The sequence below is a fragment of the Ipomoea nil genome, unplaced genomic scaffold, assembly GCF_001879475.1.
Source record: "Ipomoea nil cultivar Tokyo-kokei standard unplaced genomic scaffold, Asagao_1.1 scaffold1310, whole genome shotgun sequence".
Taxonomy (NCBI): Eukaryota; Viridiplantae; Streptophyta; class Magnoliopsida; order Solanales; family Convolvulaceae; genus Ipomoea; species Ipomoea nil.
In genome coordinates this window covers 1,528,473-1,600,561 of record NW_017617738.1, presented here as the reverse complement: position 1 = coordinate 1,600,561, position 72,089 = coordinate 1,528,473, and the positions used below count along the sequence as shown (strand labels likewise).

Genomic DNA, 72,089 nt, shown 5'->3' with positions numbered 1-72,089 from the left:
AATTTGAGAATTGATTAATGAAAATAAAGTTTACAATTTTGAGAGTTAAAAAGCAAAGAGACGGCGATTAAAGAGAAGGAAAAAAAAACACAAATGCCAAGAAAGAATTGATTAATTAAAACAAAGACAATTTTGGGAATTTAAAAGCAAAAAAGTATTGAAGCCAATTCAACAATTGATTAAATTAAGAGAATAAGAAATATCATGCCAGTACGCAGCTGCCGCTACACTCTGTTGTTGCCGAAGGAGACTTTCTCAACGCCGCCGAACTTCGTTGCCGCCGATCAGAATCAGTTTTTACACCGTTCACCGGAAATCTCCGGCTTTTGGTGAAGAGATGTTCGCCCATCATTATAGATTTTCCCTCTATTTATAGCGGCTGGTTTCAAAAGCTCTCTCATCCTCAACCTCTCTTCCGCTTTCAGCTTCGGCTCTTTTCTCGTTCGTTAGACCCGGTGATCGACTAACAGAAGGTAAATAATAATAATAATAATAATAATAATAATAATAATAATAATAATAATAATAATAATAATAATAATAATAATAATAATAATAAACTTATTAGAAACCATATATAACTAATCTACATTTATTAAACTCCTACTGAACATGTATTACTAAAATTATAATAAATATTATTATTAATAATAAGGATCAAAGAATTATTGAACTGACAAAATTGAAATACTAAACAAATTTAATAATAATTATTCTAAAATTTGAACAAAATTAATAAAGCTATTAAAAATAATAATAAATAAAAATATATATATATTAATTAATTAATTAATTAATTATTGCAAATAAACTATAAAAAGATTATATAAAATAACACTAAAAATAATGTTTATCAACAAGGTAGAGTTCATCAAAGACATGCATATAAGCAAGGAAATACACAATCACATAATGACACATTCATGTTCCAAGTTCTAACCTTATACCCTGTTCCAACCTTATGGCTACCCCCGGCCTTATCTCAGTTCCAACCATTACCTCCTAGTGCCACCCTGTACTTCTGAGTTCAACCTTATTCCGCCTGGGACCGTCGTCCCCCACCAACATCCGCCAATCATTCACCGCCGAACTCTTAGTACACGAGGGTACCATTAAATATCATAGTCACAAACCACCGATCATGTGAGCAAAGCTCAAGTAACAAACCACCAATCTCATTCATATTCACACATAGTCATCGATATCAAGAAGACTAAGGCTCATCAATAGCCCCAATCAAGTATCAACAAAGGGTACAACGATTTGTACAAGATCACATCATAAGAATCAATCAAGAGATCTCAACAAAGACATGAGCAATACTCAACAACAAAGGACTACCCTCCAACATCAAAATGATTGGCAACACGAGTTGCCAATCCTCAACAAGAAGGAACAAACCGTACACACTAGCATATCAACATCAAACTAGCATGCTCATCAAACGGGTAAACCAAAATGGTTCCAACGAACCTTCAAGACTCATACTACCCTAACGAATCACAAGGTTGGACCCTTAGCACGATTCAAGACACCAAATCCTAACATGGATTCCTAACACATCGTTCTAGACATACGAAACATCAAGAAGACTCACAAATAGCTCAATAATTCAACAACGGGAGGTCAAAACATCAATACCAAGAAGAAAAGAATCACGGGAACAAATCCCCGCACCAACATCAAACGTTCCCCGTGGGTGGGGCAGCGGGTAGGCCACTGCCCGCCGTTCCGCCCGCGGGGTACACTACCTGTACACCAATTTTCCCTTCGGGGAAATTCATCAACAAAGCCAAGTTCAAGTCCAAAACACCAAAAATCTCACACACAACCAGGATATGACTTGAACCCAAGAAATGGCCAAGCAATGGCATTCAAGAAACCTAAATACAAGCTCTAAACATGCATCATCACAAGATCATGCATCAAATCTCACAAATCACATCAAGAACATCAAATAGAAGCCAATAATCATCATTTAGGTAAGAAAATAGGTTTTGTATAACATGGGTTACCTTTAAAGCTTAACAACTTCTCCTTTTCACCCTCCTAAGCCTCTTCTTAGAGTTCCTCTTCTCCACCAACTTCTTACACAAGCCAAAACACAAGAAAGATTCTATCTTAGATAAAGGCATCAAAAAGATGACTAAAAACACTAAATAGCTATGAACCTTACCCTTTCCTATGCTTGGGAAGAAGAAAGTATGAATCTTGGAATGGGATCTTGCAAAGCTAGAAGGTTCTCCTTTTTTGCTTGAAGAATAAGCTAGGTTCTTTTTAGAGAGATGATGAAGTGTTTGGAACTTAGGCTAGTATGAGAGAATGAAAGGAATGACTTGTTAGGGATAGCTTGATCAACAAATCATGGGTGAAAGATCACTTTTACCCTTACTAAGGTTGGAAAGACAAAAGGGTAAATGTACAATTCATAAAGCATAAGGTACACTTGGTTGACTTAAGTGACTAGTCAAATTCTAGTCCCTCGACTATTAAATTTCAGGATTTTTAGGAAGGGATTACCAAAGAAGGCTAGGATTAATTTCTTAATTAATCCCAATAAGCATTTAGATTTACGGGGTGTCATAATTTTGATGCTTCGCGACTCTACCTTCGTTTCTCGCCCGTTCGGAGGACAAGAGGTGCGACCGCGGTGTCCTCTTGACTTCGGTTGCAAGGCCTCGGCTATCGCCGAGGTGCCCGCCCTCGGCTTGTGCCGCGGTGCAAGACCTCGGCAGTGGCCGAGGTTCTAGGCCTTGGCATCGATCGAGGCGCTAGACCTCGGCAGTGGCCGAGGTGTTGACCATGGCAGCAATCGAGGTTTTGTACCTCGGTTGCTGCCGAGGTGCTAAACCTTGGCCGCAGCCGAGGTGCTAAACTGAAACATCTCGGCAGTATGCCGAGGTTTACAAGGCCCAGGTTTTTTTTTTTTTTTTTTTTTTTTTTTTTTTTTTTTTTGATACGAAATGCCTTACATTAGTCGCTCGAGCCAAGCCCTAGGGGACCAAGTCATTGGGCTCTTCCGTCGGGGTTGGTTCGCGAGGTGAGACCTCGTGCCCCCTTAGGGTGCGATAGCCGCTCCACCTAGGTCGTTCTCTGACACCAAGTCATCAGGCTCCTCCGTCGGGGTTGCTATGCGAGGTGGGACCTCGTGCCCCCTTAGGGTGCGATAGCCGCTCTACCTGGGTCGTTTTTTACGCCAAGTCATTGGGCTCCTCCGTCGAGGTTGGTACGCGATGTGGGACCTCGTGCCCCCTTAGGGTGCGATACCCGCTTCACCTGGGTCGTTTTTTGACACCAAGTCATTGGGTTCCTCCGTCGGGGTTGGTACATGAGGTGGGACCTCGTGCCCCCTTAGGGTGTGATTGGGGAGGTCGGGTGGGTACTCGCCTCCCCTCTTTTAAAAAGAAATGAAAATCACTTTGCGACAAGAATTTTATTCTGTTTATTGCAATGGAGGGGACGGGCCACCTCTTGAAACATTTAGTGGAAGAGGCGGACCTCTTCCTAAAATAGCAATGGAAGGGACCACTTCCCACGTGACGCGGATTATTGGTAGTATTTCAGCAAATGCTCCAAGTTCCCAACTCTGGCTATCATTTTTCCTTTGGGGGTCATGAGTTTGTAGCTACCTTGGCGGACCATGGCTGCTACAATATATGGGCCCTCCTAGTTCACGGCGAACTTCCCTCCGGCTTGGGCTAGCTCGCCTCTCTCTTCCTGAGTACATAATCTCCCATTTGAAAATACAAGGGTCGGACTCGTCTGTCATGGTAAGTTTTGGTCTGCCTCTAATAGTTTTCAGCTCGAATCGCGGCCGCCTCTCTCTTGTCATCTACTAGGTGGAGATCGGCCCTGTGGTGCTCCTCGTTGGTGTCGAGGTCGTACTCGTCTTCTCGCCAGGAAGGTATGACCGCCTCTACGGGGGCTCGGGCTTCAAAATCGTAAGCTCAGGAAAATGGTGTTTTTCCCGTAGCCCCCCGGGGGGTGGTGCGATAGGCCCATATAATGGCGTCGAGCTCTTCCACCCATGTTCCCCCCGTTGATTCGAGTTTCTTCTTTAGGCCGTTCACTATGGTACGATTGGCATTCTCCACATGTTTGTTTGCATGTGGGTAGCACACGGCCACTCGGCTATGGTTAATGCGCCACTCGGTACAAAATCTTTCCAACTCTTGTCCCTCGAACTGGCGCCCGTTGTCGGTGATGAGTTGCATCGGGACTCCAAAACGGCACAAAATATTTTTGAAGACAAACTGCTTGCAACAGGCGCTTGTGATGCTTGCTAGTGGCTCTGCCTCTACCCATTTGGTAAAGTAGTCAACCACCACTATGAGATACTTCCTTTTGCCCGACCCCATAGGTAGAGCCCCGACTATGTCCACCCCCCACCTGGAGAAGGGGATAACCGAGCTGATAGGTGTGTAGATCGTGGCGGGTCTACCCGGGCCATTCTGGAAATGCTGGCACGTGTCGCATCCCCTGGCGTAATCGGCACATTCCTTGGCCATCTTTGGCTAGAAGTACCCCTGCAAGATGGCCCTTCGGGCCATGGTGTGGGCCCCTTGGTGGGCGGAGAAGGTTCCTTCATGGATTTCCTCCATGACCGACCTGGCCTCATCCGGGTAGAGGCAGCGCAATAGGGCGCCGTTGTATGACCTCTTGTAGAGCACGTCACCTAGGAGCTGGTAGGTAGGTGCTCGTCGCTTGACCTTCTTAGCGTCGACCTCGTCGGGTGGTAGCGCACTTGTCCTCTTGTATTCCTTGAGGTGGTCCAGCCAACAGGGTGGTCGGGTCTACATGGGGAGGACCGGGTTGGCCTCCAAACTCGACCTCTTGAAATCTTCTACTCGGGCTATTTTTGAAATATGCTCTGGGGCCCCCTGGCTGAGCTTGGAAAGCATGTCGGCATCTCTTGTATTCCACGCCCTTGTACCCCGCGGGTGGGGTGGCGGGTAGGCCACTGCCCACCGTTCCGCCCGCGGGTACCAAACCCTGAACAAATTAATCCCTTCGAGGATTTTCAACACCAAGCTCAAGTTCAAGTCCAAAACATCCAATATCTCACCAAATACAACATCATGACTTGAATCAAAGGAATAGCCAAGCAATAGCATACAAGAACCCTAATAACAAGCTCTAGATATGCATTTTCACAAGACAATGCATAAACACTCACATTTCATAGCAAAAATCACATTTAGAATCCAAGAAATCATCATATAGGTAATGAAAATAGATTTTGTAAAGCATGGGTTACCTCAATCGCTTAACAATCCAAAAACAACGCCAACCTTAGGCTAGGCTCAACGCATAAGCCAATCTTATCAAAAGGGGAACCTGCGAGTCAAACCGATCCTTCAGTTTAACAAAAGTACTAATTAAAACTAATATAAGCTAATGGGATTCAAACCTTTACCAACCCACAACACTAAGCCAAGCCTAACCAACTAATCTAAACAACCACTTATTGATTTTTAAGGGACAATAATCAAATAACATTAATTCCTCAATTAAAACCAACAAATAAAACTAAATCCAATCATAAGGGTTTGAACTCTAGCCCCTCACCAAACCAAACGCACGCCCTACTACTAAGCTAAAGTCACTCTTGATTAATCTAATAAACAAAAACTAACTTGATCTAAACTAAATAGCAAAACAAGGAAAGGAACTCACCATCTTCTTCTTCGTCTTCTTCACTGCCATGCCGCAGGTGGAACGACAGGCACACCTCCACCCGCGCCACTGCCCGCTGTCACCTCCGCCTCGCCGGAGATCAAGCCGGAGATGCCACTGTCCCGAGCTCTACTGACCACCGGAAGATACCGCCGCCGCTGTTCTAATTCGTCGAGGTGAACCGAGGCCGCCGCTGCGCCACGCACCACCACTGATCAAACTAAGCAGAGGAGAGAAGCCGCGACCGGTTCGCCGGTGAGAACTACTGCCGATGTAACACCCCAGATTTTCGAAACTTTTAAAACTTATATAATAAAGGCAATACTATTATTAATACCGAAATAGAGCATACTAATCATAAATGTTTGGGGTGTTATGCCACACCTGAGCTGGAGAACTCATATACACAGGCTATACTAACTAAATATCCTCAAAGTAATATCAATACATCATTAAGGCACGCAGGCCGAAAGAAAAACTAACTATCTGAGCCTTGGTCTGCTAGCGCGCTCTGGTAGCTAATCATCTATGCCTGAAAGCCAAATATATCTGTTCAGCGAATAATGCTGGTAACCCACTCCAACGTGTTAAAATACAATATAGGTATATATATATATATATATATATATATATATATATATATATATATATATATATATATATATATATATATATATATATATATATAGGGTGTTGTTCGGGTGTGTATTTTGTTTTTAATGTGATCTTGCGCATTGGTGTCTGTCGTACATCTTATGCTGATGGGGGGTTGTAAATGGGGGTGCAGGGCGTTCGATATGCATGTGTAGCACCGTATCTTTGCCTGGGGTTTAGGTGTTTTAGGAGTCTCGTGCCACTCATTCCAGTTCGAATAGTTTGTTTCGGACTAAAGGTTTGTCTCAGCCGGGCATCGTCTGTCGATTGAATTGGAATTGCATTTGCTCATGGCGAGATCGAATGGTGGATACAAATTGTAGCGTGGCCGGGGCGGACATCAATTATCGCCGTCCACACCGCCTTTGTTCCGTGGCTTCAAACGGCGGTCGCGGCGCCAGTCTCATGGCTCTGGTGGTAGGTTCGCTTTCGACCGGTCTGCGTCAGGGATAGCGTCTAGGGTGGCTGCACGGCGTAGGGCAGCGTCACGGTTGGTGCGTAAAGGTTAGTTCTACGTGGTGGGGGGTCCCGGGGGATTTTCAATTGCGTATTTGCCAGTGCTATACCCAGGGGATCAAATCCCTTTTACAGCTAGCTGCTATGCTCATCATTCTGTGTAGTGACAACATCATACTCATCACTTAATTAGCCCCACCCTTACTATAATGATTAAACCAACCCTTACTGTAATAAAATTACCCCAACCCTCACTGCAATTACTACGATTCCGAATGCATTGTCTGTAAAGATAATTATCCGGGGGGGGGGGGGGGGGGGGGGGGAGGAGGTTCTGGTGGATTTTCAGTTGTTTATTTGCTGGTATCATGAGCTAAACTCCCAATGTAGTGTCTTCAATTCTAAACTGGGCGGTTGTTCGTGTGCAAAATCAGGATTGGTTTGGGTTTAGCTACTGTGTCTTCAATTCTAGCTTGAGCGTTTTTCTGTGTGGTATTACTCTCTAAAACCAGGGTACTGTGGTTTTTTTTTTTTTTTTTTTTTTGAAAAATCAGGATTGGGTTGGGTTTTCCCTATGGTCAGAGTCGTAGCCATTTTGTTGCAATGATAGCCAAATTGTTATTTATGGTTGTTTGGATCATTGTTTCGATCATTGTTTGGGGTTTAACTCCTCTACTGTTCATGGTGTGTAATTGTTGTGCGCAGGAAATCATGGCCACCAACCTCTTATTCCCAGTGGTGACGAAGGGTCGTCCGATGACGATTTCCACACCCCGCCCCTGGTATTGAATGACCCAGTGGTGCGGGAGGGGGTGCGTGTGCAACGCCCCTCTACAGGCCTCCAGTTCCCTCAAATAAACACGCGGGAGATGCCGAAGGACCTGGCTAACATCTTGGGGGCTCTAACGCCGAGGCAGAGGCAGGATGTTACGAGCATTGGGCTTGGGGCGCTGCTGGGGTTTATGATTATGGAGGTACCGCTGCGGATGGGTCATTGGTTGGTCAGCAATTTTGATCCAGATCAAATGAGGCTACACCTGGGTAATGGTCGCTACACTGTAGTCACCAACGCGGATGTTGCATTGGTTTTTGGCCTCCCTAGTGGTCCGATACCTATTTCTGAACAGGATACTCGGGCGGTTAGCCCGGAGTTGCGAGCGCGGAGGCATGAGATGAAGCAAGAAAAGGGGAGAGTCACGGTTAGGGCTTTGAGTAAGCGGATGGTGGAATTGAGCGACGGGGATCGTGGTTCAAAATCCACTTTAGTGTTGTTGTGGTGACTACACTAGTGGCAAGCACTCCGAATGGTTATGCAAACCAAAGAATTGTCCATATGTTGAGTAATGTGGACACGATTAAAGACCTTGACTGGTGCGGTTACCTCGTTCGTTCGTTAGGCAATACTCATCGGGCTTGGTCGGAGGGTAAATCCCGCAAATTCAACGGTCCTTTGTTGTTCTTGGCTGTAAGTATAGTAGTGGGTATGTTGATGTTTGTTTCTACTGGTTTGTTGTTGCTAATGAAGCTGCATATGTCTGTGTACCAGCTGTTATATTTTGACAGGGTTCAGGTAGGCGCCCGGGAGGTTCCAAGGACGACCCCCTTGATTGATGGATGGACCACGGAGTACATAAACGATCGGGAGCGGGCTGAGGTCGATTCGGGGGCCTTTGGTCTGGGGCGGGTCGATGCTCCCCTGCATGCATACATTCCGCAGGCTTTACCCTTGACGGGTGAAGGAGGGCCACGCTGCCATCCCAGCTCTCCCCCGCGGCACGTGGTGCATTCGACCAAACCAATGTCAGAGCACATGGTAGTTTGGCAGGTATAATATTTTTTAAATTTAATACGCTGTTAATACAAACTCTGGGAGATAATAGTGCAACTGGCCTAATTAAGTAGGTACCGTGTTTATTATTATAATTAGATTTTAAAATCTACATCATAATGAATGGAATGAAAATATTTTATTCACTATAAGCCAATGATGCCTATATTCCCCATCAAATACGGTACAAATGTGAAGTGTAGATATTATAATAGTGCAACTCGCCTAATTAAGTAGGTACCTTGGTTCTCCTCTTACATCCTGATTGTTGGTAGGGTGAAGATGACGAGCAGCCAGCTGCAGCGAGCTCGGGTGCACAGATACCAACCGGACGCCCGGTGCACGACCCTCCTAGTCATGCAACATGGCAAAAAATGGTATGTGTTAGCGATGTGTAGGCTGGTGGACCCACAACAAAACCTATCTCTTTTTAGTTATTTAAGCCAGTGATGCATATATTCCACATCAAATACGGTACAAATGAGAAGTATAGATATTATAATAGTGCAACTCGCCTAAATAAGTAGGTACTTTGTTTCTCCTCTTACATCCTTATTATTGGCAGGGTCAAGTAGCTGAGCAGCCAGTCGCAGCGAGCTCAGGTACACAGTTACCAACCAAACTCCCAGTGTACGAGGCGCCTAGTCATGAAACATGTCAAAACATGGTATGTGTTAGTGATTTGTAGGCTGCTACCTGCAGTACTAAATGGGCTTTGGTGTTTTTTTTTTATATAGTAAAACCAACCTTAAAACATATAAAACAAACCGAGTTTTAGGTGTCTACCTACAGATGGTAGTACTATGAATGCAATTTATTTTTGGAATTAATTGCATACTGTGATCTTTTGAACGTGTGTGCTCGGGTGATTTGACCAGTGTTAGTTAACCTGGTTGTGGTGTTTTATAATAACTATAAGTTTATATATTTGAAATAGAGTGATTTGTGTTTTTAGTTTTTTATTAATTATTTTTTTATTTGTTTCATTCTTGGAAATATATTTTACAATCAAATTTTTTGTCTAACCTGGTTAACCTGGTTTTGGTGTGTTAAAAGAGTTCTCTCCGTTTACATTACTAATTGGTTGCACTGAAAAGCTTTATTCCCAGGTATCCCAAGAATCCACAACTCATTAAAACACAGTTCTGGTGTGCTTTCTCACTTGCAAACCTAAGTGCTTTTTGAACTACCTGTGCCACTGTGTGTTAAGAATTCTGTTCTGTCACACGGTTCGGTGAAGTCTTGTTGTTTTAATTCATCTTTGATTTCAGCTTTTAATGTAATTCTTAATGCAACGGGAGGTGGTGCGCATTATGATACCCACACAATAAAAAAGTGCTGCAATGGGAAAAATCTCCTACTTTGCTATGTTTTCAATCACTGATTTGGGTGTGGTGCGGTGCAGGTGTTTAGCCATGAGTTTGCGGTAATCACCGGGGACTTGCTTTCGCTCGTGACACGAGTTGTTGACTTGGTTACCCAGCACTCCCAGACAGCTAGAGAAGACTGTAATTTCCGGAGGGTGGTGGAATCGGCTCAAATACTAGAAAGGTGTATTCTAAACCATCCTAAGGCAGTGAAGGCACCACAGCGGCCGCCAGTCCCACCGCCCGTTCGCGACGATGAACCCCTTTGGCACGATGCAGACTTTATTAGGGAGCTGGACCAGGCTGTGGTAGCTGCCATGGGGGCTGTTGGCATTGCAGATGGTCCGATGGTTGACCAGCCAAACCAAAGGGATACCACAACAGTGACTCATCAGGTAACCTCTTTGTGTATTACAACGTTACCGGACTTTGAAATGCTTATCGCGCCTACTATTGCAGCTGCGTGACCAAGCTGGGATAGCCAAAACGGAGACTTTAGACGTGTCTGATGTGCCAAGTTTTAGCCTAGGGCTTACTCAGGAGTTTGCAAACATGAAACAGGCGGACAAGCATGTCAACGCTCCAAACGACACGCCACTACCTCCTCAGGTAAACACTTGTGTGTGGCCATGTTACAGTAATTTAACATGCTCATTGGTAATCTGGTTACAGAAACCAGTTATTGCACCATGCACTGTGCCATGCAGGGTCGATGTTCCTGGGCTTAAAGGGAATGGACCACTCATTCAACGGGACCGCTCTGCTGGCATTTTTTCAACAGCACTTATTGCTATCCAGCGATCTCACTGCCGCATGTGTATGTTGTGTGGTTGTGGGTGTTTACATGCTAGGAGGGAGACCGGTAAGCATGGATACTCGCTTTTTGTGTAATATCTATCCCTGCGACCTTATGCATCATTCCTGGAATTAACATCTGCACGATATGGTTTCTTGTCTCTTGGAATGAAGTGTTGTTCCAACACCCTCAGCGAACGGTAAAGTGGGCACAGTTTCAAACGTTAAGAGAGGTCACAAGGGTGAACAGAACCATGGTCGATGCATGGTGTTGTGTCCTCAATTCCCGGGAGAAATCAAGGAGGCCAGGAGTGCCGGCTCGTCTGTTTCTGCCGACTAGCACAACAGTTAGCAACTCGTAGCACACCACATAGTTAACTATGTTTGAAGCCAACCTAATTACTACCAGTAATGTGCAAATTGGGATGGTCGTTGGCATCTCAGGTAGCGAGGATGCCAGGGTCGCTTGGTTTCAGATGCGTATGGATACGGTGTTGCAAAATATGGGATATGATGGGATGGCCGACGTAGATTCGGTGAGGTTTAATATTGTCTCGTTTAAAATAGATAACCAGCTAAGATGCAATGCTCTTACTCGTTCTTTGAATGGTAACGCAGTTCATTTTCCCAATTTTTGACAAGGGCACGTACTACATGATGGAGATAAACTTTGAGCATTCCCGGTTTGACATCATAGATAGCTCGTCGGTAAATAAGCCAAGCAAGGAGTTGTATGCGAGTGCACCGGTGGAGCTAGTCTGTTTTAAAAATCTCTTAATTACATTTTGGTTGCATCGGTGAATTTAATGGTTTTTAAAAATGAATGTGATGCTGTAACACCCCGTGTTACGGCCTTTAATCCTGGATTAATTATTTAATTAATCCCGCTAATAATAATTAAATATGATTAATTATGTTAGGTTCCCCTTTAGTTAATTAATAGGGTCCACCATGAACCGTGGACCCTTGCCTAAATTAGAGGCTTAAGCCTATTAGGAATAAAGATAGTAAACCTTTTACTATTCAGATCCTAATTGGGAATCCTAGACCTAGTTATCTATTAGGAATAAAGGAAGTAGGCTTTTTACTATTCAGATTGTGATTAGGATCCGCTTTAATTAATATGGACCCTTATCCCTAAAGCAAGTCCCTAAGTCCTATAAGGAATAGAATTAGTAAACCCATACCATTCAGGCCCTAATTAGGAGTCTTAAATATATAAATAGGGAACTTAGGAGACACCCGGAACCCCCCACACGCCTAGACGCCCCATCACCCCAGGAGAGCTCCAAGAATTCCCTTAGGAGAAATCAAGAAAGCAAGAAAGCTTAAAGGAAGATCCTTCATAGCCAAGGAATTAATTAAGACTAAGAGGTAACCCATGTCTCAACAAAACCTATTTTCATAGCTATGATTTCCCCTTAGGGTTTCCCCCATATTATTGTGAATGGCGAGATTATGGTGATTATAATTGATGTTGATTTGATGATTCCATGAGGAATCTTGATAATCTTGATAATTGGGAGTTTCTTGATAATGATGATATTCTTGATGATTAATTCGGGATCCTTGATGATTATGTGTTGTTCTTGATGATTATGATGTTCTTGATGATTAATTGGCATCCTTGATGTTTATGTGTTATTCGTACCGAATCTTGCAATTAGAAGATGAATCGTATTCTTGTTGATATAAAAATAATTAGAACTCTAGGTTGTATCGTATGTTATTATTCTTGGGTTATCGGGTGGGGAAATCGCATGTTTGGGTGTTGATTATGATTAGAAAAGCATGATAGGTTATGTGCCGTTCGTTTATCGTATTTGATCCGTTAATTGTCTATGTGTTGTCGTTAATTACGTTGAAAAGTGTCTAAGCATGGTTTCGGGTTCCACATCGGTTCCCGGGGCGAAAAGTGATGAAAAGAGTCAGTGGGGGGTAGGTGGGGGTAGGGGACCCGCCACCTACCCGCGGCAATTCGGGCAGCTCCGGCAGCGGGCAGCTGCCCGCCGGGCACCCGCTGCCCGGAACAGTGTTACCGGCGGGCAGCCGGCGGGTGGACCCCCACCCACCGGCTACCCGCTGGAATCTCCCCCCCCCCCTCGGGACCCCGGCATCCCCGTTTGATGTTTCCCCGATCCCTGTGGTGTCCCAATGGACCCCGTTTGTCGTGCCTATGTCTAGTTTGATATTTCGGGTACCGTTCGTAGGTTTATGAGTCTATTATATTGCATGCTAGTTGAATTGGTACCCCGTTGACCTAGGTGGAAGGAGTATGAACCCCTTAGGACTATTCTTAGTACGTGATGGATCACGCATAAGGTTGTTATACGCTTTATCCCCCTTCCCAATGTGTAATGTGGGTTGCATGTGCTTGCTATGTGTTATGTGTGCGTGTTACCCCAATTCGGTTGCGATCGGATTGGTTATCCTGAGCTGCGGTTCAGAAGCCGGCTACAGTCAGATGGGAATTCCTGGCTGCAGTCGGATGACGATATCCTGGGCTGCGGTCCAGAAGCTGGTTGTAGTCAGATGGGAATTCCTGACTGCAATCAGATGACATTTTCCTGAGCTGCGGTTCAGAGGCTGGCTGTAGTCAGATGGGAATTCCTGGCTACAGTCAGATGACACACTCTCTTGGGCTGCGGTCCACTGTTTGGTTGCGATCAAACATTATGATGAGCTGCGGTTCATCGGTCGGTTGCGATCGACCTCCCCATGTTGCGATACGGGGCATGGTGCTGCGGGGCTGTGTCAGAGCTATATGCGCTGACCCTCATGTATGGGCATGCGATCGGTCCTGTGGCGCCAACAATGTGCGTTATGTGTGTGATATGGGCGAGATTGTGATTATGTGTGCCTTGGGATGTGACTATGGGATTTGTATTGGGGATTGTTTATGATGGGTTGTGATTATTGTTTATGCCTTGCCTTATCTGCCTTATCTATTGTGAACTGCATATGACTGTTATAACTATTGCTTGTGTCTGACCTTATCTGTCGAGTCATTCCCGGTTTTAAAAGCTAGAGTTCGTAGGATATATCTTCATGCTCACAATGGTTTTTGTATATCTATATATATATATCTCTATATGTATTGTATTTCAACGCGTTGGAGTGGGTTACCAGCATCTCTCGCTGAACAGATATATTTGGCTTTCAGGCACAGAGGATTAGAGCACTGGAGCGCGCTAGAACTGGAGCGTAGAAGTAGTATAGTTTCCCTTTCGGCCTGCGTGCCATGTTATGCATTTATATTTCGGAGGATAGTAGTTAGACAGCCTGTGCACCTGGGTTCTCTAGCCCAGGTGTGGCATAGCACCCCGTACACTTATGTTACGCTTTGGGATTTAATGAGATGTTACCTTTATGATTAAGTTTTAAATGTCTTGAAAATCAGGGGTGTTACAGTTGGTATCAGAGCCTAAGTTTGACCCTAGGAAGAGACTCTTAAGACCGGACTTTAGGACGTTAGGCTTGAACTCTAAGTACCTGGGAACATAGGACTCAGGAATCTTAGGGCGCGCGGTGAGATTGTGAAACCTACACATAACTTCCCTACACGTTGCCCTTCCCCATTCTAAAACCCTTCCCCACTTATCACTTCACCAGAAGTGCATCGAACTCTAACTTAACATTCTTATAAACACCGACCAGAAGGACGATAGCATGGCACCGAACAGAAGACAATCAAGGACTCCGGAACCCGCCACTAATGACCCCTTGACCCAAACTCTACAGCAACTAACACAGGTCGCACAGGCACTAAGTGACGCGGCCCTTCGCAACAACAGGCCCCCACCGCCTCCATCAAACGCAAACTCAGACGTCGCCCAACAAGTCTCAAATCACCGACCACCCACGTTTTCAGGAGAAGAGGATCCCGCGGTCCTAGAAGAATGGATCCGGACGCTTGATAAGATTTTTGGAGTAGTGGAATGCCCAGAGGAACGCCGCGTAGAGATAGCCTCGTTCTACTTCGGGCACGAGGCCGACCTCTGGTGGATCCACGAGGGACCCACCTATCAACAAGAACCGGGGTTCAATTGGGAGGACCTCAAGACACGACTACGAGAGAGATTCTATCCAACCCACGTGAAGGCATCCATGTACGAAGAGTTCCTTCATCTAAAACAAGGAACGGCCACCGTCGTAGAATACCATAAACGATTCCTCGAGCTGGCACGCTTCGCGCCAGAGCTAGTCCCCACCGAGGTAACCAAGGTAGAGAGTTCGTGTCGGGCCTCAACTTCGAAGCTCGAAAGGCGCTAGTGGTAAGCAGACCTCGGACCCTCAACGAGGCTTACTCCAGTGCCGCGAATCTCTATCGGATCCAACTACTCCAACGCGGAGTTCAGGAACAAATACGAAGAAGAAACACCGGAAGTGGGGCACCGCCAGTGAAAAGAACGAGAAACGACACCGGCACAAGGACGAACAACCCGCCCAACCAAAGACCGACCCTGGGAAACAACGAAGCTAATCCAAGAAGCTTCCCTTGCCCAAGATGCAACAAAAGCCATAGGGGCAAGGATTGCGCAGGCAACCCCTGGCGATGCTTCAACTGCGGAGAGGAAGGACACAATGCCTTCCAGTGCACTCAGCCCCAAAGACCGCGTCCCACCTCCACACAACACGGGGGTACCGGTCACCAAGGGGGCTACGGCGCTCCCGGAAAAGTATTCGTCATAAGCCAAACGCAAGCCAACCTCGGAAACGAAGAAGACCTAGAAGGGGAAAACCCAAACCCTAAAGACGAGGACCATACGGGCCCCGCCGGAGAAAATCCCGAAAGCGAATTCTGTCTAGGATAAGCCATCACCCCTTGTAGCCGTTCCCTGCATCGTATCGACCGCTTATTTAGTTTAATTACTTCGGGAGCAATATGTCTACTTAGCTTAGCTACCTAGAAACTATTATGAATAAAGATCCCTTTTCGTTCGAATTCCGATTCCACTACGAGAGTAAAACACAAGTTATGCCATCCACCCAACCCTTCCTCACTAAAAGACGAAACAAGGAAAAGGACAAAAATTGCCTCATCAAGAAATACCTAATGTTACCATTAGGAAGGGAACCATGGACCTCTCACTTACAAGTTAAAGCCTTAACCACTAGCCCATGAATGTTTCTTGAAACCACAAGGGAACACCCTCTTAATAAACCCCTCCAAATCCCTTAAACCCACAAAATCCCCAAATCAAAAACCCTTCTTCTTCTTCCTCTTCCCTTCTTCTTCCCCACTCTTCCCCTCACACACCTCACACACCTCGCCGCCCCACCCCAACAGAATCGACAACCACGCACCCTCCATCGCCGGCCGAACGCCGCCGCCAACCAGCACACCGCCGCGCCGCCGTCCCAACCGACGTCACCACCGCCCGGAGAACGCCCAGCGGCGACCCGCTGCCCCCTGCCGAACGACGTCGCCCGCCATCCACCCGAGCTTCGCCCGCTGCCACCAACGCCCACGCGACCGTAAGCCTCCACCCCTCGCCGGAAAAACCACCGCCGTCTCGCCGGAAACATCACCGGAAAAACACCACCATCAAGCATGCCGAAGAAACCCTCGGAATCCGCACCCCGGAGTGGAACAATGCCGATTACACCGTAATCGGAGGTAAAGCACTCGAACCCGACCAATTCTCTCCGGAATTGGTTGACATGCTTAAACATCAAGGGCTTTTAGATACTTACCTCGCTATCAAAGGGGACACATACCCCGAATTGGTGAAGGAATTCTATCAACACCTTGTGGCCACCAAACGGGGTGACAAGATAGAAATTGCCACCAAGGTCCGTGGCAAGGAAATTGTGCTTTCCGAAGGCCGGTTGGCCAAGCTCTTGAGATTGGCCACCACGGGTGTGTCTAAATATGACCGAAAGGGGTGGATTGATACCCAAACTACGGGATACAAGGACTATCTCGGGTACTTACTCGGGAAAGAGGACGGGTTCACCTCGGCTACTCGACCCAACCGAAAGTGGCTATCGGCGGAGCAAAAGATATTGGTGATGATTATAACCGATAGCCTCTTGCCCACCAATAACAAGAGTAAGGATGTAGGGAGCTTGGAGTGCACCTTTGCGTATCTCCTAAAACATAAAATCAAGTTCAACCTGCCGGCACTCATGTTAAAGCACATAGAGTTCTGCAAAACAAGCTACCGGCTTAGCCTACCCTACGGGATGATCCTAAGTTGGATCATGGAGAAGAAGGGGGTAGACCTAAGCCACACCGAAGTCAAGACCGCCAATGGCATGGTTTTCAATGCCCAAAACCTCCGCCACAACGACATCTACTACACCGAGGGAGGACACTATCTCACCCTCGAAGAAATTTGCCAAAAACCCGAGGAGGAACGTAGGGAATTGGTTGATCGGTTGGACATCTCCAACAAAAAGCTCAAGCGGGCCATGCAAGATTGCGGAGGCACGGAAGAGAATGAGGGACAGGAGGAGGATGACGGGCCCGACCCGACAGTGCAACCACGATCCGGAAGGGACCCGAGGGATCAAAACGAGAGCTCGGTCAATGAGCGCATTCTCGCACAGCTCAACCGGCAAAACCAAATCATGGAAGAAGGATTCTCATCCTTGATTCGCACCACACGCGCACTCGATCAGAGGGTGGCAGCAATCGAGGCCGCCTTGGGCACTCGTGGAGCGCCCAGTTCCAGCGCAGGAAACCGAGGTACACCCATAGCTTCTCTATCACAACGCCATCAAAAGTACAGCCTACCCCAAACTAAGACAAACGTAGGGCCACACTCCTACCCAGGAGGCCGAACTACGAGATGTCTAGGGGTGAAAGGGTGGACTATGACACCGGGCTTCGGGGACGAAGCCCCTTGTAAGGGGGGAGAGTGTAACACCCCGTGTTACGGCCTTTAATCCTGGATTAATTATTTAATTAATCCCGCTAATAATAATTAAATATGATTAATTATGTTAGGTTCCCCTTTAGTTAATTAATAGGGTCCACCATGAACCGTGGACCCTTGCCTAAATTAGAGGCTTAAGCCTATTAGGAATAAAGATAGTAAACCTTTTACTATTCAGATCCTAATTGGGAATCCTAGACCTAGTTATCTAATAGGAATAAAGGAAGTAGGCCTTTTACTATTCAGATTGTGATTAGGATCCGCTTTAATTAATATGGACCCTTATCCCTAAAGCAAGTCCCTAAGTCCTATAAGGAATAGAATTAGTAAACCCATACCATTCAGGCCCTAATTAGGAGTCTTAAATATATAAATAGGGAACTTAGGAGACACCCGGAACCCCCCACACGCCTAGACGCCCCATCACCCCAGGAGAGCTCCAAGAATTCCCTTAGGAGAAATCAAGAAAGCAAGAAAGCTTAAAGGAAGATCCTTCATAGCCAAGGAATTAATTAAGACTAAGAGGTAACCCATGTCTCAACAAAACCTATTTTCATAGCTATGATTTCCCCTTAGGGTTTCCCCCATATTATTGTGAATGGCGAGATTATGGTGATTATAATTGATGTTGATTTGATGATTCCATGAGGAATCTTGATAATCTTGATAATTGGGAGTTTCTTGATAATGATGATATTCTTGATGATTAATTCGGGATCCTTGATGATTATGTGTTGTTCTTGATGATTATGATGTTCTTGATGATTAATTGGCATCCTTGATGTTTATGTGTTATTCGTACCGAATCTTGCAATTAGAAGATGAATCGTATTCTTGTTGATATAAAAATAATTAGAACCCTAGGTTGTATCGTATGTTATTATTCTTGGGTTATCGGGTGGGGAAATCGCATGTTTGGGTGTTGATTATGATTAGAAAAGAATGATAGGTTATGTGCCGTTCGTTTATCGTATTTGATCCGTTAATTGTCTATGTGTTGTCGTTAATTACGTTGAAAAGTGTCTAAGCATGGTTTCGGGTTCCACATCGGTTCCCGGGGCGAAAAGTGATGAAAAGAGTCAGTGGGGGGTAGGTGGGGGTAGGGGACCCGCCACCTACCCGCGGCAATTCGGGCAGCTCCGGCAGCGGGCAGCTGCCCGCCGGGCACCCGCTGCCCGGAACAGTGTTACCGGCGGGCAGCCGGCGGGTGGACCCCCACCCACCGGCTACCCGCTGGAATCTCCCCCCCCCTCGGGACCCCGGCATCCCCGTTTGATGTTTCCCCGATCCCTGTGGTGTCCCAACGGACCCCGTTTGTCGTGCCTATGTCTAGTTTGATATTTCGGGTACTGTTCGTAGGTTTATGAGTCTATTATATTGCATGCTAGTTGAATTGGTACCCCGTTGACCTAGGTGGAAGGAGTATGAACCCCTTAGGACTATTCTTAGTACGTGATGGATCACGCATAAGGTTGTTATACGCTTTATCCCCCTTCCCAATGTGTAATGTGGGTTGCATGTGCTTGCTATGTGTTATGTGTGCGTGTTACCCCAATTCGGTTGCGATCGGATTGGTTATCCTGAGCTGCGGTTCAGAAGCCGGCTACAGTCAGATGGGAATTCCTGGCTGCAGTCGGATGACGATATCCTGGGCTGCGGTCCAGAAGCTGGTTGTAGTCAGATGGGAATTCCTGACTGCAATCAGATGACATTTTCCTGAGCTGCGGTTCAGAGGCTGGATGTAGTCAGATGGGAATTCCTGGCTACAGTCAGATGACACACTCTCTTGGGCTGCGGTCCATTGTTTGGTTGCGATCAAACATTATGATGAGCTGCGGTTCATCAGTCGGTTGCGATCGACCTCCCCATGTTGCGATACGGGGCATGGTACTGCGGGGCTGTGTCAGAGCTATATGCGCTGACCCTCATGTATGGGCATGCGATCGGTCTTGTGGCGCCAACAATGTGCGTTATGTGTGTGATATGGGCGAGATTGTGATTATGTGTGCCTTGGGATGTGACTATGGGATTTGTATTGGGGATTGTTTATGATGGGTTGTGATTATTGTTTATGTCTTGCCTTATCTGCCTTTTCTATTGTGAACTGCATATGACTGTTATAACTATTGCTTGTGTCTGACCTTATCTGTCGAGTCATTCCCGGTTTTAAAAGCTAGAGTTCGTAGGATATATCTTCATGCTCACAATGGTTTTTGTATATCTATATATATATCTCTATATGTATTGTATTTCAACGCGTTGGAGTGGGTTACCAGCATCTCTCGCTGAACAGATATATTTGGCTTTCAGGCACAGAGGATTAGAGCACTGGAGCGCGCTAGAACTGGAGCGTAGAAGTAGTATAGTTTCCCTTTCGGCCTGCGTGCCATGTTATGCATTTATATTTCGGAGGATAGTAGTTAGACAGCCTGTGCACCTGGGTTCTCTAGCCCAGGTGTGGCATAGCACCCCGTACACTTATGTTACGCTTTGGGATTTAATGAGATGTTACCTTTATGATTAAGTTTTAAATGTCTTGAAAATCAGGGGTGTTACAGTTGGTATCAGAGCCTAAGTTTGACCCTAGGAAGAGACTCTTAAGACCGGACTTTAGGACGTTAGGCTTGAACTCTAAGTACCTGGGAACATAGGACTCAGGAATCTTAGGGCGCGCGGTGAGATTGTGAAACCTACACATAACTTCCCTACACGTTGCCCTTCCCCATTCTAAAACCCTTCCCCACTTATCACTTCACCAGAAGTGCATCGAACTCTAACTTAACATTCTTATAAACACCGACCAGAAGGACGATAGCATGGCACCGAACAGAAGACAATCAAGGACTCCGGAACCCGCCACTAATGACCCCTTGACCCAAACTCTACAGCAACTAACACAGGTCGCACAGGCACTAAGTGACGCGACCCTTCGCAACAACAGGCCCCCACCGCCTCCATCAAACGCAAACTCAGACGTCGCCCAACAAGTCTCAAATCACCGACCACCCACGTTTTCAGGAGAAGAGGATCCCGCGGTCCTAGAAGAATGGATCCGGACGCTTGATAAGATTTTTGGAGTAGTGGAATGCCCAGAGGAACGCCGCGTAGAGATAGCCTCGTTCTACTTCGGGCACGAGGCCGACCTCTGGTGGATCCACGAGGGACCCACCTATCAACAAGAACCGGGGTTCAATTGGGAGGACCTCAAGACACGACTACGAGAGAGATTCTATCCAACCCACGTGAAGGCATCCATGTACGAAGAGTTCCTTCATCTAAAACAAGGAACGGCCACCGTCGTAGAATACCATAAACGATTCCTCGAGCTGGCACGCTTCGCGCCAGAGCTAGTCCCCACCGAGGTAACCAAGGTAGAGAGTTCGTGTCGGGCCTCAACTTCGAAGCTCGAAAGGCGCTAGTGGTAAGCAGACCTCGGACCCTCAACGAGGCTTACTCCAGTGCCGCGAATCTCTATCGGATCCAACTACTCCAACGCGGAGTTCAGGAACAAATACGAAGAAGAAACACCGGAAGTGGGGCACCGCCAGTGAAAAGAACGAGAAACGACACCGGCACAAGGACGAACAACCCGCCCAACCAAAGACCGACCCTGGGAAACAACGAAGCTAATCCAAGAAGCTTCCCTTGCCCAAGATGCAACAAAAGCCATAGGGGCAAGGATTGCGCAGGCAACCCCTGGCGATGCTTCAACTGCGGAGAGGAAGGACACAAGGCCTTCCAGTGCACTCAGCCCCAAAGACCGCGTCCCACCTCCACACAACACGGGGGTACCGGTCACCAAGGGGGCTACGGCGCTCCCGGAAAAGTATTCGTCATAAGCCAAACGCAAGCCAACCTCGGAAACGAAGAAGACCTAGAAGGGGAAAACCCAAACCCTAAAGACGAGGACCATACGGGCCCCGCCGGAGAAAATCCCGAAAGCGAATTCTGTCTAGGATAAGCCATCACCCCCTTGTAGCCGTTCCCTGCATCGTATCGACCGCTTATTTAGTTTAATTACTTCGGGAGCAATATGTCTACTTAGCTTAGCTACCTAGAAAGTATTATGAATAAAGATCCCTTTTCGTTCGAATTTCGATTCCACTACGAGAGTAAAACACAAGTTATGCCATCCACCCAACCCTTCCTCACTAAGAGACGAAACAAGGAAAAGGACAAAAATCGCCTCATCAAGAAATACCAAATGTTACCATTGGGAATGGAACCATGGACCTCTCACTTACAAGTTAAAGCCTTAACCACTAGCCCATGAATGTTTCTTGAAACCACAAGGGAACACCCTCTTAATAAACCCCTCCAAATCCCTTAAACCCACAAAATCCCCAAATCAAAAACCCTTCTTCTTCTTCCTCTTCCCTTCTTCTTCCCCACTCTTCCCCTCACACACCTCACACACCTCGCCGCCCCACCCCAACAGAATCGACAACCACGCACCCTCCATCGCCGGCCGAACGCCGCCGCCAACCAGCACACCGCCGCGCCGCCGTCCCAACCGACGTCACCACCGCCCGGAGAACGCCCAGCGGCGACCCGCTGCCCCCCTGCCGAACGACGTCGCCCGCCATCCACCCGAGCTTCGCCCGCTGCCACCAACGCCCACGCGACCGTAAGCCTCCACCCCTCGCCGGAAAAACCACCGCCGTCTCGCCGGAAACATCACCGGAAAAACACCACCATCAAGCATGCCGAAGAAACCCCTCGGAATCCGCACCCCGGAGTGGAACAATGCCGATTACACCGTAATCGGAGGTAAAGCACTCGAACCCGACCAATTCTCTCCGGAATTGGTTGACATGCTTAAACATCAAGGGCTTTTAGATACTTACCTCGCTATCAAAGGGGACACATACCCCGAATTGGTGAAGGAATTCTATCAACACCTTGTGGCCACCAAACGGGGTGACAAGATAGAAATTGCCACCAAGGTCCGTGGCAAGGAAATTGTGCTTTCCGAAGGCCGGTTGGCTAAGCTCTTGAGATTGGCCACCACGGGTGTGTCTAAATATGACCGGAAGGGGTGGATTGATACCCAAACTACGGGATACAAGGACTATCTCGGGTACTTACTCGGGAAAGAGGACGGGTTCACCTCGGCTACTCGACCCAACCGACAGTGGCTATCGGCGGAGCAAAAGATATTGGTGATGATTATAACCGATAGCCTCTTGCCCACCAATAACAAGAGTAAGGATGTAGGGAGCTTGGAGTGCACCTTTGCGTATCTCCTAAAACATAAAATCAAGTTCAACCTGCCGGCACTCATGTTAAAGCACATAGAGTTCTGCAAAACAAGCTACCGGCTTAGCCTACCCTACGGGATGATCCTAAGTTGGATCATGGAGAAGAAGGGGGTAGACCTAAGCCACACCGAAGTCAAGACCGCCAATGGCATGGTTTTCAATGCCCAAAACCTCCGCCACAACGACATCTACTACACCGAGGGAGGACACTATCTCACCCTCGAAGAAATTTGCCAAAAACCCGAGGAGGAACGTAGGGAATTGGTTGATCGGTTGGACATCTCCAACAAAAAGCTCAAGCGGGCCATGCAAGATTGTGGAGGCACGGAAGAGAATGAGGGACAGGAGGAGGATGACGGGCCCGACCCGACAGTGCAACCACGATCCGGAAGGGACCCGAGGGATCAAAATGAGAGCTCGGTCAATGAGCGCATTCTCGCACAGCTCAACCGGCAAAACCAAATCATGGAAGAAGGATTCTCATCCTTGATTCGCACCACACGCGCACTTGATCAGAGGGTGGCAGCAATCGAGGCCGCCTTGGGCACTCGTGGAGCGCCCAGTTCCAGCGCAGGAAACCGAGGTACACCCATAGCTTCTCTATCACAACGCCACCAAAAGTACAGCCTACCCCAAACTAAGACAAACGTAGGGCCACACTCCTACCCAGGAGGCCGAACTACGAGATGTCTAGGGGTGAAAGGGTGGACTATGACACCGGGCTTCGGGGACGAAGCCCCTTGTAAGGGGGGGAGAGTGTAACACCCCGTGTTACGGCCTTTAATCCTGGATTAATTATTTAATTAATCCCGCTAATAATAATTAAATATGATTAATTATGTTAGGTTCCCCTTTAGTTAATTAATAGGGTCCACCATGAACCGTGGACCCTTGCCTAAATTAGAGGCTTAAGCCTATTAGGAATAAAGATAGTAAACCTTTTACTATTCAGATCCTAATTGGGAATCCTAGACCTAGTTATCTATTAGGAATAAAGGAAGTAGGCCTTTTACTATTCAGATTGTGATTAGGATCCGCTTTAATTAATATGGACCCTTATCCCTAAAGCAAGTCCCTAAGTCCTATAAGGAATAGAATTAGTAAACCCATACCATTCAGGCCCTAATTAGGAGTCTTAAATATATAAATAGGGAACTTAGGAGACACCCGGAACCCCCCACACGCCTAGACGCCCCATCACCCCAGGAGAGCTCCAAGAATTCCCTTAGGAGAAATCAAGAAAGCAAGAAAGCTTAAAGGAAGATCCTTCATAGCCAAGGAATTAATTAAGACTAAGAGGTAACCCATGTCTCAACAAAACCTATTTTCATAGCTATGATTTCCCCTTAGGGTTTCCCCCATATTATTGTGAATGGCGAGATTATGGTGATTATAATTGATGTTGATTTGATGATTCCATGAGGAATCTTGATAATCTTGATAATTGGGAGTTTCTTGATAATGATGATATTCTTGATGATTAATTCGGGATCCTTGATGATTATGTGTTGTTCTTGATGATTATGATGTTCTTGATGATTAATTGGCATCCTTGATGTTTATGTGTTATTCGTACCGAATCTTGCAATTAGAAGATGAATCGTATTCTTGTTGATATAAAAATAATTAGAACCCTAGGTTGTATCGTATGTTATTATTCTTGGGTTATCGGGTGGGGAAATCGCATGTTTGGGTGTTGATTATGATTAGAAAAGCATGATAGGTTATGTGCCGTTCGTTTATCGTATTTGATCCGTTAATTGTCTATGTGTTGTCGTTAATTACGTTGAAAAGTGTCTAAGCATGGTTTCGGGTTCCACATCGGTTCCCGGGGCGAAAAGTGATGAAAAGAGTCAGTGGGGGGTAGGTGGGGGTAGGGGACCCGCCACCTACCCGCGGCAATTCGGGCAGCTCCGGCAGCGGGCAGCTGCCCGCCGGGCACCCGCTGCCCGGAACAGTGTTACCGGCGGGCAGCCGGCGGGTGGACCCCCACCCACCGGCTACCCGCTGGAATCTCCCCCCCCCCCCCTCGGGACCCCGGCATCCCCGTTTGATGTTTCCCCGATCCCTGTGGTGTCCCAACGGACCCCGTTTGTCGTGCCTATGTCTAGTTTGATATTTCGGGTACCGTTCGTAGGTTTATGAGTCTATTATATTGCATGCTAGTTGAATTGGTACCCCGTTGACCTAGGTGGAAGGAGTATGAACCCCTTAGGACTATTCTTAGTACGTGATGGATCACGCATAAGGTTGTTATACGCTTTATCCCCCTTCCCAATGTGTAATGTGGGTTGCATGTGCTTGCTATGTGTTATGTGTGCGTGTTACCCCAATTCGGTTGCGATCGGATTGGTTATCCTGAGCTGCGGTTCAGAAGCCGACTACAGTCAGATGGGAATTCCTGGCTGCAGTCGGATGACGATATCCTGGGCTGCGGTCCAGAAGCTGGTTGTAGTCAGATGGGAATTCCTTACTGCAATCAGATGACATTTTCCTGAGCTGCGGTTCAGAGGCTGGCTGTAGTCAGATGGGAATTCCTGGCTACAGTCAGATGACACACTCTCTTGGGCTGCGGTCCACTGTTTGGTTGCGATCAAACATTATGATGAGCTGCGGTTCATCGGTCGGTTGCGATCGACCTCCCCATGTTGCGATACGGGGCATGGTGCTGCGGGGCTGTGTCAGAGCTATATGCGCTGACCCTCATGTATGGGCATGCGATCGGTCCTGTGGCGCCAACAATGTGCGTTATGTGTGTGATATGGGCGAGATTGTGATTATGTGTGCCTTGGGATGTGACTATGGGATTTGTATTGGGGATTGTTTATGATGGGTTGTGATTATTGTTTATGCCTTGCCTTATCTGCCTTATCTATTGTGAACTGCATATGACTGTTATAACTATTGCTTGTGTCTGACCTTATCTGTCGAGTCATTCCCGGTTTTAAAAGCTAGAGTTCGTAGGATATATCTTCATGCTCACAATGGTTTTTGTATATCTATATATATATCTCTCTATATGTATTGTATTTCAACGCGTTGGAGTGGGTTACCAGCATCTCTCGCTGAACAGATATATTTGGCTTTCAGGCACAGAGGATTAGAGCACTGGAGCGCGCTAGAACTGGAGCGTAGAAGTAGTATAGTTTCCCTTTCGGCCTGCGTGCCATGTTATGCATTTATATTTCGGAGGATAGTAGTTAGACAGCCTGTGCACCTGGGTTCTCTAGCCCAGGTGTGGCATAGCACCCCGTACACTTATGTTACGCTTTGGGATTTAATGAGATGTTACCTTTATGATTAAGTTTTAAATGTCTTGAAAATCAGGGGTGTTACAGGAGTCTGCCCAGGCCCAAGTCCACGAAGAGACTGTTCAGAGTCGTTAGGCGAGCGTCGAGAGGCCTCATTTAAAAAGACCCGGCCCCGGAGCCGTTGGAGGCATTCAAGGCAGGACTCGGTCAGACCGTTATGGATCCAAGGAGCCGTTGATCAATCCGGTAACGATGCCCAACGGCTCGACGATTGTAATTAGCCTTGAAGTCAGTCATTAATGGCCTTCAAGTCGGTAGGAGGGGAGCCTTCTATATAAAGGCTCCTCCACCCTTGTAATCCAGACAAGTTCATCCCAAGAGAAAGGGGAGACACACTAAAAGCTATTACGAGTACTGCCATTTCTTTGCAATTCTGTGTGAAAGGTGAATCCACCAACTAAGGTTGTGTTGGACCTCCCTGGGCCTGAAAACCCAAAAACCAACACTGGCGCCGTCTGTGGGATCGATACAAGGAGCTACGTGACTCTCTAAGCTAGGCGAGTCCCGAAGTCGGACGAAAAAGCGTCACGAACATGTCGGAAGGACGAGACCAAGCAAACAACCGAAATAACGGGATAGAGGCAGATCTAAGTGACCAGTTGAACCAACGAAATGCTCAGAGCCAAGGAAATGAAACGGCACCGGTGAACCGGCAGCCGCCTATGATACCCCTAACCCCGGAACAACTCCACGCCATCGGACGAGCGTTCGCTGATGCGAGTCGAGGAGTGAGGGAATAGTCGGTTTCTCGGCCGATGCCTCGCCATCAACAACTGTCCCAGAGGACGGAAGACGGACAGGAAAATCGACGGGCAGAAAGCCAGCTAGTACGATCAGTCCACTCAAGGCTGGGTCCGAATGCTGGGCGGCAGCCTGCGCAAGAACGACTAGGAGAAAGGGAGCCCATTCGTGCACCAGCAGGGCCCCGAGACCGGGAAACCGGTCGAGAAAGAGCTCGCACCAGGAAAACTAAGACTCGGACAAGACGTACCGAGCGAATAACGCGCAACGATGACCGACCGGCCCAATCTGAGGTCGGCGAAAGTACGGAATCCACGGGAAACCGCACTCACAATGAAGGCGACGTGGCCCAATTGGCCCGAGAAGTACGAGATCTGAAAGAACGAATTGGGGGAAAGACCAAATCTCCGGGGCAGACGGTGCTCACAGCTTTGCCATTCTCTTCTGAGATCATGTCCTACAAAGTACCCGGCGACATTAAATTTCCGGAACAAGCCACCTTCGACGGATCTGGAGACCCACGCGAACATCTGCTTAGCTATCAAGCCAAAATGCAGGTCTTGGGAGTGCGAGACCCGGTGATGTGTCGCGCCTTTTTGCCCACGCTGAAAGGCTCAGCACAAAGATGGTTAGTGGCGCTGCCCTCCAAGTCGATCCATAGTTTCGAAGAATTGGCCGACCGCTTCATGAGCCACAACGCGGCTAACATCAAGCCTCGGAAGGACCTGACTCACCTGGGAGACGTTCACCAAGAGGAAGGCGAATCTCTGAAAACCTATCTAGCCCACTAGCAAAAGGAAATTCAGTCTATAGAGGAGGTCGAAGATCAGACTGCGCTCACCTTTTTCATCGAGTCTTTACGATCCAGGAAATTGTACCGGGATCTGCGGAACAACCGCCCGGCCACCTACGCGGAAGCCATACATATGGCCAACAAGAGGGCCAACACGGAGCAAGCCATGAAGCACAAACGACAACGCGAGGTCGGAGGATCCGCCGGCGGGAAGAGAACACGAGCCGAAACGAAGGAAAGGCGCCCGGAAGTGACCCGGCGACCAGATGTCAGAAGACCATACGACAAGCCCGTCGCACACCCTTACCGGCCGGTTCCCGAACGGCCAGTACATGAGATACAAGCAGTCGCTCCTCCTCCGCCTCCGCCGACTGACGACCACGCGATAAGCGATGAGGCAGGTAAGACCTCTAAATACTGTCGTTACCACAAGTCTTATACTCACAGCATGGAAGAGTGCTTCTATTTGAAGAAGATCATGGAAGGTATCATCCAGCAAGGGACCCCGCCTCCTAATCAGTGGAGGCGGAGGTCGGTTACTCGGGGAGACGGGGATCCCACCGCCGCCGCAGAGAGCAGCCGGGGCAAGCAGCCGGCTTCTGAAGAGGACGAAGCCCAGTGGCGTCAAAATCCAGTTATTAAAGTGATAGTCGGCGGGCCCGAGGGTGGCGACTCGGCGAATACCAGAAAGGCCTGGGCTCAACAGCTATACGTCGGGACGATATACGGGCGTGAAGAAAGCCCGAAGAAAGCGTGCCGAGAACCGATCACGTTCACTGACAAAGATCTACCCGCGGGAGAGACACCGCATCGGGACGCATTGGTTATAGCGATGGATGTGAACGGAGTGGTTGTTCGGCAAATCCTGGTCGACACCGGAAGCAGCGTCAACGTGCTTTACCTCGACACTTTCACCAAAATGGGATTGACCCGTCAAAACTCCACTCGCCAATTTCACAGGGGACTCGGTGGAGGCAGAAGGATCCATCACTCTGCCAGCCGAGATTGGCAGTTATCCCGACGTACAGAAACTCAGTATGAAGTTCATCGTGATGAATCTGGCCTGTTCGCATAATGCTATACTCGGCCGACCAGGTCTGGAGGATCTAGGAGCCCTAGTTTTCGTCGAGCACCTTTGCTTGAAGTTCCGCACGCCCAATGGGATAGGGACAGTGCGTTGCGACAGGAGAGTCGCCCGCGACTGTTACCTGCAAGCCTGTAGAGGAATGGGCAAGCGTGAGATGCAGATCCATGAGATCACGGAAAGACCCCCAAAGAAGATGATGATACCTCGCCCTGAGCCGGCAGTGGAATTGGAAGAAGTCGAGATCGATCCCGATCAGCCGGATAGGCGGGTCCGAATTGGAGTCGGCCTCCCGAGGAAGTACGAGAAGAGGTCATTAGAGTGCTCCGAGAGCACCAGCTGGTTTTTGCCTGGGGTCCGGAGGACATGCCTGGTGTCGACCGATCCATCATTGCTCATCGACTCGCCGTAGATCCCGGCCATCGGCCGGTTGTGCAGAAAAAGCGATATCTCGCCAATGATCGGAGGGAGTTCATGAAGAAGGAGGTGAGCACGCTGTTGGCTGAAGGCCACATTCGCGAGGTCAAATACCCAGAATGGCTGGCAAACGTAGTTCTCGTACCCAAGCCCCCGGCTTGGCGGATGTGCGTTGACTATACCGACCTCAACAAGGCATGCCCGAAAGATCCGTTTCCCTTGCCTCGGATCGATCAGCTAGTCGACGAAACCGCCGGGTCGGCCCTGTTAAGCTTCATGGACGCCTTCAGACGGTACCACCAAATTTTCATGCATCCTGCAGACGAGGAGAAAACCGCATTCCTAACACCGGATAGAGTGTATTGTTATCGAGTCATGCCATTCGGACTTAAGAATGCCGGAGCTACTTATACCCGGATGGTGGCCCGGCTGTTCCAAGATCTGTTAGGAATATCCATGGCCGCGTACGTGGATGACATGTTCGTCAAGAGCCAAGAAGAGAGCGAGCATGCGAGAGATCTGACCGACTACTTCCAAGTAATGATATGGTATAATCTCCGACTGAATCCTAAGAAATGTGCCTTTGCAGTGCAAAGCGGAAAGTTCCTAGGATATATGGTTAATAAACGAGGCATTGAGCCTAACCCCGAGAAGGTTCAAGCTATCATCGACATGCAGCCTCCCAGTACCGTCAAAGACCTGCAGCGGTTAACTGGCTGAGTGGCTGCCCTTAGTCGCTTCTTGAGTAAGGCGGCGGATAAAACTACTCCCTTCTTCGAAGCCATGAAGAAGAAGGAAGGCTTCGCTTGGACAGCCGAGTGCCAGCAGTCGTTCGAGGAATTGAAGCGGTACCTTTCTATGCCTCCCGTATTGTCCACCCCCCAGGTGGGCGAGCCTCTATTTTTATACTTGGCCGCTTCCCAGAAGGCGGTGAGCTCTGTGCTAGTCAGAGAAGAGGAACGTGCACAGCACCCGGTATATTATGTGAGCCGCTCCTTGAAAGCCGTCGAGACACGGTACACGGCCTTAGAAAAGATAGTTTATGCACTGGTGATCGCCGTGCGCAAGTTAGCGCCTTATTTCCAAGCCCACACTGTCCGAGTACTGACTGATCAACCTTTGGGGAGCGTCTTGCAGAACCCCTCGTCGTCCGGTCGCCTGGTAAAGTGGGCCGTGGAATTAACCCAGTACGAGATCGAGTATCAGCCACGGCCTTCCATAAAAGGCCAAGCCTTGGCCGACTTCTTGGTCGAATGCACAGCAAGTGAAGAAGATAAGGTACGCACTTCGGAAGATGACCTCGGCGAATGGTGGGAGATGCACGCGGATGGAGCCGCCAGTCGACAGCATTGCGGGGGTGGAGTCATGCTGATCACTCCAGAAGGATTCCGACTGTATTACGCCCTGAGCTATTTGTTCCCAACGTCCAACAACGAGGCCAAATATGAGGCAGTGCTGAATGGCCTTCGGCTCGTCAAGGCACTGGGAGTAGAACGACTGCGGATCAAAACCGACTCTAGATTAGTAGTTGGGCAGATCTCCGGCACGTGTGAGGGTAGGAACGCCCGGATGACCCTTTACAAGGAAAAAGCGGCGGAGATGTTAAAAGAGTTCAAGGCCAACGAAATAGAATATATCTCTCGGACAGACAACGTGGAGGCCGACATACTGTCCAAGATCGCATTGGAAGGAGTACCGGACCACCTCATTAAGATTTTCCATAAGGAAGAGCTGAGTCGGCCGAGTATCGAGGAGACGCCGTTGGAAGTCCAGCAGGTAACTCACGCAGAGTGGGATCGGGAAAAGAACCCCGAGATGTTTTGGATCGAGGATATTCGACGGTTTAAGGAAACGGACGAATTGCCCGAAGACCCAGGAGTCGCCGTTAAGGTTCGACGGAAAGCCCCTTCGTTCCAAATCCTCGATGGGCAGCTATACAAGCGGTCATTCGGAGGTCCTCTCTTGAAATGTCTGCTCAGGCCCGAGGCCGAGAAGATAATGGATGAAGCCCATAGAGGCATCTGCGCCGCCCATCAGGGAGCCCACACACTCGCCCGAAAACTAGTCGTCCAAGGATACTACTGGCCGACCATGATGCAGGATTGCATCGAGTGGATAGCGAACTGTGGCGTGTGCCAAGCCTTCGCCAGGAAGGACACGCGGCCAGCGACCTTTTACACCCCGATCACCACGGCCATCCCTTTTGCTAAATGGGGAATCGACCTGGTTGGACCATTGCCTGTCGCCCCGGGAAGCTTGAAGTTTTGCGTGGTGGCCATCGATTACTTCACCAAGTGGATCGAGGCCGAGCCGCTAGCCACCATCACCGAATATCAATGTCGACGCTTCCTATAGAAGAAGGTGATTTGTCGTTTTGGCCTTCCCGAGCATATTGTTAGCGACAACGGTCGACAGTTCGACTGTCAAGCGTTCGCCGACTTTTGTCGCCGACACGACATCCGTCACACCAAGGTATCCGTGGCATATCCCCAGGCCAACGGACAAGTCGAGAACGCGAATCGGACCATAGTGGACAGGATCCAAAAGAAGTTAGAGGACATCGGAGGGAATTGGGCGGATGAGCTTGACCGAGTCCTATGGGCTTATCGCACTACGCAACGACGAGCGACCGGCGAGAGCCCGTTCTCCCAGGCATATGGCTTCGAGGCCAAAGTTCCGATAGAAGTTGTAGAGCCCACTCATCGAGTCCGTAATTACTCGGATGAAGAGAACGAAGAGAACCTTCGAATTGAGAAGAATTTCCTAGAAGAAAGAAGGGAAGCCGCGGGTGCCCGGATGGTTGAATACCAACAAGCCGTGAAAAGGTATCGAGATCGAAGGATCCGCCCACGAACCTTCCAAGTCGGAGATCTCGTGCTACGAGACCGGCAGGCGAGTCAACCCACGGAGGGGGGCAAATTCGCAGTCAAATGGGAGGGACCGTACCGTATTGCTGCGGTGGTCCAAGCCGGCACTTACAAGCTTGAAACCTTGGAGGGCAAGCCCGTAGACCGGATCTGGAACGTCATCAATTTGAAGAAATTCTACCAGTAGAAAGAGGTTAGCCATGAACACGCACCTAAGTTTCGAAACTTGAATAAAAAGAGCACGAATTACGGCCAAATTCCGCTTGGACTCGGCGAATATATAAAGAAACAACGGGGCACTGACCCTTAACTGTTTCTAAGTGAAAGAAAAAGCCTAAAGAGTCGCCTCGAGTGAGGGACTCGGCGAGAGAGCTAGGGAACAAGGGCCCAGACCCTTAGTCCTTTCCGTGAAAAAGCCAAAAGGAGTCACCTCGACTGAGGGACTCGGCGAGTATATAAAGAAACAACGGGGCACTGACCCTTAACTGTTTCTAAGTGAAAGAAAAAGCCTAAAGAGTCGCCTCAACTGAGGGACTCGGCGAGAGAGCTAGGGAACAAGGGCCCAGACCCTTAGTCGTTTCCGTGAAAAAGCCAAAAGGAGTCGCCTCGACTGAGGGACTCGGCGAGTATATAAAGAAACAACAGGGCACTGACCCTTAACTGTTTCTAAGTGAAAGAAAAAGCCTAAAGACTCGCCTCGTCTGAGGGACTCGGCGAGAGAGCTAGGGAACAAGGGCCTAGACCCTTAGTCGTTTCCGTGAAAAAGCCAAAAGGAGTCGCCTCGACTGAGGGACTCGGCGAGTATATAAAGAAATAACGAGGCACTGACCCTTAACTGTTTCTATGTGAAAGGAAAAGCCTAAAGAGTCGTCTCGACTGAGGGACTCGGCAAGAGAGCTAGGGAACAAGGGCCCAGACCCTTAGTCGTTTCCGTGAAAAAGCCAAAAGGAGTCGCCTCGACTGAGGGACTCGGCGAGTATATAAAGAAACAACGGGGCACTAACCCTTAACTATTTCTAAGTGAAGAAAAAGACAAAAGGAGTCGCCTCGACTGAGGGACTCGGCGAGTATATAAAGAAACAACGGGGCACTGACCCTTAACTGTTTCTAATTGAAGAAAAAACCTAAAGAGTCGCCTCGACTGAGGGACTCGGCGAGAGAGCTAGGGAACAAGGGCCCAGACCCTTAGTCGTTTCTGTGAAAAAGCCAAAAGGAGTCGCCTCGACTGAGGGACTCGGCGAGTATATAAAGAAACAACGGGGCACTGACCCTTAACTATTTCTAGAAGAAGAAGAAGACAGAGGAGTCGCCTCATGGGAAGGACTCGGGGAGACATAATCATTGACTAAGACAGTCCGACAAAATGAAGAAGCCCGAGGCCTTAAATTATTTCAAGAAAGTTCAAAAGCAGGAAAAAAGATAAAGGCAATCAAAGGGAACAAAGGAAAATTTCATTAATAATAAAGGCCCGAGAGGGAGGCCAGCCCATACAAAAGAAGGCTATCTAAAAAAGACTAGCCCTAAGCTACTGGGGGGGAGTGTCGACGTCGACCCTCTCAACTTGCCCTCCTGCCGTTGGTCCAGCTGGAGGAACGAGTGAGGAGTCTTCCGCCTGAGGAGGCGGCTCTGCAAGCTCTGAAGGCTCCGCCACTAGGAGAGCTGCTAGATCTGCGAACTCCACCACAGGGAGAGCTGCCGGATCCACAGTCGATGCAGGCTGATCAGTCGCCGGAAAAAGGTCCAGCAGTGGCTTGAGGCCCCAGCTCTCGGGAGTGAAGGCAGAATCACGAGCCAGCAGAGCGGCATAAGTCTCCGACTGAGCTTCACGGAAACCAAGGCGATAGTCACACTCGCCCAGATCCAGGTGGTAGTCATCCCCCTCCGGTGTCGCCAGCCACTCCTGGGCGATCTCCTTCTGTCGAGCTACCACCGCCGCCTTCACCTCCGCCTCGAAGGCCGCCGACTTCTTGTAGTCCTCCACCGAAGTCGCAGCGATAGTCGCGACCTTGTCCCGCTCCTCCTCCCACTGGTGGGTGACCCTTAGCATCTCGGCGGTGTGCACCTCCACCGACTTGGCATGCTTAGCCTGCTCTGCCAGGAAAGCCTCCTCAGTTTGGCGCACCCGAAGGGCCAGAGACTGCAGCCCGTTCTTATACTCCCTCAGTCGCCTACGCATTTCCATCTGGAAAGTGAGGTTCTGCAAAGTGACAAGAAGTCAGATAACGAGAAGAAAAAGAGCTGGAAAAAGGGCAGGTCGAAAACACTTACGCGGTAGTATTGGCGAAGAGAGGCCTGGATGATATACTCGTCCAGCATGGCGCCAGTCGCATCCACGTCCTTAGGAAGGAGAACGTGTTCAGCCCAGGTGCGAACGGAGGAGGTGCCTTGCCAGATCTGGGCATCCTCGTCCACCTCGTGACTCAACCGGATCCTCTTCGGAGCCGGCGCATCCGACTGCTCGACCGGCCGCTTGTTGCTTGGACTCTCAAATGGCGGAGGAGGCGGCTGTCGAGTAGGCGAGACGACAGGCGATGGCGTCAAGTCAACCACTGTACGTGGTGGTGGAGGAGTCGACCTTGGAGCCGGCGACGGTTGGGAGGAAGAGGCAGCAGCAGCGCCGGTGGCGCGTTGAGTCAGACGGCGCCTCATCTTTTCAGCTCTGTCGACCATCTCTGGAGTCGGAGCGGCAGCCTCGTCGGAACTGGTGGAGTCGGAGTCGTAAGGACCTGTAAAGACGAAAGATTAGTATTAACAGTCGGGCAGGAAAAGAAAGGTAAAGGAAAGGCATGGGAGAACTACCTAAGATGGCCGCGCCGTCTGGCAGCAAGCCTCGTTTGGCCATAGCTCGGAACCGAGACCAGTACTAAACAGAGTACGGCCCAAAGCCCCTCAAGAACTCGCCACTCGGAAAGGTGAAGGAAGAAAGAGTGGGGCGAACGAAGAAGTAGAGGGGCTTCCAGTCCTTGATGGAGTCGGACAACCCCTCGAAAAGTTGTCGCCCCGGACGAGCGGCAACCTGAACAAAGCCCAGCGAGTGCGAGCCAACCTTGTTCACGGTAAAGAGATACCGAAACAGGTCCAGATCCGGCTCACACAGCCACCAGTGGCAGAGATTTATGAAGCAGGTGAGGAGGCGATGAGAATTGGGCACTAGTTGACCCAAAACCAAATTATAGTGGCGGAAGAAGAGGGAGAGAAATGGACACGGAGGAACTCGGAAGCCGAAGGCAACCGAGTGCAAATGAATACCCACACAACCCTCCGGCGGGTCATGAATGGGCCGGCCCTCTGGGGCAAAAACTAAGGCCGAAGGCCCAAGTAGAAGGCGGGCCATGTCCAGGTCCACCGCGGTAACGACGGACGGTGGCCCGGACGGCCGGACGATTGAATCGAACTTGCCTCGCGGCCGTCTGGCAGAGCCGCCACCGTCGTTAGGGGAGCGGGGCTAATAGGAGTAACCGCCCCCGAAGAAGAGGGGGTCGGTGGAAGAGAAGACGTCGATGGAAGATCTGCCGGAAGTTCTATGCGACGAGGAGAAGAAGAAGAGGAAGAGGAAGGAGAAGAAGAAGACGGGGAAGTCGCCGCCGGGTTATCGACCGAGCGACGACGAGAAGAAGAAGAGTGTGAGGAGGAAGATATTTACCAACCTGAGTGTGTGGACTGAGGAAAATGCAGAAGAGGATCGAAGGTGCTTGACGCTGAGTATGGAGAGTTGAGAGAAAATTGAGAGGAAGATGAAGAAGATGGCTATTTAAAAGGGGGGGGGAATCCCAATGGACGGCCACGTGTCACCCTCTCATTAGAGAAGAGAAGGGTGACAAGAAGTGAAAGGACGCCGTAATTAATGCCTCGGAAGACGGAAAGACGGTTCAGGCCTAGGGCTAGCCTGCAGGCGGCGCGTCTACCCTAGGCTTGGTCCGATGACACTGACCCGGCCTGTTAAGCCAGAAGCCCATAGTAGGCCGCGGCCTTTGGGCCCACCGGTTCTACTTAGAAGCTTCCAGAAAAACCCGAAGGAATCCAGTCCGTCAGTCAACGCAATCAAGGCTCACGAAAAGATTCCAGTGTCGGAGTCTGACCACTAGATCTGGCGACTCCCCAACAAGAAAGATCCCATTAGGGAGGGAGTGGAAGTCGATCAATGAAAGTACAAGTATCAAGTAAAACGAAAAGCATACAGTTTATTCGATAAAACCTGAAAAGTACAAGGCCGAGGACTCGGCCAGAGGCAAGATACAAGGAAAAAGTAGATCAGGACTTGGCTTCTTTCTCCTCCGACGGGCGAGCTGGCGGAGGACCCTCCAAGAAGTACTGAGGTCGGAAAGGCAGAGGACTCGGCTCAGGCTCCGACACCTCGTCCAGATACACATCCGGCTTCCCATCATCGACCATTTGCAGGGGCCTCTCTAGGGCGCTCGGAAACATAGCCAACCCAAAGAGCGGAGGAACCTCCCACACTTCTTCCTCCTCTGGAACTAAGTCGTCCATCACTGGTTCCATTTCCGCGACAGCAGGCTCCTTGCACATCAGGTCCAGCATGTCCGGGGGCACCACAATGGGGTCTGAGGCCGAGTCGCCCACCAGACGACCTCCATTAGCTAGCCTCTTTTGCTTCAGCTTCTCCAGTCGAGCATGCTCCTGGTTATGAATGGACCAGTGGCGATCACCGTCTCTGTAGCTCATAGCTCCGTGCTTTCGAAAATGAGATGTATTGTGATTTGCACGAACCATGAAGGGTCCTTATATAGCCCAATGGGGGCGAATACCTAGGTGAGAATCACGGGGGGGAAATTTAACTGACATAACTGAGCCGGATTGGACAGAATGTGCGAATATCTGTCAGAGATTAGTTCCATCAAATCCGCCCGGGAAGAGCAAGATTCGCACGCCGTGCAGAAAAGATTAGATTCACCCAAGATATGGGGAATCTTGCAGATGTCAGACTGAAAAAAGGCCTGACGATGTGATCGACTCCTCAACCAGTCGGCCGAAGGGATACACGACAAACACGAGATATAAGACAGGACAAGAACAATAGCAGTTTATTGAAAAGAAGGGGATACAACGTGTCGGGAGCTTATTACAACGAAGATAATTAAAATGCTCCTAAGTAAGCCCCTCGGAAACATGAAGCCAACACTGGTCAAGGTGATCACTCGCCGGGTGAGGAGGAGTCGCTTCCCCCCGATGGCCCAGGGGGAGAGGGGCAGAATGAATCCCAGAAGGGTGGCATGAACGGCAGATCCATAGGCTCCTCGTCATCAGGATACGTCTCCAAGTAACGAGCATAGTCCCCATCGTCCATCAGACCCGTGACTGGCCCGTCGGGGTCATCCAGGGGAATAGAGAAAGTCATGCGAAAAGTCAATTGTTCGGGGACGACCACCTCCACAAAGGATCCATCTTGAGAAGTCACCCTGGCGGTTGTTGGAGTCGGCGGACGAGGCAAGGGCGGCACGACCTCTCGCTGAGGCGGGGTCGGCGGCTGAGAAACTGAGGAGGTAGCACCAGCAGGAGATCTCCGAGGAGTCGAACGAGAAGCTTTTTTCTTGCTTTCCCTCTCAGGTCGAGTCCGCTTCGAAGGAAGGGGACGTCGAGGAGAGCCGAAATCGATCCGCTTCCCTTTCAGAGGTGAGCGACCCATGGTGGACCAGTGGATAAGACGAGGAGAATAAGAGACCATTTATAGGAGCCGCACGAAGCTAGGAGAATCAAAACAGTTCCGATGAATCCGGAAAGATGGCAGAGAATCCGGGTGTCATAAGGGATATTCAATGCATGGATTCGGAGATTGAGAAAAACGATCGGTTACTACTTTTCCAAATCCGGATTAGCGGACCGGATGTGGAAAAGTGAGGGACTAGTTGATGGGGTGAGAACCCCGGCCCAAGAAAGGTTGGCCCAAGAAGGGAATCCAAGACAAGGAACATGGGCTAGCGGTGAAAGAAGCCCAGTGGGAACTTGGGCCGAGTCCAGGAGTCGGCCCAGGCCCAAGTCCACGAAGAGACTGTTCAGAGCCGTTAGGCGAGCGTCGAGAGGCCTCATTTAAGAAGACCCAGCCACGGAGCCATTGGAGGCATTCAAGGCAGGACTCGGTCAGACCGTTATGGATCCAAGGAGCCGTTGATCAATCCGGTAACGGCGCCCAACGGCTCGACGATTGTAATTAGCCTTGAAGTCAGTCATTAATGGCCTTCAAGTCGGTAGGAGGGGAGCCTGCTATATAAAGGCTCCTCCACCCTTGTAATCCAGATAAGTTCATCCCAAGAGAAAGGGGAGACACACTAAAAGCTATTAAGAGTACTGCCATTTCTTTGCAATTCTGTGTGAAAGGTGAATCCACCAACTAAGGTTGTGTTGGACCTCCCTGGGCCTGAAAACCCAAAAACCAACAACTCATTAGGCCAAGATCCTACACCAATTATTGATGTTCAACAATCTGAAATTTGAATTTCTATTGTGTTCAATTTTATTCTAAAAAATAGCGTGGACTTCTTTAATTATCATTTTTGGATGTTATTTTATCATTTTATGAATGTTATAAATATAATATTTTTTTAGTTTGTTTGATGGATTGCATTGTAGGTTTTTATTTCATTTTTATATAACTTAACTTTAAATTTTGCTTTTTTTAATATATTAATAGGTTTAGCGGATTTAAATGGGTTTAGTGTCATATCATGTTTACACAATCCGAAATCTGTTAACAAAACATGTCAATCGTGTCAACTCGTTCAAACCGTTAACAAATCGTGTTCGTGTTCGTGTTCGTGTTCGTGTTAAAAATTTGAACCCGTTAACCTTAACGTGTCGTGTCCGTGTTTAGCCTTATCGTGTTCGTGTCATTATCGTGTCGACCCGTTAATGAACTCGTATACACGAAATGCCAGGTCTAACTAAGCTAACCTCCACATCAACGCGATTTTTTTAAAAACTCAATAACCTAGTTGTATTGTTCTTTCGCCAAAACAAAGCCAAACCTCCACTCAGACCGACATTATCAACATAAAAGAAAACCTCGAAGCATTGGGTGATGCAGAGACGTTCTGCATGTATCCGCCCCACATTGGTTTCCATTAAAAAAATGAACTCGGGCTTCTTACGAGACACAGGGTCCACAACTTCTCGAACTGTACGTGGATTACCCAAGCCACGACAGTTCCAACTGATTGTACTCAATGGGTCGGGCAGGTCTGTGAAACAAAGTCCGCCGAATGCAAGTTTTTTGAAACCTCAGACATTGTAACATCTCCATTGCCCGACCCTAGTCTCTTACCACACCTCTCCCCCCCCCCCCCCCCCCCCTCTCCTGAAGCCTCCAGTCGTCGCTTGGACACTGCCAGTTGCTCCTCCCAACAACCAACCGCTGGCGATTTCGCTACTACACACTGCTGGAGATTGCCCTCCTCCTCCGACACGACTTCATTCCTCAGCTGCCCAACTGGCACTAACCACGGATCACCTACCGCTCTCGGGCCGCGGTGTCCCCCTGCGCTACGAAGCTCAGCTCCATACTGATAAAGGTCCACAAGTATAGTCGCATTCCTGGCTTTTAGACAATATTTGTGAGCGTGCCCTAACAAACCACAGAAGAAGCAATACGTATGTAGTCTCTCATACTTAAAGATAACCCAGCAGGTAGTCCGATCAAGTTTCACCAACTTCATTCGTCGTTTAAGAGGCTTCGCAACCGGGATGGTAACACGTATGCGATAGAAAGCTCGCCACGGCACATCTGCGAACCTACCGTCCCCTTTCACAAATCTATCCAAGAAGTTCCCCACCTGCTCTAGAACCAAACTCGAGGTATAGCCCATCTGAAGATCGTGTATCTGAACCCACATATCAATTGAGTCCAGAGTGACATCGGCAGGAAGGACCCCAGCCTCCACTGGCTTCCAAACTAGCGTACTACCTTCAAACGCCCAGAGGCCCTCGTTAAGCACAAGCTCCATGTCGTTTTATGGAAGAAGACATAAAGGAACAGCTTCAGCTGAATCTCTGTTATCTGGACCCCCTTAACTGGCCGCCAAACGAACGCCATCACTTGCTGCATGTACTCTACTTTGTCCACTTTATCCATCAAGAAACGTCCGACGAGGACCCACTTTTCCTTCGAGTCACCGTCGACCACCCCAACCCCATCCACAACGGGCTCAAACGCCTCCTCCTCCTCCTCCTCTTCCAACACCATATCGGCCCAGCGAGCCGTGAGCCCAGGAAAACCACCCAATGTCATATTCACAGCCATGCAGAACCGAAACCAGAGAGAGACCGGCAAAACACCGGGAAGAAATGATGGAAACGAAGGAAAACCTTAGGAAACCCTAGGAAAGAGAAAAAAAGCTATAGACGTAAACTAGAAGAGAAATTACTGCTTTTTGAATTTCAATTCAAATGTAGTAATTCAAAGTATATAAATGCAAGATAATATATGAGAGACTGATTATAATTGTCACTAAAATAAATGTTTGCAACTTTGTAATAACACTAGTTTAAATACTTAGTTTAAAAACAATAGTCTAAATAAATACTACTTTTGGTTTAAATTTCTCTAAGTCTTCTTAATTCTAGCTCTTTTGGGTAGCATTGTCATTGTCTTTATCTTCGGTACTTGTCCTCTTCTTTTTTATTGGTAGTGTGTCATGTGCAATTGGGTTACTGGTAGTAACATAGGGGCCACGTCATGCAATGAGAATATGGTGCAGGAAGTTTTAGATTTGTCTTGCTGTGTATGTGATTGGGATCTTAGTTGTATTATGAACTCATTATCTTGCAAGCGCATGTTGATATTTGACAGTGGTAGTCGTTTCCCCTACATGTTTCATGTGTTGTGAGATGTGTGTCGTAGATTATCATGTGAAAGTATTGAACAAAATATTAATATTTATTATATTTGTATAAAATACTTGTAAATAAATATATAACATATTTTGTATTATAACTTTGATATTTATTACAATATAGTGTAAAAAGCAGACAATAAATGGACAATGTATTGAATATAATTAATTAATGAATTTGAAGGTAAGGAATCTTTGAATTGTAGAAAATGAAGATAATATAACTAATGAAATTATATCTCGTTTTAAAATTTTTTTATAATGAATATTTTTTAATAAAGGCATTATAGACATCTAATTCTAAATTAATTAAATGCATATCTATTATTTTTTGTTGTGGCAACTAAATTATTTAATTTAATAAGAGTAATAAAGTGGGGTACTTACTTTTCATCCACAACAATGAAGTCATTGTTTTTTTTTTTCATTCCTTGTTGACACAAATTGTTTTGTGAGTTTGTCAATGACAATTGCTATAATTGCTGTCAATACAGGATGATAATAAATAATTCAAAATATATGGTTACAATATATATTGTTATATGATATAGTAAAAATTAACTTACAAATTTCTTCAAAAGTTTTCATGCATTGATAAAATTTTGAGAATGATGTGTAAACTTGTTCAATTGGAGCCCGTGGGATGTCAACATTGTCAATTCTTTGAAAAATGGTCATACCGTTTTAGAGTCCAGGTGTAGTTGTATTTCTGATCAACAACTTTGTAGTTAGGTCGCACAGGTCTGACAATGATGTAAGAACAATTTTGTCCGATAAAAAAAATAATAATACAATATTTGTAAAGTAATGTACAATTGTACCATTATAGAAATACATACAAAAAAAAATATTAATACCATAATAACCTAAATCTTTCCAATAATGTAAAAGCATAATTAAAATATTGAGTCTTGTTCTAAATAATCAAAAGAAGATTAACTATAAAAAAAAAAAAACAAAAAAAACAAAAAACAAAAAAACATAAATTTGTTTTTTAAAAAATTGCAAGAAAATGATTTTCAAGGTTCCTGATTTATAATATTTGATGCTCAACTTTGATTGCTATGTATTTAATCGGGTTTATTATTTGACCAAAGTTTATGTTAAATTTTATATGCTCAACTTTGAATGCTATGTATTTAATCGGGCTAATTATTTGATCAAAGTTTATGTTAAATTTTATATTGTATTTTTTTTAACATATTCGTAGTATATGTTTAACAATTATGTCAACTCTGATTGGGATGAGGTTCGAACCTAAGACTTTTTTTATATATATAGAAATTAATAAATAAGTCAAGAATAATAAATAGTTAACGGAATTTTCCGTTACTAAAGTTTATTTTAACGGAATGTAGGGTTATTTAAGAGAAGAAAATAATATAATAGAGGGTAAATAAGAAAAATCATAAAATATACTAAAATCAAAATAATATGAACCATTCATTTCAATAAACAATTACACCAACATTTTCTCGTTCCCGTTGAGGACCTAACTTTATTGCCTCTTATTAGATTTGTATATTTGTATTTGTATATATTTGTATTTGTAGATTTGGTTAGATTATTTTATGAAAGAATAATTTCAAGAAATTCACAATTTAAACTAAAGACGGCATTGGAATAGAGGCAAAGTTTATTTTCGATTTGTAATTGCAACATTTTATTCCAAATATTTTTTTTATCAAATTAAGTTTTGTTCCAAATCAATTGGTATTACTATTTTTATAATTTTAAACTATTGTTTTAACATTAGGGTGTGTTTGGAAAGTAAGAAAATGATTTATGGAAAATGAGTCATTTTTCGGAAAACATTTTTCTTTATAGTGTTTGGTTGCATTACAGAAAACTATCTTGGTGTGTTTAGTTCATTTTCTAGAAAATGAGCACAGCTATTTTTAATTTTAAATAGTTAAAATATACAATGATGGTGGTGGTGGGGGCGGCAGGTGATTGGTTGCTCCACTGCTGTAAACGAAAAATGACTTCCTCAAAAGAAAAAGGGGAAGTTATTTTCCGAAAAATTTCCTCTATTTCTTATTGACCACACCCCTATTTTTCATTGACTTCCATTTTTCCCCTCTAGCCAAACACTGAAAATCCGAAAAATGATTTCCATAAATCATTTTTCGGATTTCCAAACACACCCTTAGTTACAACCCTTCAAATTTATTCATCATTTATCTTTCTTTTTTATTTTTAATGACGAGGAAAACTCACACCAATTATCCATAAGTATGCACCGATAACCCAGTTGCTTTGTAATAGCCCGCAAATTACATATTGATCATTTAACTTTACACAGTATAATGTAGGGCTGGGCACTTCGGTCTTCGGTTCGGTTTTTTTCGATTTTGGTTTCGGTTTCGGTTTTTCGATTTTAGAAAAGTTGAACCATTCGGTTTAACATTATAGTTCGGTTCGGCTTCGGTTCGGTTTCAATCGGTTTGGTTTCGGTTTGGATTTAATTCAGTTCGGGCTTCGGTTCGGTTTAAAACTTTACGAGAACTACGATCATCAAATTTCAACATTTCATAATTTTCTAAACAATACCTATATATTCACATAATCCACATCTAAAATATAAACGTTATATAACAAAATAATAATTCAAAGTTTAAACATACTATTAAATAGTAAATACTAACATCACATACTAATAGCAATCTAATTACCGAAACATCACATACTTAGAAATTAGAATCCAAAGTTCAAAGTTCAAACATTACAAACATGAATCACGTAGTTCAAACTTCAAATCCAATGTTTAAAGAGTACAAACATGAAACATCAAATAAAAATATTCAGTTGGAATATTTTTATTGATAAGATGAATAATCATCTATCTGTATAGTTGATATTAAAAGAACAAGTGTCAATTACTATATAGTTAATTTTGGACAGAATCTGTCATTGCTAGTGCACTCGAAATATATTCCAGTACTAAAAAATAATTATAATGCACTGGAAATCAAAATTAAAATGACGGTAAAGCACATTAAATTTATAGAAAAACATGAAACTAAGGAAAATACTGAATATTGTAAATATAACTCAAGTTAGATATAATTGTGAGGTAAAGAACAATTTCGACAAACAACAAAAGTGCAATGTAGAAAACAAGCTATAAAGAAATCAAATAAAAAATTTAAGGTTCGGTACCAGTAAGAATGAGAACTGAACGGCGGAGCAAGCATCAAGGAACTTGGATTTACTTCTTTTTATTATTATTATTATTATTATTATTATTATTATTATTATTATTATTATTATTATTATTATTATTATTATTATTATTATTATTACTATTATTATTATTATTATTATTATTATTATTTATTATAAAAAAATTATATAGCATTCGGTTCGGTTCGGTTTTTGCCAAACCGTTCGGTTTCGGTTCGGTTCGATACTAAATCATTCGGATTACAAAATCCCGAACCATTCGGTTTTCTATTACTAGTTCGGTTCGGTTCAGATCGGTTAGGTTCGGTTTGGTTCAATTCGGTTCGGATAAACCGAACCGAAGTGCCCACCCCTAGTATAATGTGTGTTTAGCTAATTATGTGAATAAAATTAATCAACATAATTTTTATAATCCAGTTAAAATTCAAAATAATAATTTCACAAAACCGTAGATATTCAGTAGGTTTTATTTAAAATCCGATCCTTTAATTTCCTGACCAAATCAATATAAAGTTTGTATAATTGAATCTATCTTCAATAAAACAAGTAGGTGCGCCATCAATTTAAATGAATAATGAATGAGACTTTTGAAGCAGCCAATAGTTTCATTTTTTTGCTTCAAAATGTTTGTCTTTAGTATTGCAAAATAATTTCAAAATTATGGAATCATAGGGTAGACCTTCCTTTTTGTTGATATATAAAATCAGAATTATGAATAACGTTACAATTTAAAGAAATGATAAGATTTTGTTTGGTAATACCATTTTAAAGAATTTATAAATTAAATTAACTTCTTTTTTTTGCCAACTACCATGTAGTGTGATGGCATCCCGGTTACCCATCGAAAAGGATGGTCATAGGTTTGAACCCCGGTGGTGAGGGCTTAGATTCTTTGTGCTGAAAATCATGAAGGAACAGAAAAGAACCAACAAAGAGGACCAGTTTGAGAACGAGGGGCTCTTGCCAAAGCATGAGCAAACTTTTTCACTGATCTAGAAACATATTGAAAGGACACTGTTTCAAAGTCGAATAGTCTGACACTCACGTAGCACGCTGATGGTTTTAATGAAATCGGGTCCACCATAAACTGGGTATAAGAAATATAAATTAAAACGGAATAAAAGAGCTATTATTGCCAGTGGGGCGCGAGGCCAGCATAAACGCGCACAAGCCCAATGTCGCAGGCCCAGAAATAATAGTACAAGAAAGTTATACAGTAAGAAGGGAAATAAACGGATAGACACAAACCTGAATTACATGCATAATACCATAATCGATCTTTGGACCAATTAGGAGAGAGAGAAAACTTAGACCGCCAGGCTACCAGGTCTTTTGTGTTTCTTGACCTCCCCTAAACTGACCTCTACCCCCCACCCCCCACCCCCCTTTTATACCCTCTCAGGACTTCCGCATACCACCCACGTGTGCAACATCTACAGGCCTCCAGCTCCCACCATACACGTGCCCTCCCCTCTCCGCACGTGCCCCCAACTTCTCGAACGGGACCGATTTTTTCGCGCACTCTCTCGAGATCCCTGCTCCTATACCCACCGCCCTCCGTCAGCTGCCCTTCCGTGTGCAGCATGCATGCACTAGCCGCCATTCCACCCACATGCATGCATGTACATAGTCTCCAACAGCGTGCATGCAACCGCCACCCATACGCGCAGCTGCCACCTTATACGCATGCAACCGCCACCTTGTACGCATGCAACCGTCATCCGTACGCGCAGCCGCCACCTTGTACGCATGCAACCGTCATCCGTACGCGCAGCCACCACCTTGTACGCATGCAACCGCCACCCGTGCGTGCAGCCGCTACCTTGTACACATGCAACCGTCATCCATACGCGCAGCCGCCACCTTGTACGCTGCAATCGTCATCCGTGCGTGCAGCCGCTACCTTGTACACATGCAACCGCCTCGCATACACGCGTGCATGCATGTTTGCGAGGTCCAAGTGTTCGTATAGGCATGCATGTGAGCCCCCCTTCTCATCCCTTTGGGCTCAGACTCTCTAATCTTATTGGGCCAGGCCCATTACATTATTCTCCATCATAAGTCCCCCACTTCTATTAATCATTGATTAATGATTAAAAGAAGTAAGACCCAGTCCACTAAGCAAGGCCCAAATTCCATGATAAAGCCCTAGAATTAAATGATCTTAAATATCCAGTTCCTCCCTCCTTCTCGGCCAATTACGACTCCTATTCCCTCTCCAACGCAATTGCTCCCTTCTTCTTCGCCACCACTCCCCCGAAAACCCCGTCTCCTCTACCGCCCATGAATCCCCACCACGTCAACCGCGCACCCGAGATCACCCTAATATTATCGCCCGCTTCCTTTGTTGTACCCTCGCTGACTGCCGCCAATAGAATGCATCTTGTTGTCTCCTCTTCCTCCACCCACGCTCAAGGTCTCGCCACAAATGCCGCCGCGACGACTAACACTCCCCCGATTCCTCCCTTCATGCCCGGTGCCTTCACGACCATGGGGACCCACAATGTTTACCCTACCGTCGGCGACCGCGGCGATCGCGCTGCCCCCGTCCGCTTCTCGACTTCTACCCCCGCAACACCCACTTTCAAAGAGTTCTCTCGGTCGCTTTTCGCCGCATCATCGCATGGCACCGCCGGGATAGTCCGCTGGGATGCGACCGCGACCACGGCCGTCATCGCCACTGTGCCTGTTGCCCCTCGCAATCTGCTCAATGCCGTCGGAAGCTGCCGAAGTCCCTTCACCGTCTCCGCTCCTCGTTCTCGCTAGGCAATGCTGTTAGATCACTCTGGATGTGCACCCACGCCCGTAATTTCCACTCCTGCCGCACTTACCGGTGCTACGTTGAACGCCACTACCGCTGGCCAAATGTTGGTACCCTTTGTTGTTAATCTTGTAGATGATGGGTCCCCTCCGGCCTCCCCAAGTTATCGTATTTTGGATCCTGCCGTTCCCCGTGGGATCCAATCCTGTTTGTCCCGTGTTGAGTTGATGTCTCTAGACGAATGATTGGGTGAGGGGGTAAAAATGATTATCCTAGGCGCCACGAATACCATGACTGAACCTCCAGGCCCTCTCTTGGTGGCAATCCATTTCTATTCTATTCAAACAGGTATCCAATTTCCTTTACACCTCTAGTAGCCGAATTCCCTCGCGTCCATAACGCTATTCCATGCCAGCTAACCCCCAATGTGCACAGACTTCTCTTCTTACTTGCTTTCTTACGAGATGTCGCGAGGTTAGCGTACCGCCCTCTTTGTCTCTCTTCCTGCAGATGTACCGTGTGTACCGCGTCGGCGGCCTAACCGCCTTGTTAGATGGAGAAGATTTACTGGCCAGTGCACTGCAGATCCTACTTTGGATGGTGGACCGTCTTCGTCCATGATGGTGGATGCTGTGGAGCCCTCCAAGGCAGACGTCGTCCGTGTTTCTCCTCCTGAACGTTCCGCATCGCCCTCACCGCGTCTTCCCCCACGGCATGAAGAATTTGAACTAGAGGATCCTCTTACCGTGCAGAACTCCAGCGGTTCTCGGGCGTTGCGTCCGTACAAACCTAGTCACATTGAGTTTATCCGGCGTAGCGTACATGACATGGTGACCCCGCCAAGCGGTTCTGGATGAATGGTAGCTCTTTAGATGCCCTCAGCTCTCACCTCGTAGGTGACAGTATGGACGTGAGTTCCCATTCACGCCTTTTTCTTATGTGCTTTCGCTACATGGTCGCTAATATAACTCGTTTCGTTTTTCATACTTGTATTTTGTGCTCCTTTGCTGTCATTGCCTGCAAAATTAGATGCGGGTTTTGTGGGACTGTGCCACGTTCACCCGTAGTAGCCCTTTTTTTTTTGGCTTGCACACTAGGCTGCGTACATTTCCCTGCAGGCCCAGGTAGATGTATGCTCATCGTGGATGGCATACTAGTGTGTGGGCCGCCTGCTGCCTCATGCTGGCATCACACACTATACCCCTTTTTTTCTTTTTTTTTTTCTTTTTTTTTTGGGGTGGCACGCTGGTTACGTACTTTGTTCCGTAGGACCAGGTGTAGACACGCGTGTGCACTAATAAAATTAAAATGCAGATAATATTTAAGGACAAAGTATGTAACGCGAGAATTTTAAGGGGTACCTTAGAAGATTATTCTACTACGGGGTTCGCCCCCCTCTTCCCCGGCCTAGCAAGTTCCTCTGCTGGGCGAGGCCTCTTGAAGGGAGCTCCTTCTTCGTACCCTTTCAATCGATTGGCTTCCTCAGCTTCGGCATGCCTGTCGGCCTTCGCCATCAGCGCTGCGTAGGTATCGGGGGTTTTGCGTCGCAGGCTTTTGTATATATCCCCTGCCCTTAGGGCATCGATGAACATGACCACGCCAGATTTGTCGTCAATGTCTTCTACGTTCGCTTCCTCCGCCCGCTAGCGGACCATAAAGTCAGTAAAAGACTCTCCGACTACATGCTTCACCGTAGTGAGGTGAGTGAAATGTTTTCGGATCTTTCTCCCCCTCATAAAGTGTGTAATGAATTAACTGTCAGGTCATGGAAAGAGTCCACGGTCCCTCCTTTGAGGCTCGTGAACCAGCGTTGTGCCTGGTCGACGAGAGTGGAGAAGAAGGCTCTGCACATCATGGCCTTCGAAGACCCCATTAGCATCATGGTGGCCTGATAAGTCATTATGTGCTCTTGTGGATCACCTCGGCCGTCGAAACGTGTGATGCTGGGCGGTTTGAAGGTGGAGGGGATGGGCTCCCTCATGATTCTTCTGGTGAAGGGCGGGGTGACTTCGATCTTTGGGACGGGTAATCCGCCCCCTTCCTTCCACTTGAGTAGCTCGGCTATCTTAGCCTCCATACCTTTCGCCCAACCCCTAGCTACAGGACGGACCGGGTATCCGCCACTAGGGTCCGCCGTCACGGCCTGGTGGGCACTTTCCTCTTCTGACTCGTTATCGCAGGCGTGCCTATCCGCTCCGAGCCTCGGTCTTGGGGTGCGATCCTCCTGTTGCCCACGCTGGCATCGGCCACGGGCTTCTCGCGTCGCCCCAGGCCGTGATGACGGAAGCAGGCCTTGGGTGCCGCAGGCCCTGCATTGTTGGCCTCGTGGCCAGCGCGGGCAGCCTTCTGCATAGGCAGAGTTGAGTGGGCCCGTCGGACGCCGATAGGGACGCCTCGTCCTCCGTCGTGGGGCAGGATCTGCTGTCCCGCATCGGAGATTGGCACCCTCAGGAACCGGCTTTGGGATCCCATAATCTTCTTCGGGAATTGGGCGTATAACACAGTATGGCAAGGTAACGGGTATTGAGAACACGGATCTGTTCATCTGGGTGCTCGCTGGGACTTGAGTGCGTGATAGAATGTGAGAGGATGGGTAAAGCTAGGGACGCACGCTTTTTAACGATCCCCACAGAAGGTGCCAATGATGATTTTAATGAAATCGGGTCCACCATAAACCGTGTATAAGAAATATAGAACGGAATAGAAGAGCTATTATTGCCAGTGGGGCGCGAGGCCCGCATAAACGCGCACAAGCCCGATGTCGCAGGCCCAGAAACAATAGTACAGGAAAGTTATATAGTAAGAAGGGAAATAAACGGATAGACAGAAACCTGAATTACATGCATAATACCAGAATCGATCTTTGGACCAATTAGGACAGAGAGAGGACTTAGACCGCCAAGCTACCAGGTCTTTTGTGTTTCTTGCCCTCCCCTAAACTGACCGCAGCACCCCCCCCCCCCCTTTTATACCCTCTCAGGACTTCCGCATACCACCCACATATGCAATATCTACAGGCCTCCAGCTCCCACCATAAACGTGCCCTTCCCTCTCCGCACGTGCCCCCAACTTCTCGAACGGGACCAATTTTGTCGCGCACTCTCCGGAAATCCCTGCTCCTATACGCACCGCCCTCCGTCAGCTGCCCTTCCGTGTGCAGCATGCATGCACTAGCCGCCATTCCACCCACATGCATGCATGTACGTAGTCTCCAACAGCGTGCATGCAACCGCCACCCGTACGCGCAGCTGCCACATTATACGCATGCAACCGCCACCTTGTACGCATGCAACCATCATCCGTACGCGCAGCCACCACCTTGTACGCATGCAACCGCCACCCGTGCGTGCAGCCGCTACCTTGTACACATGCAACCGTCATCCGTACGCGCAGCCGCCACCTTGTACGCATGCAACCGTTATCCGTGCGTGCATCCGCTACCTTGTACACATGCAACCGCCTCGCATACACGCGTGCATGCATGTTTGCGAGGTCCAAGTCTACGTATAGGCATGCATGCGAGCCCATGCGTGTGAGCCCCCCTTCTCATCCCTTTGGGCTCACACTCTCTAATCTACTTGGGCCAGGCCCATTACATTATTCTCCATCATCTTTGGACGGGTAATCCGCCCCCTTCCTTCCACCTGAGCAGCTCGGCTATCTTAGCCTCCATACCTTTCGCCCACCCCCCAGCTATAGGGCGGACCGGGTATCCGCCACCGGGGTCCGCCGTCACGGCCTAGTGGGCATTTTCTCCTTTTGACTCGTCATCGCAGGCGTGCCTGTCCGCATCGCCTACCCGGCCCCACTCCGAGCCTCAGTCTTAGGGTGCGATCCTCCTGTTGCCCACGCTGGCATCGGCCACGGGCGTCTCGCGTCGCCCCGGGCCGTGATGAGGGAAGCAGGCCTCGGGGACCGCAGGCCTTGTATTGTTGGCCTCGCGGGCAGCCTTCTGCGTGGGCGGAGCTGAGTGGGCCCGCCGGACGCTGATAGGGATGCCTCGTCCTCCGTCGGGGGGCGGATTCGCTGTCCCGTGTTGGAGACTAGGGCCCTCAGGAACCGGCTTTGGGATCCAATGATCGTCTTCGGGAATTGGGCGTATAACACAGTATGGCAAGGTAACAGGTTTTAAGAACACGGATCTATTCATCTGGGTGCTCGCTGGGACTTGAGTGCGTGATAGAATGTTAAAGGATGAGTAAAGCTAGGGACGTACGCTTTTTGTAACGACCCCACACACGGTGCCAATGATGGTTTTAATGAAATCGGGTCCACCATAAACCGGTATAAGAAATATAGAACGGAATAATGGAGCTATTATTGCCAGTGGGGCGCGAGGCCCGCATAAACGCGCACAAGCCCAATGTCGCAGGCCCAGAAACAATAGTACAGCAAAGTTATACAGTAAGAAGGGAAATAAACGGATAGACAGAAACCTGAATTACATGCATAATACCATAATCGATCTTTGGACCAATTAGGAGAGAGAGAAGACTTAGACCGCCAGGCTACCAGGTCTTTTGTGTTTCTTGCCCCCTCCTAAACTGACTGCAATCCCCCCTTTTATACCCTCTCAGGACTTCCGCATAACACCCACGTGTGCAACATCTACAGGCCTCCAGCTCCCACCATACACGTGCCCTCTCCTCTCCGCACGTGCCCCCAACTTCTCGAACGAGACCGATTTTGTCGCGCACTCTCCCGAGATCCCTGCTCCTATACGCACCGCCCTCCGTTAGCTACCCTTCCGTGTGCAGCATGCATGCACTAACCACCATTCCACCCACATGGGCCACGCAACCTACATAAGAAAGATCCTGTGACGTACCATTGAATTAACTTTGTTATAATTAAACATTCATTTTATTTGGTAAATATTTTTTCTTTTTTTAAATCATTCTCCCAAATGGTTGAATCCACAACTCCAAGGGTCTCCATAACCCGGGCCGACAAAGTATTTGGGAGGATGTAAATCACGATAACTCAATGGCTCAGCAGACATGGTCAAATGTCGGTGTGTACAAATTAAAGGATCTACTCACTTTGAGTAGGCAAATTATGTTGCGCAACCGTGTGCACCATGCATGGTGCACACTGTTCTATGTTCATAATTACTGAACTATATGTTCATAATTATAAACCTATATATTCATCATTTTTGAACTTTATATTCATAATTATTGAACTCTATATTCACAATTACAAAACTCTATGTTCACAATTTTCGATGTTCATATTCCCAATTGTTAAACTTTGTATTCACAAACCACAGAACTATATGTTCATAATTTGATAACTATACAGTTTAGAAATTATGAATCTAAAGTACAGAAATTATGAATCTACAGTACAGGTATTATGAATCTGCAGTATAGAAATTATAAATCTATTGTATAGAAATTATGAATCTACTGTACTTAAATTATGAATCTACGGTTTAGAAATTATAAATCCACAGTATATAGATGACAGGATAATAGGGCTGGCACCCGACCCGGATCACAAATGAGCATCTGACTCAGCATCACATGGGAACCCAACGGGCAGAACTCCAACGGTTAGAATCCAACAGGTGTCACATTTATTGTCATTGAAGCCACCTTTGATGCCACCATTGATGAGAGAGAGTTAAAACCTCAACGCCTCATTCATGACTCTTCATATTCTTGCCGTTAGCTCAGCTCCCCAGGGATGTCTCTTCATGTTGTTACCGTTAGGACCTAGCATAAATAGAACTTCCCTCAGCTGAGCAGGGGACACACGGTACTTTCTATACTGAGACAAAAGGCAATACAACTATTGTCAATTTCTTATTCGTCACTTTATAATATATTTCCGGTAACATTATTACCGTCAATAGATTTTATAAATCTATAGTATAGAAATTATGAATCCAATTCCATGTGCACCTTGCATGGTGCACACGGTTGCACAGCATAACGATCCCTTTGAGCATAATTCCCACACTGTCTTATTAAGCATTTAAATGTCGTAACTTACATCCTCCCACATGCTCTGTCGGGTAGGAGTGTGAGGACTTTTAGGATTGGGGATTCAACCTTTTTGGGAGAAGCATTTAAATGCAACCCTCCATAGCATCTAAAAGAAACCTTGTAATTTTTAATTTTTGTTCACTTTTACCCTTATTTTACAAAAATGTTATCGTCTTTAGTATAAAGATTTTTATTTTTTTTTTTTGAGAAAATGACACCTTTTTTCCTTAAAATATATGTTTATTGTTGGAAAAAATAGCATAAAATGACATGTTAAGTGGCTATTTTGTGATACAATTATCAGTGGGTTCCACTTCCGATTTGGGTCGGGTCAAAGTGGATTTGGGTTCTTCGTAGTGAGACGAAGAGATTGATATATTGTACGCTCAAAACGGATAATGGGTGATTGAGATATTGATTCTCAAAGTAGACCCATTTGAGTTGGAAAATGAAGGGAAAAAGTGAGCTTTTGTCCCACATTGGTTTGGGAAGAGGATTTGCCCCACTATTTATATACGAGCTTTTTTTAACCTTATTGAATTGTATATCATAGAGGTTTTCTCTCGTGCGCAGGGGTGGTGCCAAGCCTAATCTCGTTGGCACCTGCACGAACCTATCCTGTGGGTTTTCAATTCTGTTGTTACGGAGTTCAAATTTTTAAATTTTGAATTAAAACCCATGTTTTTTCAATTCTGTTGTTACGGAGTTCAAATTTTTAAATTTTGAATTAAAACCCATGTTAATGGTTGCTGTTACAAGAAGGTGTAGGGGTTCCCTTAAGTGCCTTATTAAAAGCTATTTAATTCCCCACCCCTATATAAGAGAGGGTAGAGGCAGCAGAAAATTTACACAACACGAAAGTATATTTTCAGCCTCAAAACTCTCTACTTCTACTCTCTTCTTAGCTGAAATTGTGTTCATCCCGTTGCTCTAGTTCACCGGATTCCTTGTTTTGGTGCTCAAACATTGAATCGTAGCAAGTTTTATCCTATGAAAATTAGGCTACAAAGCTCCTAGCACTTATGGGAGGTAGCAAATAAGGTTTTAAGGAAAGAGTGATCGCTTGACTCTTTCTATAAACCCAACACCAAACACGAGTCAATCTCTTCATCTTTCCTTCCCTTCTTTCTACAAAAAATAATAATCCATATTTTGTAGGATTATTATTGGGTTATACCAACGAGATTTCCAACATTTATACATCTCTACCCTTAAAGTAAACACTTTATTTATTTTTCTTCTCCAACAAATTATTGCTTATACGTAGGGATGACCACGGTTCGATTCTAACTGAACCGGACACTATAGCAATTGAATTGAAAGTTTCCGGTTATGATTTATAAGATCGAGAACCCAATATTTGGATTTAAGTTTATTAAAATCATAAATTGAAAAAAAGTGGATCCTGAATCGTAAACCGGCAATTCGAATTGGAACAACTATTAGCATTAGTTTAAAATTAAAATTATAATATTTACAAATAGTGTATGTTCTTTTTTACATTTATTCTGATTCTCACATATAAGTATATATGATCGCGATTTGATTTTGATTGTGAACCTCTGGTTCATGGTTCCATATCCAGTTTGAACTGTTGGTTCAAACTTTATTTTAAAATTTTAATTTTAATTTTTAAAATAGTTAAAATTCAACAATTAAATGTACTTTTTTCAGTTTGGAACATGAACCAACCGTTCCAGTTCGCGATTATAATAAAGTCTAAATATCGGGTTTCAATTTTAAATTGTAATCAGAATATTTCGGTTTGGTTGCTATAGTATCTGTTCGGTTTGAACTGAATCGTGATCATTATTTGTTGAAAATGAAAAATAAATGAAATATTTATTTTAAGGGTAAGTATGTCCATTTAACATTTCAGAGAGAAAAACTGTCACTTAAATAATTCAGGGGGAAAAGTGCTATAAGTATATATAACTCATGGAAAAAAAGTGTCATTTTCATTTTTTTTTTTTTTAAAAAAAAAATCTTTTTACACCCACGAATTTATTTAATTAATTTTATCAAACGCTTCGAATTTTAGTCACATATCTTATCAACTTTTGACTTTTAGCATTGAATAACTACTTTTTAAACTTTTATCCAATTTTCAACTTCTAACTAAATTTTCTATTAAATATGTCAAATAGAGTAGTTTAAGTAGTTAATAGAGCCAGTAGTATTAAAAATAATAATAATAATAATAATAAAAGTAGTTAATGTTACAACTGGGAAAAAATGGCGCTAGCCTTTTTGCTTACATGTTTATACAAACTAGTAATTGTCTCGTGCGATGCATGAACTATTATTAATTTAATAAATTTACCAATTAAATTTTTTACATCCTCTGAATTAGCAAAGAAATTAATGGTTGTGGAAACAGAAAAATGTATTTGAGTTATTGAGCTCAGAATTAGTTTGATTAAAATTGTAAGTATAACTATACAATGTAATATTTAATATTTTTAAAAGTTTAATTATGCTATTATTATGTTGATTTGAAAGTTTATTGTTGCTTGTATTATTATTTGAATTTGAATTTTTTTTAAAGAAATTTGAATTTGAAATAACTACTTTAATTATATAACTAACGTATTTAAATAAAACTTGTAAGTAAAATAACAGACGATATTTGTCTAAAATCTCCACCAAAAACTTATTCATTCGAAAAAGATTATTTATGTAAGAATTATATTTATTTTATATCTAAAATCTCCTCTTTATATATGTGGAGTCAAATTAATTATAATTGAGGTTTAATTGAATATATACACAAATTATATTAAATATAAAACTTTATCAATAAATTCTAACACAATAAACTTTTTTCCATATTTCATTATGCTTTAATATATAGAGAGATAGAGCTATAATAATAAAATATAAATACGTAATAATAACTTCAAAAAAATGTATAAATACATCTACCCACACAATTAATGCGTTCATAATTGATAATCATGTTTCTATCAAAATGCATTCACACTAGGGAGGAAAAATTTTGTTGCTAGATTCTGCTTTATTATATATTTTGAAAAGAGCCTGGGCGGCATTCATTGGAAATATGCTGAAATAGGGTATGGCGGACCACTGTCCGAGTACATAGGTGCTGAATAATTAAAGGCCGAAGTGGCTAAAATATGTGCTAAACAATTATCTGATCTAGGAACATAATTAACTGAAACATAATCAAAGGAAACCATCCGGTTTCTGCAGGTGTCAATGGCATAGCCGAGGTACGAACGTGGTGTTTCCTTCGGTTGCGATAAATACTGTTGTAGTGACAAACAGTCCGTTAGTATGTCTACCGATCTCTCTCCACGATCCCATAGCCAGGATAATACTTCTTTACATGCAATTGCTTCTGCCATAAGCGGGGAAAAACAGTCTATCAATGGCGCCTGTAGAGCTGTGATATACGATCCCTGTCCGTCTAGGAAAATTGCCCCAACAGCGGCCTTACTTGTGGCCTGGAAAAAGGCCGCGACAAAGTAACATCTCTTCCGTACGGAGGCAGCCGCAAGGGGTGTGGGCAGAACGGCAGCAGGCTGCAATGCCGCACCTTGGTGCTGCTCGGGGATTACCGTGGCCAGTCCACGCGGAGCACGTTGCTGCTTCAGGCGGTCCGGGTGTGCTATTTGCCATGCCCGGATCGCTGTGGTTACAGTTGCAATTATCTTTTGTGGTCTGGGCAAGTATGCATCCCACACAGCTCCATTCCTCGCTCGCCATATATAGTATAGTAGGCCTACTGCATAAATAATTTCATCATCATCTAGAATATTTAATATGTCATTAAACCAAACATGGAAAATATCTGTGATAGTACTGGGGATTGGAAGGCGAGATTGTGCCCAAATGTTCCTTGTATAATCACATTCAACCAAAGAGTGCATAACATTCTCATGCATAATCCCACACATAGCACATGCTGGGCTAATCTCCACTCTCTTTATAATGAGGTTCGTTGTTGTGGGCAATATATTATTCAAGGCTCTCCATAAAAATGTTTTCCATCTCGGGGGTACTCTGAGCTTCCATAATTTGGGCCATTTATCAAACATCCCTGTCGTCTGTACATAATTTCCCACTATTTGCCAGTAACCGCTTTTAACCGAATATTCACCTGCTATATCACCATGCCAATACCACATATCCTCATAATCTGGTGACACTGGTATTTATCCGTGTCACATCCTCCGGAATGAAAATATCAGTCAAAATATCCTGGTCCCAGGCCGCCGTTTCTTAATCTATTAATCCCATTACAGTTGCCTGTGCCAAATATGGTGGTTTGTCAGTGATTATTTTCGCATTATTCTCATCCTGAAGTCATGGATGATCCCAGATAAGAGTTCCTTTCCCATTCCCAATCCTGCGTCTGACTCCCCCACAAATTAATTCATGTGCAGCCATAATACTACGCCAGCAGTAACTTGGGTTATTTCCTATACAAGCATCAAAGAATGTCCCTTTAGGATAGTACCTGGCTTTATATATTCTGGAAACCAGTGATTCAGGTTTGGTGAGTAAACGCCAGGCCTGTTTCCCCAGCATAGCTAAATTAAAGGCATGTAATTCTTTAAAGCCCAATCCCCCATACTTGTTAGGGATGCATAATTTATCCCATGCCTTCCAATGGATGCCCTGATCATCCTTAGATCTCCACCAGTAACGATTCATAGCTCTCTCAATGGCTGTGCAAGTATTCATAGGTAGTAAAAAGACACTCATAGAAAAGGTGGGCATAGACTGTGCCACACTTTTCAACAAGACTTCCTTACCCGCCTGTGAAAGCAATTTCTTATTCCAGGACCCAATCCGCTGTCTTACCTTATCATCAATATATGAGAACACTGCTCTCCTATTCCTGCCCACAAACGATGGGAGTCCTAAATACCTCCCAAAATTCGGAGCCTGAACCACTCTCAAAATACTGACAACCTCCTCTCTGTGCTCATCCCGCGTATTCTTACTATAGCAAATACTTGACTTATAGTAATTCACTGCTTGCCCAGACATTTCCTCATACACCGATAAACACTGTTTCACCACATTGGCTTCCTGCGCAGTTGCTCTAAAAAAGAGCAAGCTATCATCTGCAAAAAAATAAGTGAGATATAGGGGGGGCTCCCCTAGCTACTCTGCACCCGTGTAGATCTCCTCTCAATTGTGCCTGCTGTAGTAACAATGAAAGTCCCTCAGCACAAATAATAAAGAGATAAGGTGACAGTGGGTCACCCTGCCTTAATCCACGAGTCGGAACAATCTGGTCACTTCGTGGTCCACTAACCAGTATACTATATGAAACTGAGGTCACACACAGCATTATCAAATCCACCCACCTTTCATCAAAGCCCAATGCTAACATCATACCACGCAGGAAGGGCCACTCCACTCGGTCATAGGCTTTAGCCATATCCAGTTTCAAAGCCCCCCACCCTGTGACTCCACATTGTTTTCTATTCAAAAAATGTCCTACCTCAGCAGCAATCAAAATATTATCCGTTATTAGCCTGTCAGAAATAAAAGCACTTTGGGTGTCAGATATAATATCCCCCATAAGCGGTTTCATCCTGGCAGTTATAACCTTAGCCATAATCCTGTACACCACGTTACTCAGAGCTATCGGTCTATAATCCGAGACCATCTCAGGGGTTTTCTTCTTTGGGATCAATATTATATTTGTATCATTCAGGCAAGTTGGAAACGAGCGAGTATTAAGACAATTCACAATATAGGTCGATACATCACCACCCACTATATCCCAAAAATGCTGGTAGAAGCCCGGATTCATTCCATCCAGTCCTGGTGCTTTGTCAGGAAACATTGAAAATAGAGCACTCTTTACCTCACTAGCATCAAAGGGCCGCAAGAGCAACTCATTCTGTACTTGTGATACCCGAGAGGCTATACTTCCAAAGAATTCCCCACTATCTCTTGGGGAGTCAGAGGTAAAGATAGTCTTATAATTGTCGTAGATAACGTTCCTCATGGCTTCACCCTCCACCCAATCCCCACTACCATTCATAATTTTTAAAATAGTATTCTTTTTCTTGCGATGAGATGCATACCTGTGGTAGTATTTCGTGTTAGCATCCGCGTTCTTTAGCCAATGCTGCTTGGCTCTCTGCCTCCAGTATGTGTCCTCCTGGGCCTCAATACGACATAGGCACTTCTCCAAACGTTGGAACTCAGCCAATGAGACCGGATCATTACACCCCCTCAGACGCAACTGTTCCTTCCGCAGGTTTCTGATCCGCTCACCAAACTTATGAAAATGCTCTCCTCCCCAACGCGATAAACGATGTCCACAAACAGAGATACATTCTTGCAACCCCCTTCCTGCGCCATCGTTCCATGCCTTCTCCACCACATCCCTACATCCTTCATCATGCAGCCATGCCATCTCAAAACGAAACCCTCTTCTCAGACCACCCGTCCTTTCCCGAAGATTCAGAATCCCAAGGAAAAGAGCAGAATGATCGGACTTTCGGGTTAATATATTTTGCACACTAGCATCCGGCACAATCTCCCGCCATCTTTGGCTAGTCAAGACCTTGTCTAACCTTTCCTCTATCCAATTCGGTGTGCCTTTTCCTTTTTCCCATGTAAACGGATATCCCATCATTGGCATCTGCGCTAATCCACATTCCTCTATAGTCTCACCGAATCCATGCAATAAACTCAGAGGATGAGGGTTTCCACCCCGCTTCTCAGATTGAAAAAGTAAATCATTAAAGTCTCCAATCATCACCCATGGTAGATTTGATCTGCCAGCTAAGGTACGAATAAGACTCCACGAGTCTCTCCTCTGACCCCTCTGCGAAAAGTCATAAAATCCAGTCATTCTCCACTTCTCAAACCCCGGCATAGTCACCTCAACATCCACATAGTTTGTGGAATAACTAATCAATCTCGCTGTATTATTTGCTCTCCACAACAAAGCCAATCCACCACTCAAACCAGAACTGTCAATACAAAAAAGTCCATCAAAACCAAGTTTAACCCGAAGGCGCTCCGCATGATCACGGTCAACCTTGGTTTCTATGAGAAATACAAAGTCGGGTTTCTTAGAGGACACCATGTCCTCAATCTCGCGAACTGTCTGTGGATTACCCAAGCCACGATAGTTCCAACTTAAGGTACTCATTGGGACCAGCGGACCTGATCCACAGGTCCCGCCATCAAAGAATCAGAATCAACAACCATGTCCCCATTCAAAGCACTCACCTCCCCAATTTCCGTCCTCCTTCTTTTCGGATCAACCCGAACCCCCACCCCCTCACCGCCAACGCCCTCACTGCCCAACCCACCCACACCGCCGATATCCGAACCCACCCGAGCCGTAGGTTGAGACACCTCCACCCGAGTTTGCTCACTCCTTCCAACCCCAACTCCCACCGACATTCCCCCTCTCCCACTCCCATAGCCAATCTCACGCCTCCTCTCTTGGCCTAGTTGAAACCATTTTTCCCCCAACACCTTGGCCGAATTTGTACCCCCCACCCTCATCGACGCCCCAAACGGATATTGTTCTGATCTCAACAACGAACGGCGAGCTTGTAAGCAAAATTTGTCCGTATGGTCCATTCGTCCACAAAAAAAAAAAAAGCAAAACATGTGGAGGCGTTCATATTTGAAATTAATCCATGTCCAGGACCCATCTCTCAGAATCATCTTCATCCGCCGCTTCAAGGGGTTTGAGACATCATGGGTGACTCTAACTCTATAGAAGGAAGTCCATTGTCTCTCAAAATTTCGTTCATCATAGCGCAAGAACACCCCAACATAGTGTCCAATTCTTTCCAACACTTTAACCGTACAGTATCCCTGGGGGATGTCCGAAACCTGTACCCATAAGTCCACAGTATTAAGACTAACCTGTAACGGATCCTCACCATCATTCAATTATATATAATTATATATAATTATATATAATAATATAAAGAAGATAAAGATAATCAACATTTTAAATATTCACTGATTAATTTTGTAAGGCATAATTGTATTTGACACGTTTTTTAAAAAACTAAATAAGAAAAAGGCGGTGTTTAGCAAATAGATGTAAGTGGATTGGGTTAGAGGGTTTGACTATCTGATAGTATTAATTGATTGTAAAAAAAATGTTTGGTAAATTAGGTGATAGTTGATTATATGCAAAATAAAATTTAAGGTTATAATTTATTTTTTCTCAAAAAGCTGATCGAAAGCTTTTTGAATTTTAACATTTTGGTGCAATAAACTGTTACAAAAAGCATATTAACCAAACACTCATATTGCTTGGTTGTTTAACCAAGTCAAACAAATTAAAATTGACTTGTAAGCTAACTATGCAACCAAGGACCAAAATATTTTTTTTTAAAATTATTCTTAAATCAATAATGGGTAAATTTTAAAAATAATAATAATAAACCAACAATGTTTATCCTCCATTGATTCGCTGCCGCCTCCGCTCGTTTTATGGAGGCGGCACCGACCTCCTCTCGTTTCTTTCCCTATTCCATGATCCGACTGTCTCTCAATCGTCTATCATTCGGCCTCTCCTTCGCTACCGGCACCTCCTCCCGCCTCTCTTCGACCGCCACCATCTCCTCCGGCCCCTCACCGACGTTTCCTCCTCCTTCACCACTGTCTCTCGCCATCTCCAACTCCAGATCCAAGCTTCTTTACCTTTTTCAACGGTTCAATAAATTATATATATATATATATATATATATATATATATATATATATATATATATATATATATGTTAGTGGTTTGGTGTTTAGGATTTGTTTTGGTTGTTTTAGATTTGATTTTCATATGTTGTTTTGTTAAAGTTATTTCCTCTCGTTTCGTTTGCGAGTTATTTCCTCTCGTGTCTTTAGCAAGTTTTCCTTTCGTTTATTTGGCGAGATCTTCTTTCATAAGGTGAAACAATTTATCTGATAATGGAGCATGTTTGCTTCATCCCGAGCACCGAAGAAGTTCTTAACCTTGATATGCAGTTCAGATTAATGGAGATATTGTGTATTTTATGAGTTAGAATAATGTAAATTATGAGTTATAAAAATGTATGTTGCAATGGATCGCATGAAAAAAAAAAATTACGTGAAACGACATCATTTTATGATCGTAGTCCACACAGCTATGTGGACCACGGTCCACGCAATAACTATTGACTAAAGACATTATTTATGTAAGCTACAAAATAATATTGTTTTGGATAAGGGTCCACCTTGCAAAATAGACCTTGGTCAATGATATGATGATGATTGAATAATTGATCTCTCCTAACTACATTAGATCATCCTTAGTAGTGCATTTTAGATGATTTTTAGAACAATAGCAATGGATTTTGGCTGATGGGAGGAATGGATTTTGGCTGAATTTTCCTCCTGCAAAACCTTGGTTCTTTGCAGGAGGGGAACAAACAATAAATAAATAAAATCACGGAATAGCGCATTTGGCGCAACTTCGCGCCCGCTGGGACGCGTCAAAGCTGGCGGCCACTCTTTTGTTTTTTGTTTTTTTTTTTTTAAACGCGGCATGACTTTTTTTTTTCTCTTTTTTTTTTCTCTCCCAACTTATCTCTCTCCTACATGTCACTCTTAAAAATCGTACAAATTTTCAACTACTATGGATGCTCTTTTAGTGACAAATTATGCTGTGTAACCGTGTGCACCATGCATGGTGCACACTGTTATATGTTTTCATAATTACTGAACTATATGTTCATAATTATAAAGATATATATTCATAATTTTTTAACTTCATATTCATAATTACTGAACTCTATATTCACAATTACAGAACTCTATGTTCATAATTTTAGATGTTCATATTCCCAATTGTTGAACTCTGTATTCACAAATCACAGAACTATATATTCATAATTTGATAACTATACAGTTTAGAAATTATGAATCTACAGTACAGAAATTATGAATCTACAGTACTGATATTATGAATCTGCAATATAAAAATTATGAATCTACTGTATAAAAATTATAAATCTATTGTATTTAAATAATGAATCTACGGATTAAAAATTATGAATCTACAGTATATAAATTATGAATCTATAATATAGAAATTATGAATTTATAGTTTAGAAATTATGAATTCATAATATAGAAATTATGGATTTGAATCGTGTGCACTTTGCATGGTGCACACGGTTACACAGCATAACGTTCCTCTTTTAGTGAATCTTGTACGTAGTTGAGGTTCCATCATATTAGCCCATTAAAAGAATATAATTAAACTTCTTTGTTGTTCTCAGTTAAACAACAGTTGTTATATTATAGACCGCGGTGCATAGCATAATCAATTATGCACCGCGGCCCATATACGGCGCCGTTTCTTTAAGTAAAGAAACGGCCCGCCGTTAGAGTTAACGGAGTCCGTTTGTTTGGTGTATTAAACACTAACTGACACTACATTATATCCAAACCGACACTGCAGTTATATCAAAATGATACTATAGTTATAGTGAACTGAAACTGCAGTGTATATAAACTGAAACTGAATAACATTTCACATATTTGAGTGTATATTTTACAATGAAGCTGTAATTATATCAAAATGATCATGTAATTGTGTTTTAATAAAACTATAGTGTATATAAAATAAAATTAAATAACATTTTCACATATTTGAGTCTATAAAATATCGAATGAAACTATAGTTATATCGAAATGAAACTGTAGTTGTGTTCAACTGAAACTGCAGTGTATACAAAATGACACTGAATAACAGGGTTACTTTTTGTAAAAGGGTGCGAAACGGCGGAAATAAACACTGTTAATTTTCATTTAAAAAAAAAAAAGACGCGCGGTGCATAATCGATTATGCACCGCGGTGCATAATATAATTTGTCGTTAAACAGTTCACAAGCAACACATTAGGAATGTTTGGTAACATAATTAGCTTATCATTTAATTTTGGCTAATTTGATCACTATTAACTGTTTGACTTGTTTAAACATTCAATATAAATGTTTGATTAATTAATATATTTTTTTTGGTAACAGTTTATTGTTTCAAAATATTAAAATTTAAAAAGCTGCTCAAAGTAGCTTTTTCGATAAGTTGTTTGAGAAATTCATTTTACATGTAATCAACTATCAGCTAACAACTAATTTACCAAACATCTTTTTACAATCAGTTAATGTTATCAACTAATCAAACACAGTAACACAATCAGCTAACAACTGTTTGCCAAACACCATGGTTGAAAAAATCGCTAGGCGCTCCTCGGACACTTGGGGGGGACCTAGCGCTATGGCGCCTAGGCGGCGATTAATCAGCGCCTGTGTATTTTTTTTTATTATTTTAAAAAAATTTGTTTAAATTTTTTTAATTTTTCAAGACTTGATAATTATAAACTATTTAATACTTTAATAGTTAATACTAAAATATTAAATATTAACCTAAAAATGTAGAGTTTGAACAATTTGAGTTATTTCGCTCAAAACGATATTATCATTTTGAGTTAAATAACCCATTAAAAAAATGACCGACTAAGCGACCTAGTCGGTGCCTAGGTAACTCAATCGGCCACCTAACCAGCCAGCCGCCTAGACTACCAATTATGGTGATACGCTAGGCGGTCGGCCAGTGCCTAGAACCTTGCCACCGATTAATCGTTGCTTAGGCGGGATTTTTACAATACTGCGAAACACCCCCTATTTCTACTGGTGGTAAGAGTCTAATCAAACATAACTAAGCTCGAATAATTAAATTCGGAAACTCAACCCGATTTTAAAAATAAAAACTTGAGCTTGATTAAGTTCTAATTTTATGAGTATAAATTTGACCTATTTGAGTTCAAAATATTCAATGTTGACTCAAATAGACTCAATAATTTTTTTATTTATTTTTTTGAAAAGTAGCACTTTTAAGTCATTCAATTTGTGACTGTAGTACAAATATAGTTTTTCAATTATTCATTATGTATATATATTTAGTCTTTCAGTTATTATAAGTAATAGAATATTTAGCCCCTAAGAATTAAATCTACCACTAATAATATGTCACATAAATTTAACTAAGAAACTAAATATATACCACATTTGTAACTAAGAACTTCTCCAATTTTTACCTCTATTTTTTTTACATAAAAATGTGTAATAATAAATATTTTACAATTAAGTATTGTAACAAAACTAAACATTACATCTCAGTTATGACCAGTTTATAATATACAAATATTATTTCAAAAAAATAGAAAACATATTAGCAATATATATAATTTTATATTTATATAAAAAAATAAAAAATAATAAAAAAGAGTCAATTATGCTCGCATCACAATATGTTCAAACCAATTATTAAGATACTCAATTCATTTCTCAAACTTATTCATTGCATCAAATTCGTATAGTTTGGTTCATTTACCATGCATATGCCGATATGCGTAAGTCAACTATAGGTTTATGCACCGTTTATGCACCTAAGTAGTATATATTCTATATTTTTCAAACATTTTCAGTGCAAAGAATTTAAGTCTTCATCATCGAATTTCAACCTATAACCACGTATTTGAAATAGTAACCGGGATGGTATTACATTACATGGTAGTTGGCTGACTACTCCTTATTTAAAGTGAATTAAAAGGCAAAAATTTATGTGAGATCATCTCACAGATCCTCGTTCGTGAGACGAGTCAGGTCAAGATAAAAATGTAATACTTATACTAGAAAATGTAATGCTAATCATGAATAAAGTGTTTGTTACTTATAAGGGAGAGTGTCCTTTTGAGGGAAATGTAATATTTTTACATGTTGATTTAAAAGTATTACATTTTTCCTCAATTGATTATACTCTTCCTTATAAGTAACAAACACTTTATTTTTGATTAGTATTATATTTTGCAGTATAAATATTAAATTTTCATCTTGATATGATCTATCTCACCGAACAATTACTCAATAAAATGTAACAATATAAATAAAGGCTTTGCTTGATAGAGTTTATTTTAGAGATATGACCTATCAGCTTCGTCCATATTAGAGAGTAAATTTGAGAATACATATAGTAAAACTCTTTCTGTATTCACTGTTTCACCCTAATCCTTATACAATAGACTAGGGTTCATATTACAACGTGGACCATGATGCATGTGTATGTGTTTTATGTTGTGAATTTTTTATGTTTTGTGTTATGAAATTCTGTATCTTAAAAATATGAATTCTGTACATGAAATAAATTAGTAATTGTGTCTTATGTTATGGATGTATGTGTCATGTGTTGTGAAATCTTGGGCCTATGAATACTAATTATGTACCTAAATATATAACATAGAGTTAATTCTACCGGAGATCCCTTGTCTTTGGTGGCAATTTCAAATTTAGTCCTAGACTATTGTTTTTGCCATTTTACATCCCAAACTATCATTTTTGGACACTTTTAGTCATTCTCATGATTTTTTTTTCTATTTTTAGTAAGGGCACTTTTGTCTCTTCATATTTTTCTTTTGTTATTTTTCCGGTTTCAACCAGTTTAATTGGTTTAGTACTTTACTAAAAATTGGTTGAAAAATATGGTTACTAAAAATCAGATGATACCTAAAGTTCTAAACCAATTAAACTGGTTGAAACTGGAAAAATAACAAAAGAAAAATATGAAGAGACAAAAATGTCCTTACTAAAAATAGAAAAAATCATGAGAATGACTAAAAATGTCCAAAAAACGATAGTCTGGTATGTAAAATGACAAAAATAATAGTCTGTGACTAAATTTAGAATTGCCACCAAAGACAAGGGACCTCCGATGAAATTAACTCTATAACATATGTATGTGTCTTGTGTTGTATTGTAATTTTATACCTCATTATTTCAATTCATGGTTAATAATATTACGTGAACTCTGGTGAATGATATAAATTGCCCGTTTCACCCCTACCCTTATAACCCAACGATAAAACCATTGCCAGCCAGCCAGCTCATGTTCAGAAGTTCCACATCCATAACTCTCTCCCTCTAGGGGAAACGCTCTCTCGCTCTAATCTTTATATTATTGTTTCTCCTTTCCTGAACACGCCAATCACTGATTTCAATTGACACTCCAAATCTCTGTATTCCAATTCATTGATTCGCCGGCGGCCGCCGGTTGTTATGTGTTTTGTCATCTTTCCTTAAGAATAATGTTAGATTTAATCAGTTGTTTTCCCGACGACCTCAGCATTTCCGAAGGCGTGAACTCCGGCAAAAGCTCAATGAGCAGTGGTAGCGATCAGAGCCACTGCACCAGCTTCAGTCGTCTCTCCTTTGAGATCCTCACCAACTCGCCGGAGGAGCATAATCCGGCCACGCTCATGCCGCGCCGCCGCTCTTCGGATTCTTCGTTTCAAACCATCAGCGGCTCTACCGCCGCAGAGTCTTCTGCTGTGAGGCCGGCCGGGCCGAGCTTCAGAGACTTCAGCCTTCTCCGGCAGATCGGCAGCGGGGACATCGGGAAGGTGTACCTCTGCCGGCTCCGCGGCGGCGGAGACGAGGAGGCGAGGGCGCGGCTCTACGCCATGAAGGTGGTGGACAATGAGGCGTTGGCGGTGAAGAATAAGGTTCGGAGAGCGGAAACGGAGCGGAAAATCTTGCGAATGTTAAACCACCCCTTTTTGCCTACCCTCTACGCCGAATTCCAAGTCTCCCATTTCAGTTGTGTGGTTATGGAGTACTGTCCCGGCGGCGATTTGCATTCTCTCAGACACAAACTGCCTCACAAGCGCTTCTCTCTAAGCTCTGCTAGGTACTAACAATTTCTTGTCCTTTTATGTTGTCTCTAAGCACCATATGCATATGAGTAAGGATTGTTGGACAGAGGCCAAGTCTAACCCCATACGGTTAGAAGGCCCTTAGACAGAGGTTGATAAATACCAAGTCTAACATCATGTAGTTATGATTGTTGAACGAAAGTAAATAAGGGTCAAGTCTAGCATCAAGTAACTAAGAGATTGTTGAACGGAAGTCCATAAGGGCTCAGTTCAGCATCCTAACTCTCGAAAATGTAATAATAATTTATAAGGAAATTGTTGGGCTAAGGCCGGTAAGAGTCAAGTCTAGTACCATGTGGCTAGGAATTATTGAACTGAGGTGGATAACGGTCAAGTCTAGCGTTACGTGGCTAGAATGTTGTTGAACAAAAGTCTATAAGGATCAAGTTCAACACCATGTGACTAGGATAGTTAGACAAAATTAAAGTCAATAAGGGCCAAATTTAGCAATATGTGACTAAATGAGCCGGGGGTTCAACTCTTTGGCTATGTAGAATGTAATAATTATAATTTTTCACGTAATAGTAGGGGTTTGATCATAATATTTCACTTATGATTTGGATGGGCTTTTTCAGGTTTTATGCGGCGGAGGTTTTGGTGGCGCTAGAGTACCTTCACCTATTAGGAATAATTTACAGGGATTTAAAGCCGGAAAATGTGTTGGTTAGATCGGACGGTCATATTATGCTGACGGATTTTGATCTATCTCTTTGCTCCGACGCAATAATGCCGGCTGTGGAGTCACAGTCGCCGGACATTTCCGTGTACCCGCAAACGTCGCCGGCGGCGACACGTATAAGAACCCCTTTTTCTTGCTTTTCCGACCGGCTTTTCCGGTCGAAGAAAATCCAGACAGTGTCCAACAGCCGGATGTTCGTGGCGGAGCCGATCACTGCCCGGTCATGCTCCTTCGTGGGGACCCACGAGTACGTGGCGCCTGAGGTGGCCTCCGGCGGGTCCCACGGCAACGCCGTGGATTGGTGGGCGTTCGGGATATTCATGTACGAGATGATCTACGGAGGAACTCCGTTCGCGGGTGCATCGAATGAGGATACGCTGCGGAACATAGTACAGAAGCCCTTGACGTTCCCGAACGACGCGGCGGTTGGGATGAGCGAAATGCACGCGCGGGATTTGATCTCCGGGTTGCTGAACCGAAACCCGACAAGGCGACTCGGGGCGAGGCGCGGGTCGGCCGACGTGAAGACCCACCCGTTTTTTAAGGGCTTGAATTTCGCGCTTATAAGATCGGTGACGCCTCCCTCGGTCCCCGGGATTCGGAGACACAAGACGACGTCGCATCCGGGTGACGGCTCCAGCCATCATACGGCGCCGTTTGATTTCTTCTGACCATCACAATTTAGCCATGGCAGTTTTGATTTTTACTATGGGAAAGAGTGAAGAAGATTCCTTCTGATTATATATTTTCGTCAGCTTTTACTGTTCATGTGAAAAGGAAAGAAAAGAAGGATAAAAAAATAACGACAAGCTTTTAGAAAATGTTCCTAAATCATGATAAGTCGGTGACTCAGTAATAAGGTCAAATACTGACGTGTACAAGGTATTTGTTTATTTTGGTCAAAATTTTTACATTATCATTGTTGAGTTTTAAACATTGGTTTATTTTCTCAACTATTGAACCAGTGAATCAAGTCTGTACAAGTTAATAGTTATGTATGTACAACTAGTGATCAAACTAGATGAGGACGGAGTTGCAACTGCACTGCAGTATAAATGTTAATGACAAAGCCAACTTTTAAGGACCAATTGCCTGGATATATATATATATATATATATATATATATATATATATATATATATATATATATAGGGGTGATCACATGTGACCATGTTGTTAGGTGTGGTCATATGGTCAATTACATGCCATTAGATTAGATAGATCTAATGTATCACATTAAACAAGATTATTCCAGTATTTTCGCGCATATTTTCCTACCCAGCGAACTGCAAGGGTAAACTCGTCATAAGGCACCAGAATAGGAAAAATCACATCGTTGTGTGTTTTATTTGTGTAATTGGTGCATTATTAGCCTTACTCTGGTGTATTTGTAGATTTCCATTGGTGCCAAGTTCAGGTGCAGCAACGCCTTCCCGTGTGGTCAGTGCGGCCGCACCAATTGTTATACAAATATACACAATCCATGTTATGAAATGCACAACAAAAAACATACACAAATTAGGTACGCATCACCAAAAACACGTCATTAGATATGAATAAATACATCATACAATGTTCAAAAATACACTATTGGTGTATTTCACTGTGGTGTGTTTTATTACACTATTAGTGCATGTTGTCAACACTGTTGGTGTATTCTGGAACCCGGCTGCTATAAATGGCCACTGTAATTACCATAACACCCCCACGCGCGAAAATCCTCAAATCCTCAGAATTAGCCGCTGCCGTTAGATTAAACTGATTCAACGACACAGATACAACCACACCGCCACACCTAATGACATGACCACATATGAGCCCTCTTCTATATATATATATATATATATATATATATATATATATATATATAGGATTAGTGTTTTTTGGGGTACTTGGAAACATAATCCATGCAAATGGGAGAAATAAAATAAATAAATAAATAAATAAAGCAATTCATGTGGGTTAGTTAGTTCACAAAATAAACTATAATATGCTACTCCGTACAATTTATACCTACTTTGTCTAGGGATGGCAATTTCAATTCCCCCCGTGGATATCCACCCGAATTCACCTCGCATGGATCGCGTTTTTTTGGGTGGTATTGGGTGGTAGATCGGGTGTTGGTCTTGAAAAAGTAAATCCGCGATGAATCGGGTTGGATTTGAGTTCTATGTACAAAATTCGTCTAAAACTCCACCCGACTCACCATGTAATTATTTATAAGAATTTCTATAACTTTATGTAAATTTTTACTATTTTTATATTTAAACTACTAAGTTTATTTTTAAAAATTAACAATTTAGTTATTATATTTAAATATTTCTATTATTTTATGTTTTAGTATAACTAATAAATTTTATTATTTTATTATGTGTAAGTAATTTAAATATTATTATTTAAAAAATAATAATATTATTATAAGTGGAGGGTACCCGTAGTGGGCACCCGCACCCGATGGGGGTGGGGATGAATTTTGAAAAAGTCCACCCGATGCAGGTTGGAGGTGGGGATGGATGGAGAAAATATAAAGTGGGTCGGATGATGGATGTACCCCTACTCGATCCACACCCGGCCCATTGTCATCCCTAACTTTGTCCCAATAATCTATCTACATAGCAAAGCCTAGACACTGTGGAAGAAATTTTTTGAAGTCAACAGTAGTAAAAAGGTCAAAAAAGAGCATGGGGTTTCACTGTTTCTACTAGTTTTTTTACAGCACCAATTTTTTTTAATGAAATTATTCAATAATACTGTTTTTTTTTTAAATATTACTAAAATATCTTTTTTTCTAAAAAAAAAAAAAGAAAAAGAAAATAGATATCGTAATAAAAGGTACTTATAAAAGTTATTCCTCGTACCCGTGTATATTGTTAGGAATATGTTATTAGTAGGACTCTACTACTACTCTTCCATATCTCTCTTGTATTTCTGTTTATTGAATCTATCAGATAATACATTCCTCATCTGGTATTAGTTATCGGGCGCTATCCAACTCTTCTCTCTTTTGAGCCTGGTATGAACGTGGGTGGTTGTAAATGGGTCTTCCGTACTAAACGGAAGGGTGACGGTGTGGTTGCTTCTCTCTTTGGCGGTTCCAAGGGGCTGGTCCATTCGGCAGTTGGATATTCATAAGAATCATAACGCATTCCTTAATGGGAATCTGTCCGAGACTGTCTACATGCGTCAACCACTGGGTTACGAGTATAAGGCTTTTCCTAACCATGTGTGTTTTATGCAGCGTTCTCTTTTTGGTCTTAAGAAGGCACCTCGGGTCTGGTTCGCTCGGCTGCATGATTTCTTATTCACAGCTGGCTTTTTTCCGTCTAAGAATGACGTGTCTTTGTTCATTTACTCTACTAGTTCGGTGCAGTTATATTTGCTCGTCTATGTAAACGACATACTAGTTATGGGTTCGGATTCTGTGCGTGTGACTGAGTTAGTGACCAAGATAGCTCGTGAGTTCAAGGTTCTGGACATGGGTTCCCCTTCCTTCTTTCTTGGTATTGAGACGGTTCCTCACGATGAAGGTATGCTTTTGTCTCAACAACGCTACATGGAGGATATTCTGAAGCGCGCCGGCATGGTGGACTGCAAAGCCTTGGTGACGCCTATCTCGGTGGCTCGGTCCGACGAGAACTCTACGACGCCGTACGCTGACCGGCTCAATATCGGAGTTTGGCGGGTGCCCTTCAGGATTTCACCGTTACTCGTCCGGACCTTGCTTTTGCTGTGAATAAG

General features: G+C 44.6%; 4 protein-coding genes across 4 annotated transcripts; 2 read left to right on the top strand and 2 right to left on the bottom strand.

Moving 5' to 3' along the window:
* Positions 1-30,050: 30,050 nt before the first annotated feature.
* On the top strand, positions 30,051-31,622 carry LOC109185074. Its single transcript, XM_019335071.1, has one exon. The coding sequence runs from the start codon at positions 30,051-30,053 to the stop codon at positions 31,620-31,622; it is 1,572 nt and encodes a 523-aa protein (XP_019190616.1).
* A 24,345-nt stretch (positions 31,623-55,967) lies between these two features.
* Positions 55,968-57,068, bottom strand: LOC109185073. The gene has a single exon (XM_019335070.1). It carries the CDS (start codon positions 57,066-57,068, stop codon positions 55,968-55,970), a length of 1,101 nt encoding a protein of 366 aa, XP_019190615.1.
* Positions 57,069-57,246: 178 nt separating this feature from the next.
* LOC109185072 lies at positions 57,247-60,429 on the bottom strand. Its single transcript, XM_019335069.1, has 4 exons — positions 60,082-60,429; positions 58,989-60,022; positions 58,208-58,934; positions 57,247-57,978 (listed from the first exon to the last, which is right to left on the bottom strand). The coding sequence occupies exons 1-4, from the start codon at positions 60,427-60,429 to the stop codon at positions 57,247-57,249; spliced, it is 2,841 nt and encodes a 946-aa protein (XP_019190614.1).
* Positions 60,430-66,832: 6,403 nt separating this feature from the next.
* Positions 66,833-69,439, top strand: LOC109185043 (protein kinase PINOID-like). The gene is made up of 2 exons (XM_019335040.1): positions 66,833-67,647; positions 68,248-69,439. The coding sequence occupies exons 1-2, from the start codon at positions 67,046-67,048 to the stop codon at positions 69,020-69,022; spliced, it is 1,377 nt and encodes a 458-aa protein (XP_019190585.1). The 5' UTR covers positions 66,833-67,045; the 3' UTR covers positions 69,023-69,439.
* The last annotated feature ends 2,650 nt before the right edge of the window (positions 69,440-72,089 follow it).

What these genes read in the sequence shown, in the direction of transcription:
- LOC109185074 (XM_019335071.1), top strand. Translation starts at nt 30,051, where the DNA reads ATGAAGAAGAAGGAAGGCTTCGCTTGGACAGCCGAGTGCCAGCAGTCG.
- LOC109185073 (XM_019335070.1), bottom strand. Translation starts at nt 57,068, where the DNA reads ATGTGGTATTGGCATGGTGATATAGCAGGTGAATATTCGGTTAAAAGC.
- LOC109185072 (XM_019335069.1), bottom strand. Translation starts at nt 60,429, where the DNA reads ATGAGGGTGGGGGGTACAAATTCGGCCAAGGTGTTGGGGGAAAAATGG. An exon ending in AACACGAAATACTACCACAG is followed by an intron (nt 58,935 to 58,988) that starts GTATGCATCTCA and finishes TATGAATGGTAG; the next exon opens with TGGGGATTGGGTGGAGGGTG. An exon ending in CAGTTTCATATAGTATACTG is followed by an intron (nt 57,979 to 58,207) that starts GTTAGTGGACCA and finishes GCAACTGCGCAG; the next exon opens with GAAGCCAATGTGGTGAAACA.
- LOC109185043 (XM_019335040.1), top strand. Translation starts at nt 67,046, where the DNA reads ATGTTAGATTTAATCAGTTGTTTTCCCGACGACCTCAGCATTTCCGAA. An exon ending in TTCTCTCTAAGCTCTGCTAG is followed by an intron (nt 67,648 to 68,247) that starts GTACTAACAATT and finishes GGGCTTTTTCAG; the next exon opens with GTTTTATGCGGCGGAGGTTT.